Source organism: Arachis ipaensis, chromosome B1, assembly GCF_059453495.1.
Source record: "Arachis ipaensis isolate K30076 ecotype BB chromosome B1, ASM5945349v1, whole genome shotgun sequence".
NCBI lineage: Eukaryota > Viridiplantae > Streptophyta > Magnoliopsida > Fabales > Fabaceae > Arachis > Arachis ipaensis.
In genome coordinates this window covers 54,712,816-54,767,983 of record NC_142436.1, presented here as the reverse complement: position 1 = coordinate 54,767,983, position 55,168 = coordinate 54,712,816, and the positions used below count along the sequence as shown (strand labels likewise).

Here is a 55,168-nt window from a genome sequence, read left to right as displayed (position 1 = left end):
TATTCGACATAAAGGGATGAGAAATTCCCACATGTACATATTTGCACTTTCCTTTGAATAAATATATATTTTAGACATTCTACAAGATTTCAAGACGCATTAATCTGAAGTATTCATCGTCCGATTATAAAGCAACAGATCGGCAGAAAGTGAAAAAAATAATTTCACTGCACGATCACGATAAAGATAACCGTCTGATAAAGGTGAAAACGCGATTCACCCAAAGGACGATCTAGAGATGACAACCACTTTCTACAAATCGGCAAAGATAAACACAAAATAATGTAAGAAGTTATCGAAAGTGATCTAAAAAAGAACCTGACGAGGTCTTACGGATTGCTAAAATAATAACTTAAAGACTGGCCGACATTAAGAAGTCGGACTAAGTCAACCCAAGTTATAAGTAAACCCTGGAAAGAGGTCTGGACAACCCTATTAAAGAGGATTACTTTAACTTAGAAGGGCCCGACATAACAAAGTCAGCCCAAAACTAAAAAGTTATACAAGTAGTCCCTAAAAGAGACCTGACACAGGTCCAAAAAAGAGGACTACAAAAATAACTTAAAGGAGACCGATATAACGAAGTCGGACTCCTATACTAAAAAGTTATTTGCAAAAATAACTTAAAGGAGACCGATATAACGAAGTCGGACTCCTACTACTAAAAAGTTATTTGCAAAAATAACTTAAAGGAGACCGATATAACGAAGTCGAACTCCTACTACTGAAAAGTTATTTACAAAAATAACTCAGAAGAGACCGACATAACGAAGTCGGACTCCTACTACTAAGAAGTTATAAAAGTAATCCCTGAAAGAGACTTGACGAAGGTCCAAGAAAGAGGACTACAAAAATAACTTAAAGGAGACCGACATGACGAAGTCGGACTCCTACTACTAAAAAGTTACAAACAATAAAGCGAATCCGAAGAGGACGAGCAGCAGGGTTCCAACATCCTCAGAAGACAAAAAAGATACCAAGTTAAGTGCAAAAGCATGATATAATCTACAAAGTTATAAAGCTTCAGAGGCCACTAAAATCTACCTCAAAAGCTGGAAAGTTACTTTTGTTGGTCAAAACAAAAAGTCGCTAGGCAAGCAACGAGAAAGTACCAGCAGTTAACAAAACATAAAGAGTTTAAAAAGCCCACAAGCCGGGCCAACTACGTAAATATCCAGAATAAAAGGGCTAAGGGTCAGAAGACTTTCTAGCAGCATCAGTCCGAGGAGACGGAGAACGAGTCTGGAGAGGAACAGCATCCACGGTACCGTCATCCCGGTTTAAGATCTGGCAGTCAGGATCAGATGCGGGAGGGCCAACCTCGGCAGGAACAGTAGGAGTTGATACCTTGGCAGAGGACACAGGGGGAGGTTCAACATCATCATCATCCTCATCATCAGGGACAATCTTGCCATCCCTGACAACGTTGTCTAGGCTAAAGAGGGTTAGGTCAGCCTCGGGAGCAATAACCCGAACTTGTTCCTTCAGGTTCTCATAGGCAGCAGTTACACTACCAACGAGATGACCTTGGAGCTCGGAGTAGTCAACTCGGGAACTCTCCAACTCCTCCCTCAGGCGCAACACCTCCCGGTAATATGTCACATAACTATCCTTATGCCTCATAGCCGTGTCCTCGGCCAGCCTCACAGAAGCTGCCAGAGAGATGGAACTCGCCTTCTCATTCTCCAAATCTTTTTCCAACTTGGCCACCTTCACTTCAAGCTCCTCCTTCAAGCCTTTCATCCGATCAAACTCTTGTTTGGCCTCCTCCATAAAAGCTTTAGTGGCATGGAGAGGAAGACTTTGAGCAGTTCGATATAGGGCCACTCCCATGTGTGCCATCTTGACACTACTCCGAGTTATATAATCAAAATGATGAAGAAGCGACACGTCATCCATAGGGAGGACACCATAAGGGCCGATTTGTTGATCTACAAATTCGACTGCATCAAAGTTAGGAGCATCGAGGTCGAAAGGCTCAATCGTTTTTTGCTTTTTACTAGGAGGAGCACCAGAAGTTGCAGTAGAAGACTGGGGAGGCTCCACTGGACGAACCCGAGGAGTGGGGATCACCTTCCTCAGACCGGGAGAACTCGGCACAAGCAGCTTCATTGAAACTTGCGAAGATCCCTCCCCAGCCGTCTTGGCCGAGATGTTTCGAGCAGCAGTTTCCTTTTTCGCCTTCTTGTAGGCCTTCATAGAATCATTATTTTTCGACATCTTTGAAAATACAGAATCAACCACAAAAGACAAGTTATAACATAGGAGAAGAAAAGTTCAAAAGCAAGTATAAAAACAAGTCAGACAGTACCCAAAGCAGTTCGAACCAAAGATAGGTCACTCAAGAATTTCTTCGTATCCAGATGGGGAGGTTTCCCCCACAAATCTTCAAGAACAACTACAAAGGCCCGCTCAACCTCATTAAGCATCTCCCATGTATAACGTGGCACTCTCACATTCTTTTGCCACTCTAGAGGAAAAGCAGGCTCATCATTTTCATCAAGAAAAAAGGGGCGGACCCTCTCAACAGCACGAACTCGGAAGAAATAGTTCTTAAAATCTTTAAACGACTCATCATACATGGCAAAAACTTTATGCCCCTGGGCCGATCTGAACGAGACCCAGGAAGCTTTCTTTTTGGAGGAACCTCCGGGCTTGGCCGAGATGAAAAGATAAAGAAAAAGAGTTTCAGAAGGTGTTATGCCTAACTCTTGGCAAAGCAGTTGAAATATTTTGATAAAACCCCAGGAATTCGGGTAAAGCTGGGACGGAGCAATGTTACATGACCACAACAGGTCGGTTTCAAAAGCAGTAAAAGGAAAAGTAACGCTTAATTGGCTAAAGAAGTATTCATAAGCATCGAAGAAGGGACGTTCCCCCTCGATGGAAGTTGGAAAACAAACTCTCTCATCAGAATCAGGAGCAACAAGCTCATAATCCCCCTCACGAGCACTGTTACCACAAATCCTATGGCGCTTCCTCAGCTCTGTGCAAAATTCAGTATCCACAACAGAAACACACAACAAGACAAGGGAGTCCAGCCAATCGGACATCCCCTCAGAAATTCTGGAAGACATCTCTACAATGTTATTGCGAGAAGACATGAGGCCAACTAATCCTACAAGTAAGAAAAGAAGATGGGATTACTAAAAACATCTCGGACAAGGGAGAAAACAACTCAATACGATACAGGCGAACACACAGAAAAGGAAAACCCCAAGACTCAAACCAAAGTCCTGGGGCATCCTTTTGGAGGCAATAATAAAGCAAGGTTTCTAGTAAAAATCTACTTCTCGCACCCCAGCATCTCTCAAAACAAGAAAAGAAGGCTTCAAACAGCAAGCATTTTCCATCAGAATAAAACACAAAAGTCTTCAAAAATATTGCCTTACAGAAACCATCCCCAAACATCAAGTACACCAAGAAGAAACCATCAAAAATGCAAACTTTTTTGGAATCAGGCAAAGCAACCGTCAAATAAAGCAAGAAACAGATACGGATTCTTCTGGATAAACGGTATCAGAACAGAAACAACAAAGAACATGCAAAGCATTAAAGCAAAAGCAAAAAAGGATCATGCAGAAGATAAAGAAAACTCCCAGAACAGAAAGATCCAAACTTTTCTCTAAAGGAGGATCAAAATCAAAACCTCATCATAAAGACAAATGCAAAGCATGAAATGGGACTAACATGGAGGCGAAAGAAGCTTCGAGGAGAAAAATGGAGGTACAGAAACGGAAGCTGCCCAGAAAACCGCCGAGCGACGCCGCAACGCAAGAAAAGCAGAAATATGGGCGAAAGGCAGAGAGCGAGAGAACAAAGGAAGAAATTGCGGAGAAGTTACAAAAAGAGTGAAGGAGAGAAACCGTTTCTGGGTTTTCATAAATAAAAAAAAAGAGCCAAAGGGAAACGGGGCAATTAATGTTAAAATTAATGAAAACATTAAACCCTCGCACGTTCCCAAAGCGCCGATATTAAAGCGCGCGCTTTTAGAGGAAAAATGTTCTACACTCAAAAATCTCTACAAAGAAAGGAATCGACAAAAGTGCTCGAGTTCGGTTTCGCTATAAGGAGTTCGAAGTCAAAAAAACTCGACCTCAAAGCAGAAGACCGAGCTCAAGCAGGGGCACTGTTCATACCCTGGGTCGAGCTGTCCGACCCGGGATGTTTAGCGACATGGCGACCGACCTCTTCAGGTCCGACTATCCGATCTCTTCTTAAAGAGATCGGCCAAATCAACAGGAAAGCCCAATAAATGGCCCGAACAGAGGAACACGACCCAAATCCAAAGGCAGTCCAAGCCTATAGAGATAAAGGCGGTTCCACGGAAGATAAGCTGACCTCAACAAAAGATAAGATAAGATAAGATAAGATAACTAACTTATCTTATCTAAAGAAGGTCACATCTCACTACTATAAATACACTGGAGCACCCAGGTATAACTCATACTCTGATTCTACATAAAACCTGCTTAATACCCGTGCTAACTTAAGCATCGGAGTCTCTTGCAGGTACCCCCCACCCTCCGGTGACCAAGGATCAGAAGTGTAGCCAATCCAACAAGTCGGACACAACAGCTCCGGACGCCACCAGCCAGCCGGATGGGAAGGGGGCTTTTCACGCTCCCCTGAGTACTCATTACCATATCTAACTAGTATCGGAGATCCAATCTGAGCCGATTTAAGAGGGAACGCGTGGACTTCATCTGCATTTGACCTTTAAGGTAATGAACTTATGTCAGATTTAGGACCCTATCAATGGGTTTTAGTTGATTTTGCTTGCCTTGGGATCTTACTAGGTCCAAATATATCTTGGATTAATATTTTGAGTCATTGTTATAGCAAATACTATACTATTTAATATTATAACACTTAGTATATGTAAAAGTTGGACATATTTACAAGATATTTTTTAATTCAAATTAAAAATTAGTTATCTCTTTTTTAGTTTTAAATATTATTTTCTAATGTAACGAAAAAGTGAAAATAACAATAATCACTCACATAATTAAAATAGATAATCTTAATATATACATGACACTATATATATCAAGGATTATTATATATGATCTATAATTTTTTTTTTCTTTTCTGTAATGACTATTTATATAATTTATTGAATAATTTTTTCATCTTAATATTTAATAAATTTAAAATATAAAATATTATTTAACATACAAAATAAGTAACTTAAGTCATCATCTATAACAATAAGTATAATAGTACAAATACTTATTTATTTATTAGTAGTGAAAAAATATGTAAATAGTATAAATTTATATTTTTTTAGTATAAAAGTAATAATAAAAGTTATTAATTAAGTTAATTACATAATTAAAAAATTATGAAGAATTTCTTAAATAATAATAAAAAATAAAATCACTATTTTCACATATTACAAAATTTATAAAAAAATTGAATAATAAATCAATCCTCAATAGATTATACATTAATTCTGTCAAAAAATAAATAAATAATCAATACATTGGATATTATATATATATATATATATATATATATATATGTGTGTGTGTGTGTGTGTGTGTGTGTGTGTGTGTGTGTGTGTGTGTGTGTGTGTGTGTGTGTGTGTGTGTGTGTGTGTCCCTGGGTGGATCAAGGAGGGAAAAAGGAAGAAGGGGTAGACGAAAAGATAATGTCAGATTCAACTAAACTATGCAGATGCAAGAACAGTAAGTAAATATGAAGTTAGATGCGGTGGTAGTCCGCACGCATATGCAGGTTAGTATGATGTTAGATGTGGCGGTAGTCCGCACATATATGCAGATGCAGAAATGTAAATATGAAAACACGAAAACGAAGAACTGAATAAAAGTTTTATTGAATGATTGAAAAGAAAGAAGAGGGAAGAAGAAGAGCTGGAGAGCTTACAAGGGATCTCTCAGAGCTTCTCTCACTAACTTCTCTCTATGTTTGTGTAAAACTGAAGGGGGCCTTCCAATGAAAACGAGGCCTCCTTTTATAATTGAAGATTCTATTGTTTCTACAGTACAGGTAAAGATAACCGGTACTATTTCTACAGTACAAGTTGATAATTTTGATTTTTTGTGATTACATATATTTCGAGATTAAAGACTAATCCTCTCTGAGCTCAATTCCAAAGCATTCATCTTCATTTTGATCATCTGCTAACGAAGTAGGATTTTCTTTGTGTTTTTTATCTAGTTCGATCATCTGCATGATTTGCTGAAGATGCTTTGCTAGGGTTTCTTTTGATTGAGCTCCTGCGAGGGCTGCAGCTATTTGGGCTTTTTGATTGAGAAACGAAGCCGTTTCTGGATCTGAAATCTTCTGACTATCTGGATTGGTTTTGAACCATTCTCTGACCTTTTCTGGATAGGCCATTGATGAATCAAATTAAGACCACCATTTTACGTAACCATGCCTTTGTAGGATTGGAAGTGATTTGTGGTGGCCTGATTTTACATATTTGTATTGCCAGAAAAATACCCATGCCAGTGAAAAGGTTGAGAAAATTTTTAACATTACAGGAATACATGTTTCCTGACTGTTAAATTTTGATTGAAAAAGTTTATATCCTTCATCTATTGGTGAGAGTAGAATTTCTGGGATTGGCCCAAAGAAGTCCCACCATTGGTAGAACCAATTTAGAAAAACGTAATTGATTTTTCTTTTAAAATAGATTAACCTTGAATGTCTGTACTGAGTATTTTGAAACCAAAATACTTTAGTTCAGGCTTCCATGTAGTCCCAATAATTAAAACCTATTAGGTCATAGTTTTGAGAAAACTTTTGAATTTTGTTTAGATTGTTCCCAAATTGCTTTGGGGACAAAATTCTGAGGATTTGGATAGTCGAATGGGTTATAAATTCAGGATTGGTTTTGTCCTTGTAATGTTTAATAGATACTGAGTCAGTATCTATTAAGATGAATTCGTAAAATTGGCAGTTTTGTTGGGTGCCAAAGGCCTGAAGTGGAATCTAGTAGGAAAAATCTTTGGGATGACTTTGTTTAGCGAGCTATCCCAAAATTCAGGCTCCATACGGATAATGTTTGAGGTTTTGTTTGTGGACATGTAATTGGTTTGGGCTTTTTTGTTTTGGTAGTGGTTAAGGATGTTTGGGGTGTTTGGACAATAGTCTTTTCTTTTGGTTTTTGTATGACTGTTTTTTGATTGGCCATTTGGGATATCAGTTGAGCAAAGTCAATTTCTTCATCTGACTCACTGCAAACGTCAGCCCAAGATTTTTTGTTGAGTTTAGTGAGACCCTGGTCTTGTAGGGCCAAGAGGGTTTCGATTGGGAAGGCATAGTCTGTATTAGTTTGTTTGGCTTGGTTGTTTGTTGGTTCAATGGATTGTTGAGTGGGTTGTTGGGTAGATGACCCAGATTGTTGAGTAGGTTGTTGGGTAGATGATCCCATTGGAGTGCTGGACCCAGATCTTCTGATTGGCCCAGGTAGGGCTAGGCGAACGCCTCTGCCTCTTACTGAGGCTAAAGTTTCCTTTTTAGGCATCGTCTCTTTTCTTGTCTCCGTGAAAATATTCACGTGTGAGAAAGTCAGGGAGAGAGTTTGAGTTGCCCTTGATGTGCTCAATATCAAAATCAAAAATGCTTAATATAGCTTGTCACCTGGCAAACACTTGTTTTGATGCAAGGTTTTTAACATCATTTTGTAAAACTTCTTTAGCCGATTTGCAATCAACTCGGACTAAAAATTTTTGATTGAGTAAGTCAGACTGAAATTTTGTGATGCATAAAACAATGGCTAAAATTTCCTTTTTGATTGTGGAATAGTTTTATTGAGTGCTATTCCAATGTTTGGATGTAAATGCAATGATACATTCTTTATCATGCATTTTTTGTTTTAGGATACCCCCATATCCTAAATCTGATGCATCTGTTTCCACTATCTTGAATGCATGAGGAATAGGTAGGTAGAGACAAGGAAGATTGCGGACTTTGGTTTTAAGAAATCTGATAATATCAGAATGTTTGTCTGTCCATGGTGGAGGATTTTTCTTAAGCCTATCATGGAGAGGCTTAATGAGATTGTTAAGATTTGGGATGAAATCCTATACATAATTAAGACATCTTAGGAACCTCTGGAGCTGAGGTTTATCAAGGATATAATCTGGAAACTTTTCTGCAAACATAATCGATCTTTCAATTGGAGTTATAGTTCCTTGGAAAATCATATGACCAAGAAAACGGATTTTTGTTTGGAAGAGAACAATTTTTGAGTTAGAGACAGCAAGACCGTTTTTTTGGATGATGTACATAAAAGTTTTAACATGCTTGAAATGTTCATCTAGAGTTTGGAAAAAGATTAAAACATCATCAATATAAACGATTGCAAAGTTTGAGTATGGGTTGAAAATATCGTTCATGATTTTTTGAAATTCAGATGGGGTATTTTTCAGACCAAAAGGCATTACATTCCATTCATATTGACCGAATGGAACTGTAAATGCTGTTTTATATCGCTCTGATTCTGTGATTTGGATCTGCCAAAAACCGGATTTCATATCAAATTTTGAAAAAATGTTTGCAGAGTTTAATCTATTAAGCAAATCCTTTTTTGTCTGGGATAGGATAACGAATCCATTGCAAAGCTTGGTTCAAAGGTTTGTAATTGATGACAAGTCTAGGAGTCCTCGTTCTATTTCAGCTTGCTTATTAACATAAAAAGTAGAGCAGGACCAAGGACTCTTGCTAGGACGAATTAAACCTTTATCCAAAAGATCTTTAATTTCCTTTTGACAATGCTACAAAAGCTGCTCATTCATCTGAATAGGGCGGGCTTTTGTAGGGGTTTTTGATTCCTTGAAATCTTTTTCATAGAGAAGATCAACAATGTGCTCTTTCCTATTCCAGAAGGCATGAGGCAAATCAGAACAGATAGACTTTTCAATTTGATTTAAAAGATTTTTTATCTTATCTTGAATCTTTGGTTGAGAAAGTTGTGATTCAAGGGTTTTGAAAGTGATTTCTTCTTTTAAAAAGTAAATCTGTTTGGTTTTGGATTCAATTAGGTTTAGAGATCTCTGCTTTGGCGAGTCTAGGAACTCAAAGAAAGTTACCTGTCCTCCCACAAAAGAGGTTAGTCCAGGAAAATATGCTAGATATGAAAACAAAAGGATTATGAGAGGTGTCGCTAAGACTACATCATTTTTGATATTCTTTCCTATGATAAATTCGGTGGGAATTCTAAGATTACCCTTTTCAACAAAAACATCGGTTAGTTTGAAATTGATACTTAGCCTTTCACCCGTTATTGAGCTAAGGTGTTCAGTAGACTTTTCGAAATATTTTGTGGGGATCAGACCTTCCTTAATACAGTTTGAATCTGCACCTGAGTCAAAGAGTGCGATGGTGTCGAAAACAAAATCTTTAACGACAATTCGGATATGAACACAATGCTTCATAAAAGAGAATACATTTGTTATTCTCAAAATTTCTTTTCCCTCATTGTTGTTAGAAATTTTATTTTCTTGTTCCTTAGAACACTCAGTTTGGTTTAAAAGAGAATCAAGTTCTTCATCACCAGATTCTTCCTCTTGCATTAATTGTGAGAGAATGAGTTGCTGATTGTCTTGATTTCTTTTGATTTCCTGGATTTCCCTTTTAAGATTGTTAACCTCAGTCTGGAGGTCCTGAATGGTTATGGGACGAATAACTTATTTTTCTAATTTTTTGAAAATAGGTTTGACATCATATTTATTGCTAAGGACCAAATTTTTGGATTTTTTCTCTTTTTGTAAAGATCTTTTTAATTTCAAAAGAAAATTTTTCTTTTGTTCTGGATCGCCAATAGCCTCTATAGCATCAAACAAGAGATCTTGATCTTTGGATAAGACACTAATCTGCTTGACATCGGAATCTGAGGATGATTCAATATCATCTACTTGGATATTGTTGATATCATCCGAGGATTCCCGTCCAGAGTCATCATCGGAACTTTCAATTAAAATATTGTTAATCTGATCCTCAATCTGAGGATCAAGGTTTAGATTATTAATCTTTCTTTTTAACCTACAATATTTGCTAACATGTCCTGGTTTTTTACATGTATAGCAAATAATGGGGTTTTTCTGTGGATACTTTTGAAAATTCTTTTGAAAACTTTTCTCATTTTTGGAGTTTTGAAAATATTTTCTGTTTCTCCTAAAATTCTTTTTAGGATTGGGTTTGAAAATTTTTTTGTTGGATGGTCTTTTGGATTTCCTTGGATGGCAGGCAGGAAGACCAAATTGTTCACAGAAGGTTCCCAAATCAATACGATTTTGTGTTTTTTCACGAGCAAGTTGTCGTTGGATCTTGTCATCTTGACAAATCTTTAGAGTAACTTTTTGGATGAAAGAAATAAGTTGGCCATAACTTAACTCGTCATAGGGTAGTATCCCATCTGGGGTTAAGCTGCGAATTTTGTCCCTTATTTTATCTTCCAGGGATTTGGGATGTCCTGCAAGGAATTTTTCTTTCCAGAAAGGTTGTTGACTGTCTTCTCTGGTATAGACCCTTGTAAGAAAGGTGTCCTTATACCATCAAAAGTCAGAGAGTGTTTTACATCTGAGATTGGAAAGTAATTTAGCAGAACGGTCTTTCCAAAGAGATGGGTCACCTATGAAGTTGCTAGCTATGGTGAAGATTAAGGTGTTGACTTCATCAGGGATAGGTTCTCCGTCGTCTCCAATGATGGGTTCGTTTTGATCATTGAGTTTTATGGGAGAAAAGATAGATTGATTTTGACCATCTGAAAGGTAGTTATCCCACCAACCTTTGAGTTGGCCGGAGAATCCAGAAACAATAACATTGGCTATTGCTTCCTCTGAGGTTTCATGGGCAGCTTGATAGGCTGTGCCTACCATGGTCATATGTTGGAGTATGCTCATGATGTTGTATTCTATTTTGCCGTCTATATTCCATTTGTAGACGTTATTGGCGTTGAAGCTGACAAAACCCAGTTCTCTTTCTTCGAGAGCTAGATCTGGGGCGGAGACACGATTATAACCATATGCAGAGGGTTTGGTTAGACCCTTCCACTTGGTTATAGAGTTGGTCATAATTGGGCTGACTTTAAGGGATGATTTGCCCGAATCATCACTCTGATCAGAGGAAGAATCATTGGAATCATGACCAAGGGCATTAATGGCCTTGGATGAGCGGGTCTGAATACTAGATGTAGATTCACCAGAGTTTGTAGGAGTTTCAGGGACGGTAGTAAAACAATTTAAAAGTTGGTCAATCTTTTGCATGACTTCTGAATCGCTAGATTGTTGTTTTAAAATAGAGGTTTTAAGACTCTGTTTTGCCCTGCTACTCATTTTGAAAGTTTTAAAAAGGGGTTTCTCAATACTTTTAGAAGTAGAGGCTTCAGAAACATTTTTCAAAGAGAAAGTAGATCCTGAAGATGAAAGGTTGTCACCCAAGCATTGTAAAAATCTATTGGTATAATTTGATTGCTCAATGAGATTTTTAATATCTTTTGGGGCGACGGCTTCATCTACATTCTTTGATTTAAAAGGAGAGGCCATAACAGGGTTATGTCCTTCCGTATTTGAAATAATAAAAGCTCCGTTTGGAGGAAACTCAGATCTGACTAAGTTCCCATCTTTGACTTTCCAAGTTGAAATAACATTTGCTGAAAGCGAAGTTTGTTTTGTTTTGAAAGGATAATCCAAATCATTTTTTATGGAATAAGCATGGAACCATTCAAAGAAAGGAATATGCATTTTAACATCGTTTAGAAAATTGTAGTACTTTTCTTTGAATGATGAAATTTGAGCAGCTGTATAAGTACGTAAATACCATTCTCTGTGGAGGTCATACTCCTCAGAGTAAAGGTTTCTACGTAAGGCTTCTCTATGTATAACAAATTCTGTGCTACTCATTGGGTACCATTTGGTATGCGAAATTGTTACTCAGGTTGTGAATTGTTGTTGAAATTGATTCCCTGGCAATGGCACCAAAAACGGATGCACAGAACCATGGTCTAAACATATCTTCACAACTTCGCATAACTGACCAGCAAGTGCACTGGGTCGTCCAAGTAATACCTTACGTGAGTAAGGGTCGAATCCCACGGAGATTATTGATATGAAGCAAGCTATGGTCACCTTGTAAATCTCAGTCAGGCGGATATAAAATAGTAATGGGGTTTTCGAAATTTAATAATAAAAGAAGGATAGAAATACTTATGTAAATCGTTGGTGAGAATTTCAGATAAGCGTATGGAGATGCATTCGTTCCTCTGAACCTCTGCTTTCCTGCTATCTTCATCCAATCAGTCTTACTCCTTTCCATGGCTGGCTTTATGCAAGGGCATCACCGTTGTCAGTGGCTACATCCCCTCCTCTTGTGAAAATGGTCCAAGATGCCCTGTCACGGCACGGCTAATCATCTGAGGTTCCCGATCATGCTGGAATAGGATTCACCCTCCTTTTGCGTCTGTTACTACGCCCAGCACTCGCGAGTTTGAAGCTCGTCACAGTCATTCAATCATTGAATCCTACTCGGAATACCACAGACAAGGTTTAGACTTTTCGGATTCTCTTGAATGCCGCCATCATTCTAGCTTACACCACGAAGATTCTGATTAAGAGATCTAAGAGATATTCATTCAATCTAATGTAGAACGGAAGTGGTTGTCAAGCACGCGTTCATAGGGAATGATGATGATTGTCACGTTCATCACATTCAGGTTGAAGTGCAAATGAATATCTTAGAAGCGAAATAAGATGAATTGAATAGAAAACAGTAGTACTTTGCATTAATCTTTGAGGAACAGCAGAGCTCCACACCTTAATCTATGGAGTGCAGAAACTCTACCGTCAAAATTACATAAGTGAAAGGTCCAGGCATGGCTGAGATGGCCAGCCCCCATGATCTAAGAACTAGGCGTCCAAAGATGTCTAATACAATAGTAAAAGGTCCTATTTATAATAAACTAGCAACTAGGGTTTACAGAAGTAAGTAATTGATGCATAAATCCACTTCCGGGGCTCACTTGGTGTGTGCTTGGGCTGAGCTTGAAGTCTACACGTGGAGAGGTCATTATTGGAGTTGAACGCCAGCTTTTGTGCGAGTTTGGGCATTGAACTCCACTTTGCAACTTGTTTCTGGCGCTGGACGCCAGAATTGGGCAGAGAGCTGGCGTTGAACGCCAGTTTGCGTCGTCTAAACTCGGGCAAAGTATGGACTATTATATATTTCTGGAAAGCCCTGGATGTCTACTTTCCAATGCAATTAGAAGCGCGCCATTTTGAGTTCTGTAGCTCCAGAAAATCCATTTTGAGTGCAGGGAGGTCAGAATCCAACAGCATCAGCAGTCCTTCTTCAACCTCTGAATCTTATTTTTGCTCAAGTCCCTCAATTTCAGCCAGAAAATACCTGAAATCACAGAAAAACACACAAACTCATAGTAAAGTCCAGAAATGTGAAGTTAACATAAAAACTAATGAAATCATCCCTAAAAGTAACTAGATCCTACTAAAAACATACTAAAACCAATGCCAAAAAGCGTACAAATTATCCGCTCATCACAACACCAAACTTAAATTGTTGCTTGTCCCCAAGCAACTGAAAATCAAATAGGATAAAAAGAAGAGAATATACTATAAATTCTAAACTATCAATGAAACATAGCTCCAATCAGATGAGCGGGACTTGTAGCTTTTTGCCTCTTGAATAGTTTTGGCATCTCACTTTATCCATTGAAGTTCAGAATGATTGGCTTCTATAGGAACTCAGAGTTTAGATAGTATTATTGACTCTCCTAGTTCAGTATGATGATTCTTGAACACGGCTATTTTATGAGTCTTGGCCGTGGCCCTAAGCACTTTGTTTTCCAGTATTACCACCGGATACATAAATGCCACAGACACATAATTGGGTGAACCTTTTCAGATTGTGACTCAGCTTTGCTAAAGTCCCCAATTAGAGGTGTCCAGGGTTCTTAAGCACACTCTTCTTTTGCTTTGGACCTTGACTTTAACCGCTCAGTCTCAAGTTTTCACTTGACACATACACGCCACAAGCACATGGTTAGGGACAGCTTGGTTTAGCCGCTTAGACCAGGATTTTATTCCTTTAGGCCCTCCTATCCACTGATGCTCAAAGCCTTGGGATCCTTTTTATTTGCCCTTGCCTTTTGGTTTTAAGGGTTATTGGCTTTTTGCTCTTGCCTCTTGGTTTTAAGAGCTTTTGGCTTTTTCTGCTTGCTTTTTTTTTCGCCTATTTTAATTTTTTTTTCTGCAAGCTTTGTTCTTTGCTGCTTTTTCTTGCTTCAAGAATCATTTTTATGATTTTTTAGATTATCAAATAACATGTCTCCTAGTCATTATTCTTTCAAGAGCCAACATATTTAACATTCTTAAACAACAACTTCAAAAGACATATGCACTGTTCAAGCATACATTCAGAAAACAAGAAGCATTGTCACCACATCAATATAATTAAACTAAGTTCAAGGATAAATTCGAAACTCATGTACTTCTTGTTCGTTTGAATTAAAACAGTTTTCCTTTAAGAGGGGTGATGAATTCATAGGACATTCATAACTTTTAGACATAGTTACTAACTACTAATGATCATGTAATGAAGACACAAACATAGATAAGCACTTAACATAGAGAAAACGAAAAATAGAGAAAGTAAGAACAAGGAATGAGTCCACCTTAGTGATGGTGGCGTTTCCTTCTTGAGGAACCAATGATGTCCTTGAGCTCTTCTATGTCTCTTCCTTGTCTTTGTTGCTCCTCCCTCATTGCTTTTTGATCTTCTCTAATTTCATGAAGGATGATGGAGTGCTCTTGATGTTCCACCCTTAATTGTCCCATGTTGGAGCTTAGTTCTCCTAGGGAGGTGTTGATTTGCTCCCAATAGTTTTGTGGAGGAAAATGCATTTGAGGCATCTCCGGGATCTCATGGTGATGAGCTTCATGCGCCTCTTGAGCTCCATGAATGGGCTCTCTTGCTTGCTCCATCTTTTTCTTAGTGATGGGCTTGTCCTCTTTAATGAGGATATCTCCCTCTATGTCAATCCCAGCCGAATTGCATAGGTGGCAGATGAGGTGAGGAAAGGCTAACCTTGCCATAGTGGAGGACTTGTCAGCCACTTTGTAGAGTTTTTGAGGTATAATCTCATGAACTTCCACATCTTCTCCAATCATGATGCTATGGATCATGATGGCCCGGTCTATAGTAACTTCAGACCGGTTGCTAGTGGGAATGATTGAGCATTGAATGAACTCCAACCATCCTCTAGCTACAGGCTTAAGGTCCAGTCTTCTTAGTTGAACAGGTTTGCCTTTTGAGTCAATCTTCCATTGAGCTCTTTCTACACATATGTCCATGAGGACTTGGTCCAACCTTTGATCAAAGTTGACTCTCCTTGTGTAGGGACGTGCGTTCTCTTCCATGTTTGGCAAGTTGAACGCCAACCTCACATTTTCCGGACTAAAATCTAAGTATTTCCCCCGAACCATGGTGAGATAATTCTTTGGGTTTGAGTTCTTACTTTGATCATGGTTCCTAGTGATCCATGCATTAGCATAGAACTCTTGAACCATTAGGATGCCGACTTGTTGGATGGAGTTTGTTAGAACTTCCCAACCTCTTCTTTGAATTTCATGTCGGATCTCCGGATACTCATTTCTTTTGAGTTTGAAAGGGGCCTCGGGGATCACCTTCTTCTTGGCCACAACATCATAGAAGTGGTCTTGATGGGCTTTGGAGATGAACCTTTCCATCTCCCATGACTCGGAGGTGGAAGCTTTTGTCTTCCCTTTTCCTTTTCAAGAGGATTCTCCGGTCTTAGGTGCCATCAATGGTAATGGAAAAACAAAAAGCTTATGCTTTTACCACACCAAACTTAGAATTTTGCTCGCCCTCAAGCAAGAGAAGAAAGAAAAGATGAAGAAGAATAAGAAAAAATGGAGAAGAAGGGGGAGGTGTGTTTCGGCCAAGAAGAGAAGAGATGGTTGTGTTGTGTGAAAATGAGGAAGAATGGAAGGCTTTATATAGGGAAGGGAGGGGGGTTAAGGTTCGGCCATTTAGGGTGGGTTTGGGTGGGAAATTGATTTTGAATTTTGAAGGTAGGTGGAGTTTATGAGGTAGGTTTATGGGGAAGAGTGAATGGATGTGAGTGGTGAAGAGGTGATGGGGAAGAGAGATTGAGGTGATTGGTGAAGAGTTTTGGGGAAGAGTGTTTATGGGATTGTGTGAAAGAGGGGTGAGAAGAAGTGAGTGGAGGTAGGTGGGGATCCTGTGGGGTTCACAGATCCTGAGGTGATCCTGTGGGGTCCACAGATCCTGAGGTGTTCAAGGATTTACAACCTTGCACCAAATTAGGCATGTAAAATGCCCTTGCACACAACTCTGGACGTTCAGCGCCAAGTTGGTGCTTGTTCGGGGCGTTGAACGCCCATTTGTAGCCTATTTCTGGCGTTGAACGCCAGAACCATGCTTGTTCTGAGTGTTCAGCGCCAGCTCTCCTCCAGGGTGCATTTCTGGCATTCAAACGCCCAGATGCTGCCCATTTCTGGCGTTCAGCGCCAGAACCATGCTCTGTTCTGACGTTGAACGCCCAAAACATGCTTCTTACTGGCGTTTAAATGCCAGTAAGGTCTTCCTCCAGGGTGTGATTTTTCTTCTGCTGTTTTTGATTCCGTTTTCAATTTTTATATTTATTTTGTGACTCCACATGATCATGAACCTAATAAAACATGAAAAACAAAAATAAAATTAGATAATTAAACATTGGGTTGCCTCCCAACAAGCGCTTCTTTAATGTCAATAGCTTGACAGTGGGCTCTTATGGAGCCTCACAGATGTGCAGAGTTCTGTTGAGACCTCCCAACACCAAACTTAGAGTTTGGATATGGGGGTTTGACACCAAACTTAGAGTTTGACTATGGGGGTTTTGTTTGACTCTGCTTTGAGAGAAGCTTTTTATGCTTCCTCTCCATGAATGCAGACAAAGATCCTTGAGTTGTAAACACAAGGTTGTCCTCATTTAATTGAAGGATCAATTCTCCTCTGTCCACATCAATCACAGCTCTTGCTGTGGCTAGGAAAGGTCTTCCTAGGATGATGGATTCATCCTCTTCCTTTCCAGTATCCAAGACTATGAAATCAGCAGGGATGTAAAGGCCTTCAACCTTTACTAACACGTCCTCTACTTGTCTATAAGCCTGTTTACTTGAATTGTCTACCATCTCTAATGATATTTTAGCAGCTTGTACCCCATAGATTCCCAGTTTCTCTATTACAGAGAGGGGCATGAGGTTTATCCCTGAACCAAGGTCACACAGAGCCTTAAAGATCATGGTGCCTATAGTACAAGGTATTATGAACTTTCCAGGATCCTGTCTCTTCTGAGGCAATGTTAGTTGATCCAGATCACTTAGTTCATTGGTGAACAAGGGAGGTTTATCTTTCCAAGTATCAATACCAAATAATTTGGCATTTAGCTTCATGATTGCACCAAGGAACTTGGCGGCTTGCTCTTCAGTAACATCCTCATTCTCTTCAGAAGAGGAATACTCATCAGAGCTCATGAATGGCATAAGGAGGTTTAATGGAATCTCTATGGTCTCTAGATGAGTCTCAGATTCCTTAGGTTCCTCAGAGGGAAGCTCCTTATTGATCACTGGACGTCCCAGGAGGTCTTCCTCCTTGGGATTCACGTCCTCTCCTTCCCTTACAGGTTCGGCCATGGTGCTTATGTCAATGGCCTTGCACTCTTCTTTTGGATTCTCTTCTGTATTGCTTGGGAGAGTACTATGAGGGATTTCAGTGATCCTCTTACTCAGCTGGCCCACTTGTGCTTCCAAATTTCTAATGGAAGACCTTGTTTCATTCATGAAACTCACAATGGCCTTAGATAGATCAGAGACTAAATTTGCTAAGCTAGATGGATTCTGCTCAGAATTCTCTGTCTGTTGTTGAGTGGATGATGGAAAAGGCTTGCTATTGCTAAACCTGTTTCTTCCACCATTATTAAAGCCTTGTTGAGGCTTTTGATCCTTCCATGAGAGATTTGGGTGATTTCTCCATGATGGATTATATGTGTTTCCATAAGGTTCACCCATATAATTTACCTCTGCTATTGCAGGGTTCTCAGGATCATAAGCTTCTTCTTCAGAAGATGCCTCTTGAGTACTGTTGGATGCAGCTTGCATTCCATTCAGACTCTAAGAAATCATATTGACTTGCTGAGTCAATATTTTGTTCTGAGCCAGTATGGCATTCAGAGTATCAATTTCAAGAACTCCCTTCTTCATAGGCATCCCATAACTCACAGGGTTCCTCTCAGAAGTGTACATAAACTGGTTATTAGCAACCATGTCAATGAGTTCTTGAGCTTCTGCAGGCATTTTCTTTAGGTGAATGGATCCACCTGCAGAAGTGTCCAATGACATCCATCATAGAATATATCCAGGATGGTCCATTCTGAAAGCATGTCAGAAGGACACTTTTTGGTCAGCTGCTTGTATCTTTCCCAAGCTTCATAGAGGGATTCACCTTCTTTCTGTCTGAAGGTTTGAACATCCACTCTAAGCTTGCTCAGCTTTTGAGGAGGAAAGAACTTGGCTAAGAAAGCCGTGACTAGCTTATCCCAAGAGTTCAGGCTGTCTCTGGGTTGAGAGTCCAACCAGATTCTAGCTCTGTCTCTTACAGCAAATGGGAAAAGCATGAGCCTGTAGACTTCAGGATCTACTCCATTAGTCTTAATAGTATCACAGATCTGCAAGAATTCAGTTAAGAACTGAAAAGGATCTTCAGATGGAAGTCCATGAAACTTGTAGTTCTGCTGCATCAGAGAAACTAGCTGAGGTTTCAGCTCAAAGTTGTTTGCTCCAATGGCAGGAATGGAGATGCTTCTTCCATGTAAATTGGAATTAGGTGCAGTAAAGTCACCAAGCATTCTCCTTGCATTATTGTTGTTGGGTTCGGCTGCCATCTCCTTTACTTGTTCGAATATTTCAATAAGGTTGTCTCTGGATTGTTGTAATTTAGCTTCTCTTAATTTTCTCTTTAGAGCCCTTTCAGGTTCTGGATCAGCTTCAACAAGAATACCTTTTTCTTTGTCCCTACTCATAAGAAAGAGAAGAGAAAAAGAAAAGAAGAGGAATCCTCTATGTCACAGTAAAGAGGTTCCTTATTGTTAGTAGAAGAAGAAAAGAAAAAAATTCGAACACAGATAGAAGAGGGGGTTCGAATTTGGTGAGTGATGTGAGGAAGAGATGTTAGTAGATGAATAAATAAATAGAATAAGATGAGAGAGGAAGAGAATTTTCGAAAATTATTTTTAAAAAGAGTTAGTGATTTTCGAAAATCGTTTTTGAAAAAGGTTAGAAATTTTCGAAAATAAAAATCAAAGATTAAAATAATTAGTTAATTAAAAAGAAATTTTGAAAAAGGGGGAAGATATTTTCGAAAATTTGAGAGAGATAGAGTTAGTTAGGTAGTTTTGAAAAAGATAAGAAACAAACAAAAAGTTAGTTGGTTAGTTGAAACAAATTTTTGAAAAGATAAGAAGTTAGGAAGTTAGAAAAGATATTTTGCAATCATTTTTTTTTTTTGAAAAAGGTAAGATAAGAAGATATTTTTGAAAAGATATGATAGAAATTCGTTTTTGAAAAAGATTTGATTTTTAAAATCTCAATTAATGACTTGATTCACAAGACATCACAAGATATGATTCTAGAACTTAAAGTTTGAATCTTTCTTAACAAGTAAGTAACAAACTTGAAATTTTTGAATCAAAACATTAATTGATGATGTTATTTTCGAAAATTATGATATAAAATTAAGAAAAAGATTTTTGAAAAATATTTTTATAATTTTTGAAAATAACTAAGAAAAATGAAAAAGATTTTATTTTTGAAAAAGGTTTTGAAAAAGATAGGATTTTTAAATTGAAAATTTGATTTGACTCATAAAAACAACTAGATTTTTAAAAGTTTTTGAAAAAGTCAAATCTAATTTTCGAAATTTTAAGAGAGAGAAAGGGAAAGATATTTTTTTATTTTTGAATCAAAACAAGGAATGCATGCAAGAACACTATGAATGTCAAGATGAACACCAAGAACACTATGAAGATCATGATGAACATCAAGAACATATTTTTAAAAAAATTTTAATGCAAAGAAAACATGCAAGACACCAAACTTAGAATTCTTTAATGCTTAGACATAAAGAATTCAGGAATGCATATGAAAAACAAGAAAAGACACAAAACATGCAAATGCAAAGATCAAACAAGAAGACTTACCAAGAACAACTTGAAGATCATGAAGAACACTATGAATGCATGAATTTTCGAAAAATGCAAGATGAATATGCAATTGACACCAAACTTTCAACTTGACTCAAGACTCAAACATGAAATATTTTTTATTTTTATGATTTTATGATTTTTTTTTTTGTATTTTCTTTTAATTTTTTCGAAAATCATTTTGAAAAAGAAAAATAAGGATTTCAAAATCTTTAATATGAATTCCAAGAATCTTGTACTCTTTAGTCTAAAGCTCCAATCTGAGGGTTAGACATGGCTTAATAGCCAGTCAAGCTTTAGAATGGATTTACATCCATTGAGGTGATTAGTTGAAGACCAATCCCAAAGGAGTTTGGGTATGGCTTTTCAGCCAGATAGAATTCAACATGTTACCATGAAACTCTAGAATTCATTCTTGAAAGTTTTGAAGCCATAGAATAATTTATTTTTGAAAATATTATTTTTATTATTTTTTTTTCGAAAACAAAAGAAAAATTTTTTGAAAGATTTTTGAAAAATTTTTGAAAACAAAACAAAAAGAAAATTACCTAATCTGAGCAACAAGATGAACCGTCAGTTGTCCAAACTCGAACAATCCCCGGCAACGGCGCCAAAAACTTGGTATGCGAAATTGTTACTCAGGTTGAGAATTGTTGTTGAAATTGATTCCCTGGCAATGGCACCAAAAACGGATGCACAGAACCATGGTCTAAACATATCTTCACAACTTCGCATAACTGACCAGCAAGTGCACTGGGTCGTCCAAGTAATACCTTACGTGAGTAAGGGTCGAATCCCACGGAGATTATTGGTATGAAGCAAGCTATGGTCACCTTGTAAATCTCAGTCAGGCGGATATAAAATAGTAATGGGGTTTTCGAAATTTAATAATAAAAGAAGGATAGAAATACTTATGTAAATCGTTGGTGAGAATTTCAGATAAAAGTATGGAGATGCATCCGTTCCTCTGAACCTCTGCTTTCCTGTTGTCTTCATCCAATCAGTCTTACTCCTTTCCATGGCTGGCTTTATGCAAGGGCATCACCGTTGTCAGTGACTACATCCCCTCCTCTTGTGAAAATGGTCCAAGATGCCCTGTCACGGCACGGCTAATCATCTAAGGTTCCCGATCATGCTGGAATAGGATTCACTCTCCTTTTGCGTCTGTCACTACGCCCAGCACTCGCGAGTTTGAAGCTCGTCACAGTCATTCAATCATTGAATCCTACTCGGAATACCACAGACAAGGTTTAGACTTTCCGGATTCTCTTGAATGCCGCCATCATTCTAGCTTACACCACGAAGATTCTGATTAAGAGATCTAAGAGATACTCATTCAATCTAATGTAGAACGGAAGTGGTTGTCAGGCACGCGTTCATAGGGAATGATGATGATTGTCACGTTCATCACATTCAGGTTGAAGTACAAATGAATATCTTAGAAGCGAAATAAGATGAATTGAATAGAAAACAGTAGTACTTTGCATTAATCTTTGAGGAACAGCAGAGCTCCACACCTTAATCTATGGAGTGCAGAAACTCTACCGTCAAAATTACATAAGTGAAAGGTCCAGGCATGGCCGAGATGGCCAGCCCCCATGATCTAAGAACTAGGCGTCCAAAGATGTCTAATACAATAGTAAAAGGTCCTATTTATAATAAACTAGCTACTAGGGTTTACAGAAGTAAGTAATTGATGCATAAATCCACTTCCGGGGCCCACTTGGTATGTGCTTGGGCTGAGCTTCAAGTCTACACGTGGAGAGGTTATTATTGGAGTTGAACGCCAGCTTTTGTGCCAATTTGGGCGTTGAACTCCACTTTGCAACTTGTTTCTGGCGCTGGACGCCAGAATTGGGCAGAGAGCTGGCGTTGAACGCCAGTTTGCATCATCTAAACTCGGGCAAAGTATGGACTATTATATATTGCTAGAAAGCCCTGGATGTCTACTTTCCAATTCAATTGGAAGCGCGCCATTTTGAGTTCTGTAGCTCCAGAAAATCCATTTTGAGTGCAGGGAGGTCAGAATCCAACAGCATCAGCAGTCCTTCTTCAACCTCTGAATCTGATTTTTGCTCAAGTCCCTCAATTTCAGCCAGAAAATACTTGAAATCACAGAAAAACACACAAACTCATAGTAAAGTCCAGAAATGTGAATTTAACATAAAAACTAATGAAATCATCCCTAAAAGTAACTAGATCCTACTAAAAACATACTAAAAACAATGTCAAAAAGCGTACAAATTATCCGCTCATCATCATTCATAGAAGAGTATGTTGGAGATTGATGAGAAGATTGTATTTCAACATCATCATCATCGGTTTGGTAAACTGCTTGAGAAATATTTGAATTATTTTGTAATCCTGAAATATGAATTTCAGAATTTATAGGTCTTGAAATTTTTGAAAACTGGGATTGATAAGTCACTGAAAAAGATCTTCTTGCTGAAATAAAATCATTAGATGTTCCTGCTTTAGATCTAGAGGAAAAAGAGTTTCGTCTATCAAAGAAAATCTCTACTTTTCCCGATTCATCCTGTTTTATTTCTCTTAAAAGAGGTGCTTGTCTAGGCTGGGTGGGAATGGCTCAATCAATTGACCATGACTCAGGAAGGTCAATTTCATCCCACTTTATGAGCCTTGGGACCGTGACGTTGGCCTTTGTCATGTCGGTGACAAACAAAGTAGTTTCACGATCTTGAGATTTAAGAAGGACTCTAGAATTACAAGTATTCATGACCTTGTACTGAATCCTATAGATTAAGGCGGCAGGGATGGATCCTTCCTTCATGTTAAGACCATGAATTCAAATGTTTAGGAAAAGAGAATCAAGGATGTTGACATCTAACAAACTGACTGTTTTGTTTGGGAAACAGTTGAAGTAAACCGGACCGTGTCCTAGGCTTGTTTCAACTGTTCCGATTAAGGAATCTCGGAAGTCATTGTGTCTAATATCTCTAAGACACGTGAGGATGGAAGCATTCAAACCTTCTCAGATGAGAGGTTTGACGGCAACTTGGACACACCCTATGTGAAGATATCTGTAGTGACGGGCATGTTCTCTGACAGATTGTTTGGTCAAGAGATGGAATTCCTCACTGGAATCTGGTCCTAGAGGAATGTTGTTTTCAGCGGTTTTGATGATATAGTCTGATTTTCTCTTGTTGTCATCAGGGACATAAAGCTCATCTTAAGGGATTTTAGGTATCTCCCAATTGTCAATGGCTTGATTGATATCTTCGAAGCAAACTTCTTCTTCAAAGATATTGTGTTTGGGAGAAAGTTCCTCAGGTCTAGCCACTTTCTGAGTAAGGGGATTGGAGGAGGAATGGATTGGAGAAGTGGAGGAGAAAGACGGAGAAGAAAAAGAAAGGCGTCTGGAAAAATAACGGAAGAGTTTAGACATGTTTTCATAAAATATAAAATCTGATATCATTGCCCTCCTTTGGTTCAGAAAGAATATATATATTATCACTAAACTATCACTCAAATTTTTGAATCTGGGGTTTTTAACTCTTTTTTTTTTAATCCTTTAAATCCATAGCCACTAGGAGTTCTTACGTTTAGATCTTTTCACCTTCAAGGACATCATCAAATTAGCCTTACTGCCCAAATGCCAGGGTCTTACTGCTACAGTCCCTTTGAGTGATAAGATTAAACAGCCTGTACTTCCAGATTTAAAGCATTGTTTTCTTATATACAAAATTTAAGAACATGAACAGCAAATAAGAACATGAACAGTAAATAAGAACATGAACAGTAAAATCTCAGATCCATGAACCTCAGAAATAGTTTAATGATAATATTAATATTCCTATATATATATATATATATTATTGATTATTAAGTTTATAATTAATTTTTAATCCAATTTTTGGTAATTAAAATTTAAATAATTGAAATTAAATGCTGAATATTTTGCATCTAACCAATTTATTTTTTTATTAAAATTAAAAAATGAGTTGTTAATCAATTCTAAATTTAAATTTAAATTTGAGTAAGAAAATAAAAAAAAATATTTTAAATTTTATCTCACTAACCAGAATTAATTTCAAGATAAGAAATTACTTTGTACATCATATATATTGTAGGATAGTATGGTCATTTGCTATTTTTTAATGATAAATATTGTCAAATAAAATGGTGTAAGAAATTAGAAGAAAATGTATTTACAAATTTAGGAAATATTAATTTATTTTTCAATAGAATAAATTATATATTGAATAACAAAAGTCAAAAGTTGTTATTGGTTTCTCTTCCCACTAATTAATACTCAACGATGGTGTTTCGGTAGACCATGTTACAAAGAAATATTAATCGATCTAATAACTTTTGTAATGACATAAATTTATGAATTTGAAAATTTAAAAATCATTTCATAAAATGTGAAGTTTTACCAAGTAACAATGTTGATCATATTGTTTTGACTTCAAGAATGAATATGATACCAACAAATAAAATTGTCTCAAGTAAATTTTCACAAAGACAAACGTCCATAAGTATTGCTATCAATGAAAAATTAATCTATTTTAAAACAAATACAATTTATTAAAGGTCTATCGCTAACTAATGAATTGTTATACACACAAGGCGAGATTCAAACTCCAAATACTTGCTTAAGCGAACAAATAAAATGAACATTCAACCAATCCAAATTGATTAAAATAAATATTAATTATTTTTAATATTATTAAGTTGTAAAATATTTATAATAATAATTATTATATATATTTTTTATTTAAATTTTAATAAAAAAGTTTTATATAATTTTATATATTATGTCGTGCAAGGTACGGAACATACACTAGTTGCACAATGAAAAATTAGTCATACCAAATCATTATTTAATGCATTTAAGTGTTTTGGATCTAAATGATTGAATTATTTCCGTTGTAAGAAAAATATTTTTTGGATAATCTGGAAAGTTAAAGTTACTTCAATAATTATTATTTGTATAATTGCTGATCTTGCCTGTGAAATAGATCGGTTTTAACTACCCAGTATCCACCGAGCAATGTACTCGGAGGCTAAACATCCAACTCCTGAATCCGAGCTTTTCTCCGTGTTGTATGAGAGTACGAGCAATGAAAAAGGGGGGAGTGTAGCTGCAAAGGCACTCCAATGCTTAAGTCAGTATAGTGTTAAGTTCAGAACCTGGAATCAAAGAGATGCTTTACCTTTCTTTTATAGAGAATTCTTCGTCCGTTACATTCTAGGTGATAAATTGTCAGTTTCTGAGATGATTGGCTTTGTAACCGATTTTATTATGCCGTTTGAGACGTCGGTTATGATAAGAGTATTGATATCACCGAGTTATAGCTCATAAAATCCGAGCAGTAACAGAAAATGACGAGTTATGGTGACTGCCAATAGCAGTCATGAGGCCGAGTTATAGCTCGTATCAATGACGACCATATCACAGCCCCCAAGCTTAGCCTGAGGAAAGTTTTTTAATGAAGCAGGTTGAGCTTTTGTGATGAGTTATAACTCGGTTAAGTGGATTAGTGAGTGAGCCCCCAGTTCAACGTACTTCATTAAATGAACTTTGTATTTTGCCACGTGGGAAATCGTGCCCATTTTTTATTGAGGAGAGAGAATGAGTGGTAGCTTCATTAATGTTTTGATGGTTTCCAATGTGCCTTTCGTCGTTTGATGTGACTGAGGCATGGGTGATATTTGGAACGTTTTTTTTTTTATTAATTACTTCTACTGATTAGAATTTTAGCGTTTTGGTTTTCTACTTCTGTGTGAAGAATGAGCAAGAGAGGTATGGTTATGTCTGTGTGCTTGTGACTTCTTTCTTCCCTCATCTCTTTTTATTTCTTGGTTGCATGCTTGTTTTACTGTTTTTGATGGGGTTTGAGAAGGAGAAGAAAGTTAAGATAGATTGGTCTTATGACTGGGTTGGGGATGATGTGAGGTCTCGGGTGTCGTTGTTCTGTGATGAGGCTACCGTTAAGGAAGTGGATGTTAGTAAGGTAGTGAGGCAGAATTCTGGAGTTGGAGTTGAGTTACTGCCATGTAGTGTTAATGATAGGGTTTATCACCGGGGTAGAGGCTTTGAGTTTTTCTACATGCACAGCTGTGTTCTTGAAGAGCTGAGAGTTAGGTTACCCTTTACAGATTTCGAATGTCAGGTTTTGAGACAGTTAAACTGTGCTCCGTCGCAACTTCATCCAAATGGGTGGGCGTTCCTTCGTTCTTTTGAAATTCTAATGGAATTTCTGGAGGAGGTTCCGGCTGTTGACCTGTTCTTTTCATTATTTCAAGCCAAGGGGGTGTGGAAAGGTGGTTGGATAAATTTCAATAGCACCCCTGGATTTGGCATTTTCAGGTTGTACAAATCTTCTTTCAAAAATTTTAAAGAGATGTATTTCAAGGTTAGGGGCCCGGAAAAAGATTTTTCTTTTTTCGTAGATGAGAATCTGGCTGAGAAGTTCCCATTGTATTGGTGCTCGGAACCTCAGAATATACTTGGACCTGAAGTTATTTCTCCGAGAAATGTTTGTTTGATTGAGTTTCTTGTTGAAAATATTGGTCGGGGAGACCTGATTTCAATGTATGAGCTTCTGAAGTGGGAAGAGGATAAAGATGTTTTAAAATATTTGGGTGAGTTATACGGTTGTTGCTAATGTGTTTACTTCTTCTCATCATATATCTGATGTTATCTGTGTTTTGTAGGTGGTAAATATCCCGGTGTTTCAGCTGCGTCTCTGAGGACACGTTTCAAAAATAAGAATCTGGAGAAGGAGGTTTCATCTTCTAATGCTGAGAAAATTGTTGGGACTGGCGAAGTTACTCATCCTCGTCAAGGTCGGAGAAAGGTGATTGCGAGAAAGAAGAGGAAGTCCGATCTTGTTGAGTTGTCCGATGATTCCGATGAAAAGGAATTAGGGGTTCCTCTGGAGGAAATATAGGCTTTTATGGGTAATCAAAAAAGGCTTCATGAAATTTCTGAACAAAGTGAGGCATTTTCTGTGTGGGGAAAAGAGTATCCCTATATGGCTGTGGTGGACGAGTATTGTCAATCGTCGGCTGATGTTTCTCTTGCAAAGGAGGTTGGAGACATGGCGATTGGGCAGTATATGCAGGTAATGAGCTACCGTGTTCACTTTATTTTTTTTTTTCTTTGGAAGTCTTACAAACTTCGCTTATTGTTTTGTCTAGGTTGTTGGTCTGCGCCTTGCGAGTCTTGGGCGTAGCCAAGAGTTGAAGTATAAGAGAGTTGCTATGAAAAAATGGGAGGTTTCTGTTTTGAAGGAAGAGTTGGTTAAGAGTAAAAGTGATGCTGCCGAGCTTCAGGCACGGTTAACTGAGACCGAGAAGTTATTGAAGGAGACGAAAGATAGTTATGCTAAGGATGTGGAGGATTTGAAGAAAAAGGAAAGTGATTTGGCGAGCATACAATCTCGTCTAATTGAGGTTACTGCCCAACTAAAGGAGGTGGAAAAGAAAAAAGTTGATGAAATTCTGGATTCTTTTGTTGAGGGGTTTGAAAGGGCTTTGTTACAGGCGAAGTTTTTGGCACCAGAAGCTGATCTGTCCGGGATGGACCCTGGGAAAGTTGTTCGTGATGGCAAGATGGTCGAAGATGATGGTGACGTTGAAGATCAGGCGGATAATGTGTAGTTTGTTATTTTGTTGGATATTTTGTTTTATTTTGTAATGGATAGCTATTTTAACTTTGATGTTTATTTTTTGGATTGTGTTACCGATTTGAATATGTTTGAATGGTAGTACTTTCCTTTTAGGAAAAAGCTCTTTGTTGATTGATAGGAAATGATTATGAGGATATTTCATTTCTGTTTGAGAAGACTGCCGAGTAGTGGCAGGTTGTGAATTTAGACGAGTATTGTCATTTTCCGAGCTATATTGATAATGGATAGTGATGAAAAAGATAGATCGCATGATTGAATAGAATGAGATAGTTTTGATTATAAATTCGTATTTCTTTTGAATACAAATTTGCAGGTAGGCTAGCCTCGTTAAAACCTCTCCAAGCAAAACCCTTTGGGACAAAAACTTGGTAGTAGGAAAAAGAGTACTAGCCTGTCCCTGACTTTTAACTATAGTACTTCTTTAGGGAAGATACATTCCAGGTATTGGGTAGTACTTTACCATCTATTGATTCGAGTTTGTATGCTCCATTTCCGAGTACTTCTGATATTCGGTATGGACCGTCCCAGTTTGCTGCGAGCTTTCCATGTGAGGGTGGTTTCCGAGCAGTTTCCGTTTTACGAAGTACTAAGTCTCCTTTCATAAATGATCTGCTTTTAACCGATTTGTTGTATTGGCGAGCTAATGCTTGCTGTGCTGTGCGTTGCCTTAATGTGGCGACGTCTCTTACTTCTTCGATGATATCGAGCTCGGATCTCCGAGCTTCCTCGTGATTGCCGAGGTAAGTTCTGATGGAGCTCTGGGAGATCTCCAGTGGTATCATTGCTTCAGAGCCGTATACCAGCCGAAATGGTGTTTCTCTTGTTGATGACTGTGGAGTTGTGTTATACCCCCAGAGGACTTCGGGTATTAGCTCGGCCCAGAGGCCTTTGGTGTCATCTAGCTTTTTCTTAAGTGCATGTAGGATGACCTCATTTGCCGCCTCAGCTAGTCCATTTGTTTGAGGATGCTCTACTGAAGCGAAATGTTGTCTGATTTTAAGATTCTGCAAAAAAGATTGAAATTTCTGATCGGCGAACTGATGGCCATTGTCAGTAATGATATGGTTAGGTATTCCAAAATGACAAATAATGCTTTTCCAAACGAAAGAAATCATTTGTTGGGATGTTATTCTCGCCAGAGGTTGGGCTTCCACCCACTTTGAGAAATAATCGATTCCTACGATGAGGAATTTTACCTGACCCGGTGCCGTCGGAAACGGACCGAGTATGTCTAAACCCCATTGGTTGAAGGGCCAGCTGATTTCAGAGTGATGTAGTTGCTCTGCCGGAATATGTATTAGTGGTGCATGTTTTTGGCAGTTGTTACATGTTCGGATCTTTTGTTGGCTATCCTGGTTTAAAGTAGGCTAGAAAAAACCGGCTCGAAGGACCTTTTATGCTAAACTTCGTGCACCTATGTGTGTTCCACAGATTCCCTCATGTGCCTCTGCTAGTGCTATTTCTGCTTCGGGCTTGTTGAAACACTTTAGTAATGGGCGAGTGTATCCTCGTATGTACAATGTTCCTTTGAGTATTGTGAAGGAAGATGCTTGTCTCCGGAATTTTTTGACATTGTCCACCTCTTTTGGTATATTACCTGTTTGCAAATATTGTATGAAGTTCTTCCTCCAATCTTTTTCCTGTGTAACACTTACACATTTGTTAGAGTAACACTTGGAGATGTAAGGGTAAATTGATGCAACGTAGATAACTCGGATTGTGTACTACCGAGCTTAGATAAAATATCAGCCCTATGGTTTTGTTTGCGTGGGATGTGTTGTATTTCAAATTTGGAAAATTTTGAAGTTAACCTTTTAACTAAAAATAGATATTTAGATAGAAGAGGATCCTTGACCTGAAAAAGGTCGTTTACCTGTTGTACTATCAATAAAGAGTCACAGTATACCTTTATCACCGATATTTGGAGATCCAGACAAAGTCGGAGCCCGGCGACTAGTGCTTCATATTCGGATTGATTGTTGCTGGCTTTGAAATCTAGACGTAAAGAATGTTCCAGTATGAAGCCATCTTCGGCCTCCAGGCGTATTCCTGCTCCGCAGCCCCCATTATTGGAGAAGCCATCCACGTACAAAGTCCATTGCTTTGTATGGTCTTCTTCTGAAGGTACTGTAAGTTCGGCAATGAAATCAGCCAAGAATTGGGACTTAATCAGTCCCCTGGGTTCATACCTGATGTCGAATTCAGATAATTCGACTGCCCATTTTATGAGTCTTCCTGCAATTTCTGGTTTGTATAACACTTGCCTTAATAGGTGATCTGTTCTGACATGAATGACGTGGCTTTGGAAATAAGGTCGGAGTTGCCGTGCCGAGAATATCAGAGCTAATGCGAGTTTTTCTATCCTCGGATAATTGAGCTCGGCATGCTGGAGTGTTTTACTCACAAAATATATTGGACGCTGAATTTTGTCTCTTTCTGTGACAAGAACCGAGCTTATTGCCCAATCAGAAATTGATAAGTATAGAAATAAATCTTCCCCTTGTAGGGGCTTTTGCAGAATCGGCGGTTGTGAGAGAGTTATTTTTAATTTTGAAAAAGCTCTCTCACAATCGTCGTTCCAATGAAATTTGTTTTTCTTTTTTATTGTTTGGAAAAAGGGGATTGATGTTGAAGCTAGGCAGGGAACAAATCTGGAGAGCACTGCAAGTCTTCCTGTGAGGCGCTGAACTTCTTTGACCGTTCTTGGGCTGGCCATGCCAGAACTGCTCGGCATTTGTCTGGATTCGCCTCTATTCCCCTGCGTGTTAGTAGAAAACCTAAAAACTTACCCCCTTGAACGGCGAATGCACATTTCTCGGGATTGAGGCGCATGTTGTAGTGGCAAATTTGGCAGAATATTTCTGTAAGGTCGTTGACGTGACTATTTCCGATTTGTGTTTTGGCGACCATATCATCGACATAGACTTCAATGTTTCTGCTGATCTGTTTGGTGAAGACCTTGTCCATAAGACGTTGGTAAGTTGCACCTGCGTTCTTTAATCCAAATGGCATAACTTTATAACAATAGTTACCGAAATCAGTAATGAATGCCGTTTTATTTTGATCGGAGGGGTGCATGAGGATTTGGTTATACCCTGAGTACGCGTCCATAAAACTTAAAGTAGCATAACCTGACGCGTTATCTACTAAAGAGTCTATGGATGGTAAAGGGTAAGAATCCTTAGGGCATGCTTTATTTAAGTCAGTGAAGTCGACGCACATGCGCCACTTATCGTTTTGTTTTCTTACCATTACCACGTTGGCTAACCAGGTAGTAAATCTGATTTCTTTGATAAATTCTGCGTTGATGAGCTTTTGGGTTTCCTCTAGTGAGGCTCTTTTTTTCTCCTCGCCGAGTTTCCTTTTCTTCTTCTGTACTGGTCGGACTGCCAAGTTTATTGCTAGCTTATGACTGATGATTTGTGGGTCGATGCCGGGCATGTCTGAAGGTGTCCATGCAAAAAGGTCGGATTGATTTTGCAAACAGGTCCTGATGGCCTGTAATTCTGATGCGTTGATTGAGGTACCTACATAAGTAAATTTTTTAGGGTCATTATTAAAATATATTTTTTGTAGATCGTCGGAAGGTTTTGGGCGCTTGAGAAAATCGGCTCTTGGGTCAAGGTCGGCAAGTGGGTGGCCGTTTTGCTTGAGGTCGACATTGTTGACTTGTTGCTTTGGACGATTTTGAAATTTCATGCTGATGTTGTAACATTGCCGTGCTTCTTTATGATCTCCGTGGATTGTTACGACTTTATCGTCCTGCATGGGAAACTTAACACACAGATGAACTGTGGAAACAATTGCGCCGAACTTGTTCAAAAAAGGTCGGCCGAGGATAAGGTTATAAGGACTGAAGCAATCAACTACTAAATATTGAATATCATTAGTTTTTGAAAGAGGATGCTCACCCAGTGTGGTTTGTAACCACACTGAACCGATTATTGGAACCCGTTCTCTTGAGAATCCGACCAAGTCTCCTCCTGTTGACTGTAGTATGTTGTCGCTGAGCTTCATTTTTTGAAATGTGAAATAGAACAGAACGTCGGCACTGCTCCCAGGGTCCAAGAGTACTTTCCTTACCAATAAATCCCCTAGCTGAAGAGTAATTACCACATGGTCGTCCAGATTTTGTATGTTGGAGTTGAAGTCGGCGTATGTGAAGGTAACTTCTGGTTGTTGACAAGTCATTTCATCATCTTGTTGTGGTCCGTGTACCGAGCATATTGCTCGGAACGTCCTTTTCCTTGCCAAATTCGTGGATCCGCCACTAGCGTATCCTCCTGAAATGCAATTTATTATACCTCGGGGTCTTTCGTAGTGGCTTGAAGGTCCCTTATCTTTTCCTCGGTTTGGTTGTTCGGAGGAATCATTTGTTGTGGAAGGGGGCGCGCTTTTGGATGTGACCCCCAATGTATTTGTCGAGGTGTCCCTGCCTTGCCAATCATTCTAAAAGGTCCTTGGTGACTACACAGTCATCAGTGTTGTGGCCGTGCTTCTGGTGGAAAGCACAGTACTTGGATTTGTCTACATTCTTTGCATCTTGATAGGTGCCGGCTTTCCTTGGTGGTTTGATCAGCTTTGAGTTCAAGATCTCTTTGATTATGTCCTCTCTCTTGGTATTGAACTGCGTATAAGAATCAAATCGAGGCGTTAGTTTAAAATTTTTCTTACTACCCGAGCTCTTTTCGTCTTCTCGGAAGTGTGACTTGTCAGTTCTCCGAGCTTGTCTGAGCTCTTCAATATCAATTTGTCCTTTTGCTTTCTCGCGAAATTCTTCAAGAGTCTTTGGCTTGGCTACTGCGATTGTTTCCTGGAACTTTCCGGGTTGAAGTCCGCTTTTGATTGCGTGTAGGTGGACCTCGGGGTGGAGGTCAGGTATACTGATCGCGACCTTGGTGAAGCGGGTCATGTAGTCCTTCAAGCTTTCGTTTGGTCCTTGCTTGATAGTATTCAAGTAATCGGAGTCGTGCAAGTAAATTGCGGACCCGGCAAAATGTTCTTCGAATAACTTCGCCAGCTGTTGAAACCGAGAAATGGAACCTGCAGGCAAAGCACACAACCAATCAAGTGCAGGGCCATCTAAACAATTCGAAAAACAACGACATAAAACTGTATCTGATGCACCATTGACGATCATTATTGATCGGAACTTCTTAAGAAACTTCTTTGGGTCTCCGAGTCCATCATAAGGTGTGAGGGTCAGCGGCAAAGTGAACCTCTTTGGTAATTCGAAGTTCATTACTTCCTCTGTGAAGAGTCCTACAAGGTCGTCGACCTCTTCCTTTCCATCTTCAAGTTGAGGTTCTTCGTCCCGGACAGTCTCCGAGACATGAGAGGGTTGGGATTGATGTTCCTCATCTTCTGGTTGCTGGCGGCGAGTATCGTTGTGCTCAATCCGAGCGTGATTTATTTCAGCGATTTGGGCAGCCATTATTTGATTTTTGTCGGCCATTCGTTGATTGGCTTGTTGTAGATCAGCCACCATTCGCATGAGTTCAGACAGTGAAGGAGGTGGTGCGTCAGCCATGGGTGTGAATGGAGGTAATGAGACCAAAAGAAAAAGTATGATTTCCTCGGCCTCACGGTGGGCACCAATTGATCTTGCCTGTGAAATAGATCGGTTTTAACTACCCAGTATCCACCGAGCAATGTACTCGGAGGCTAAACGTCCAACTCCTGAATCCGAGCTTTTCTCCGTGTTGTATGAGAGTACGAGCAATGAAAAAGGGGGGAGTGTACCTGCAAAGGCACTCCAATGCTTAAGTCAGTATAGTGTTAAGTTCAGAACCTGGAATCAAAGAGATGCTTTACCTTTCTTTTATAGAGAATTCTTCGTCCGTTACATTCTAGGTGATAAATTGTCGGTTTCTGAGGTGATTGGCTTTGTAACCGATTTTATTATGCCGTTTGAGACGTCGGTTATGATAAGAGTATTGATGTCACCGAGTTATAGCTCATAAAATCCGAGCAGTAACAAAAAATGACGAGTTATGGTGACTGCCAATAGCGGTCATGAGACCGAGTTATAGCTCGTATCAATGACGACCATATCAATTGCTTTTAAAATAATGAATTATGTAACAATTAGTTTATATTTGGATATTTTAACTGAAAAGTTATTTTGTGATAATCTTATTATGTATTTGGTATGTATGAAAAAAAAAAGTTATCTGATACTTAAAATCAAATGGGTAAAATTATTGCAATTCAAAATAATAAGCTTTTGCTTATATCATAAGCTTCAAAATATTAGACTTGCTTATAAATTGTCTGTTAGCTTAAAACTGCTTCAAAATAGTCTACTAGTTTCGATTATAATCTGTTTTTTTAACCTAAACATGATAATTTTTTATAGAATACTTTTTTGAAAAGATAAATCATATTTTGATGGTTTCCAAACATGCTTCTAGTGTGATCAAAGTGGTGAAGCAATAGGAGGAAACATGAATTTAAGAATAGTAATACAAGTCAGGTCCAAAAAAAACGGAATAGTAATACAAGTGGACCAAACACATGAGCTAGCAAATGTGAACGGTGTTATTTGGGAATACAGCGATTGAAACTACTTGAAAGTGATGAGAACCTCTACAAGTATGTGTAGTAGCTCTCTAGATTCACGTTACAAGGATTTTACTTCCCGTGCATTCCCATTGAAAAAAATAAAAAATAAAAAGGGAAATAAAAGAAGAACTTAATTCAAGTGTGCTCTGTATTTGCGATTTAGATAACTTTTTTTTATTAATTAGCGAGTTTAAACCGATATATCTGAAGATAAGTAGACTTAAACCCACAACTTCTTAAGTGAGTATGAAGAAATTATGCCATTTGAGCTATAACTCGTTGGTTCTTTTCTTCTTTTTTGGGTAAACCTACTGATGTCATTTAAATGAAGTTCAAATTGGTTAAACTCACGCTAGCCTTCAATATTTAGTATTTAGACAAGTAGAATACCATATTCGTTTCCATAGCTAAATAAATAAAAAGTTTTCAAAATCTGAATTAACATTTCCGTGCTTTGGTTTATATTATTATTATGCAACCTAGATTGTGTGGTTTTGTGTTGTACTTAACTGATTGTATTTTAAAATTTGTTAATCTTGAAAGTTTCTTATTCTTTTTTTTAATGTTTTCCGTACTCCTATTACTTTGATATGCAATCCAAAATAAGAAAAATCTTCCAGTACCACACACATCAAGATTAATTTTTTCCCTATCGTTTTGGTATTAGTTGCTGCTGTGATTTATCAATGCAGACAAAATAATTATTGTGACTTGCATGTTAATAAACCAATTGCAGAGATAGTGGATGGAAAAGTAAACAATCATTGATATAGTTGCTTTACCAAGAAAAACCATTCCGAGCTCGGATACATTCTATAAATCAGGAATTTCATTCATATACAATGCCAAAGAGAGAAAGAAACACTAACATTGAGAACAATTTCTATAAATGAAAAAAAAGAACTATAAAAAAGAGGAACAAGAAACGGAAATGCTGAACTTAAATACTTGTCAGTCATGTTAGCTTGTTCCTCCCCAAGGTTATCAAACTCAAATTCACCTAAACTTAAATAGTTAAACTCAAGTAGTAGGTAAACTCGTAAAGTTTAGAGTAGTTTAAGTTAACTTGAGAATTTGATATCCTTGGTTCCTCAAACATCATCAACGGTCAACCATACCCACCCATTATATTACATTTGATGGTTGATCCTCCCTTCCCATGAATGGAGCTACTTGTTTTGAAAACCACATTCATCAGTGCAATGAGCACCACTAGCCATAGCCAGTTTCCAATAGCAGAATATGCTTTCACTTCATGCAGGAACAATGAATCCATGAATAGACCCTACTATAGGCTATTGCAACAAGGGTTCTTCCTCCGTTTGTAACTCCTTGAGTCGTCTCTTAGCATAAACTGTGATAATGATTGTTGTAGCCACAGTTGCACAGAAGCCAACAACATTCAAAATGATTTGCTCTGCAGATAAAGATTGCTTTTCATTTGAAGCATCAGCCAGAGTTCGAATTAGAATTCCCCTACGAAAATAGCAAAATAGAAAATTTGGTTCAAGTGGTTAAGATTTTTTGCATTGTTGGTTTGTATCATAGACAACAAAACCAGCATTTGAAATGGTCAACAGGAAGAACAGAAAAGTATTTATGCCAATGAGAACCAAAACAATCTAATCTATGATGTTAACAAGAACAGAAAGGTATTTCTAAAACCTTTACTTTGATTTAATCTTTTCCAAAATGAGGGGAAAAAAGCGAAGTCATGATATTAAAAAAATCTTAGAAACAGAATAGCTAAATACTGCCGTGTTGCAAATTGCAATTCCAACTTGCCATCTTCCGGAGTTGCCACCCAAGCTATAGCATGGGACATGGGTGAAAATGGTGACAGATAACATTGCAGAAGGGAGAACAGGCAGATAAGAATCTTATTTTCTAATTTCAATTTGGAAAACAGTGGAAACCGGGATTTCCATAACACACCATTAGTCACACAGAGAGAAACAGATCAATCTCCTACATCTCTACAAAGTAATAGAATAGTTGGAGATATAAAACCACCTGATAGTCCTAATTACCATCTAAATGAGAATGGAAACAACTGTTAACAGAAATATGTAACTGCTCGAATTATAATAAAGCATCTAATTCATAGATACAAATACCAGTTTACAAACCCAGTGTACATTCCTTATCAAATTCAATGAGGATTCAAATGTGAGAACATCATATGAAGAAGCTCAAAGATTAAACGATGCACTTGTTTATCTAAAAATATTTCTTGGGTTTGGTAGGAAGCATAAAGGAATTGAGATGATCAAGCAAAAGCCCAAAACCCAGACACACAAGCAATACCCACCTCACAAATAAGGAAACAACACAGAATTTAAAGGCCTATATTCAAGATAGATCTATGCATGAATAGTCATTAAAGCAACTCGCATAACTGTCAATTATGCAAGGTTTAATACCATACCATCCAGCTAAAGCAAGTATTACTATATACCGAAAGAATAGTATAAAGAATTGTGTTTTCTTGAGATAACAATTCTGCCCAACATAGTAACATATTCATATTGAAGCCACTTACACACCATATATCCACGGTATGGCATGCACGTACATGAGTTGATCACCTCACCCTATATGCTAGGGATGCATGACAACTTTTGAATGCAAATACTAGTTATTCAAGAAATGATCCAGCTAACTATATGCAACAAATAGAAATATGGACGAATTCATAGCTACTATTCAGGAGAAACTTACGTATAGATTGCAACAAATATTTCTGGCACCATTCCTACCAAGGATCCAATTATGTAAGGCCCGTACTTAACATTTGTTGCCACAGCACAATAGTTGTAGATTATGTACGGGAATGGAGAAATTCTGATCAAGGCAACTGCCCGGAACTGATGGAACCAACTTCCTCCACCAGCAGATCTTAGAATAGAGGCTTTCTTTGGATACTTTTCCAGCCACCCCTGCAAAAAAGAATCATAAAAATATTGGATCCTAATTAGCACAGATGCAGAGGCGCAAACACCGAAAATTGAGTCCGGTTGAAGACAAGGTATGTACTTCAATTTTATGATTGAAGGTTGAGCCGATGAAGAAAGGAAGCGATACACCGATTGCAGCTGCTGATATAATTAGCAAGAATCCAAAGCCATAACCAAATGTCATCCCAGCAACCCACATAGAAGGTGTTGATGGCAAGAGTATGGTTGGGAAGAGTGCAACAGAAGCAAACAGCAGCACAGTTAGCACTGGAGTACTGAATGTCTTAGTCTCCCAATTTATCACTGGAATAATATCCTGTGAACAAAAGTTAAGGCATCAATGAGAACAGCTAAAAAGGAAAGAACGCCAACACATCAAGTTTTCCACTTCGGTTTCTGCTAGGCAACATTTCAAACATATGGTATGCATCTCAGAATCAAAACGTTGCAAGCAAAAAACCAAATCCCAAAACCCATAGCACAGCCAAATCCAACAACAACCAGTTTTGTTAATTATTTTAGGAAATTAATAATATATCAAGAATTAAAAATAAAAAGTATATATAAAAAAGGAAAATGCACAAACCTTGTCTATGAAATAGGGTCCAACCCACTTGAGCACAACAACAGCCAAAAACCCAAGGCACAGAAACAACAACACCATTTTCGCCCAATAACACACGGCGGATCTTCTCGCCGGAGCCGAAGACTCCACCACGACAGCACCTACCGCAGAATCATCGCCGTTAGGACCGTTCTTCAGTTTCAAATAGTCCCCATTGTTGTCATCAGCTTGGACTGTGATTGCGAGGTCCGGCACCACCTCCTCTCTCCGACCACCCCCACCAATACCACCGTCATTCTCGTAATAAGTCATCCGAAGTTCCGAATAAAACAAATATCAAAACCCTAATTTGGTCGGTGCCACAAAAAGCTCCCTCCTTTCACCAACCACTGGCAGATGAAAATCACCCCAAAAAATATCTTTTTCTATATCAACGGTTAATCATGATTCTTGAATAGCGTTTTGAAGAATCGCTTCTAACCCCATGCGTCACCACCACCGCGAATGCAAGAACCCGATTGAGGAATGAAGGAGTCGGTGGTAGTGATGGCGATGGGAAGAGAAGCGCTTCGGTTACGGAATGAGAAACTGTTCTGCGATTTGAGGAATAAGAAAAGAAATTGAAGAAGTGCTTTCTGTTTTGCTTTTCTTTTCTTTCGCTTCTCACTTTGGGAACGTTTGATTGGGGACTTAAAGCGACATAAAACGGTGCCGTTTCGATATGGTTACCAGTACCACGCGCCTTTATGAGAAAGCGTCGAGTGGGGTTTGGAGTGACGGGTGTAGTAAAAGCCTAAACGGCATAGATTACCTTCACTTGCAAGTGAGGAAACGTGGCGTCAATGGTTTAAATGTATAATTATTTTTTAAAAATTTATTACTATTTTATATTTTATATAGGCTGTGAGCCTGTGACAATTTGTTTTTAAAATAATATTAATTTATTCTCTTAATATTTAATAAATAAAAAGTTATATATATATATATATTCTAAGAATCTCAAAAAGTAAAAAAATTTAAACTTTTATTTAAAATTTACAAATAATTAACAGAATAAAATAAAATTCTCAACCATTTTCCTTGTTTTTAACCTTTCTTTTTATTGTTGCAACTTGTGCCTGACTATAAAATACAAATATAAAAAGAGTTGATGTATAATTTTTTTTATTAAAATTCAATTTATTATAATAATTTATAAAAAGTATATTTTTTGTTTTACAACTTAAATTATACCGTATAGTATTAAATTGGTCATACGTTTGGGCATAATTCTATTTTGGTATTTAAAGTTTAAAGAGTCTTATTTAAATTTAAAAAAATTTTATTTAGCTTTAATATAGTCCCACAGTGAGGTTAAAATCAAATAATTAACGAAATGTCTTATATGACCGCAGTACAAGAACAAGGTCGATAATTTAGAAAACAAGTACAAGCTCCAAAGGCACAAAATCAATCGTAAATATATCGATACATTTATTTATATTTTCTTTATATCTATAGAAAATATTTCATTTAAATTGTAAAAAAAATGATAAATAAATATATTAATACATTTACAGTTGATTTTGTGCCTTTAGAATTTGTACTTATTCTTTAAATTATCGACCTTGTCATGTAGAATATTTTGTTAATTATTTAACTTTGACCTCACGGTAGAATTACGTTAAAACTAAATGAAAATTTTTTAAATTTAAATAGAATATTTTAAACCTTAAAAATCAAAACATAATTACATCCAAATATAAAAAATTAATTTAATAAATGATAAGTAACTTATTATTTCAATTAATTTATTTTTATTATTTTTATACACATGTACAAATAAAAAAGTGAACTAATAACACGTTAATGTATGTTGATATACTAATATTTATATAAGTATTTAGATAATATGTATTTTAAGAATACACATGATAAAGTTGACCGTTAAATAAAATTTTTATAGAAAATATAAAAATTTATCATTTTAAATATATCTATTATATATTATTAATTTTATAACTAAAATATATTATATATTATTATTTTATTACAATTAAAATTAATTTTTTTAATTAAAAAATTTTTCCTTTTTCGTTTTCTTTTTTTTTATCACTTTATCTCTCTTATATATTATTATCAATGACTAATTATAAATTTGATATTTAAATATGCAACATGATATTTTTAATTATATTTAAATTACATTAAAATTAAAATATTAAAAATTAAAATATAGTTATATTATATATTATATATTACTAACTAATTTAATGACTAAAATATATCACATGACGAGAGGAAACATTTCCTTCCAAAAATTATTAAATTCTTTTACTGTATTTTTTTATCTATCTTTCTCTCTTTTTTATTTCTGTCTATTAATAATTTGACAAATTAAAATGTGTCATTAAATATTTTTTAATTACAATTAAAATAATTTTTTTTCTAAAATTAACAAATTCCTTCTCTCATTTTTTTGCTTTATGTTTCTCTCTCTTTTCTCTTATTCTCTATTTTTTATACTTTTTATTCTACAAAACATAAAATTAATAACATAATATAATTCAAATAAAAAATATTATTATTATATGCATATTTTTTTATTTAATTTTAAAGTTTTACTGTTTATTTTTTTAATCTATATTTTTTTTCCTTCTTCAAATATTTATTACATAGAATTTAGAGAAAATAAAAATATTGTGATTAAAAGTTAGAATTAAGATTCAATTGTTTTTTAAACAAAATATTTTGAGTTAATTTTTTAACTATCAATATAATTTTTTATGCTAATATCTAATTATATTTTTATATACATAGAGAGAAAAATATTATTTTAAAATAATAAGTATAAAAATTAATTATTTCTATTTGTGCAATAAACTTAACACCTAGTCAAATATAAAAGTATACACGTTAAATTCTTTTAAATTTTAGATAACGAAATATTTCCTTCCAAAATTAATAAATTTCCTTCTTACATTCTCTTAAGTCTTATCTACCTTTTTCTCTTTTCTATTTCTGTCTATTAGAAATTTAATAAATCAAAATGTGTCACTAGATATTTTTTCTTATATTAAGATAATTTTTTTCTTCCAAAATTAACAAACTTACTCTCTCATTCTTTTTCTTTATGTTTCTCTCTCTCTCTTTTTATTCTCTATTTTTCTCTACTTTTTTGTTCTATAAAAAATAAAATTAATAACATAATATAATTCAAATAAAATATATTATTATTATATGCATTTTTTTATTTAGTTTTAAAATTTTACTACTTATTCTTTTAATATATATTTATACTTTTTCTTTCTTCTTCAAATATTTATTACATATAATTTAGAGAGAATACTAATGTTATGATTAAAAGTTAGAATCAAGATTTAATTATTTTTTAAAAAATAATTTTGAATTAATTTTATAATTATTAATATAATTTTTTTATACTAATATCTAATTATATTTTATATACATAGAGAGAAAAAATATTATTTTTAAATAATAAGTATAAAAATTAATTATTTCTATTTGTTCACAAATTTAATACCAAATCAAATCTAAAAGTATACACAATAAATTTTTTCACATGAAAATAATAACTAAAAATTTTATTATTTAATTTTTTATCTACGGAGATCCTAATCTTTTTAGCCGATGAGATTTTTATCTTTTTATGACTTTTTTATAAAAATAATTTAATTTTATAAGTTTTTTATACTATAATCTATAATGTTAAGATACAATTGATGTAATTTTAAAGAAAATATATATTTTGATAATATTATTACGAGTAAAAATATAAAAGCAAAATATTAGTTATAATAGTCTGGTGATACAAATGGTGTGATTAAGCAAGTTTAATTTTTACAATACGAAGATAGTTGGTTTGATTTTTCATTACACATATTTGCAATTATTTCGAATGGCTTGCACTGACGACGTAGTTCAACTGACTGAATTGAATCAGTTGAATTTGTTTCCTCTCATTCAACGTGATCAGAATTAATAAGTGGTAATATATAAAGGGTAGATATGAAAAATAATAGAGTTGAGAAAAATCGGCGATTACAGAAGACAATTCTTATTATATATAGATATAAATAAATAATCACATTTAACTTTTCTGTAGCTCATTTGTGTTTAATGTTTTGTACTAACTATTAAATAATTTTTCTCTTAACAATTTTAAGAAGTAATTTTTCTCTAAATAATATTAGATAACAAATATTTTTTCTTGCATTTGTTTTGTATTTAAATTAAGGAGATACTAATTCAATCTCAATTTTTATTTGCCGAAAACGTTGGTCCTTTACATTCTTCTTCTTTTTTTTACTAGTTGTGCATAAATAAATAATACAAGATATAATAAAATGTATCTCTTCTAATAGAAATTCAAACTTTAATTTGTAGCAGCTGAAAATTAAAATAGTTAGTATTCTCTGCTGGGGAAAGTTGGCATCATAGCCATAGGTCTATGAACTAAGGAAATTTTTGGTAATCAAATTATTGTATTTCAACTTTCAAGTTAATATTTATATTGCTCTTGATTTTCAGTTACTACCTTTATCATTAGGTGAATTTTATGGTGCAGAAGAAAAAAAATTTTTACACATATAAATTTGTGTTGTTACAAAAAATAGTTGACATGTGTCCTTAAAAAAAGAAAATAAAGTCTGTTGTTTTGCAGGTGAAATGCAGTTTTAAAAGTGAAGTATAAAGACTTTCCCTCTCTTTTATGTAAGAGTTTTAATACTTAGCTTAAATAATTATATTTATTATGATTAATTATAATGTGTTAGAATTTTTTTGTTTTTGCACAAAAGAAAGTATTTTGGGTTGAAATCAGATTTTTTTTTGTTATTGCTCCATAAATCTTAAAGCACATTTTTTCATTTTATCACACAATTTTAATTTATTGAAATATATATCCATTAGTACATATTTATACGAGTTAATTTTAATTTCATTCTTAACTAAAAAATATATAAGAATAAAACAATATCTTAAAATTTAAAAATTATTTTTTTATTTATCGATTAAATTTTAGTATAACATTCTCATTCTTATATATATATAAGTATTTTATAAAAGAATAATTTTATTTTTTTAATAATAAAGATAAATTTTATGTTTTTGAATAATAATACTAATACAATCATTTTTTTTCTATAATTGTTTCAAATAAAGGGAAATTGATTCTTTAACTTTATTTTATAATAAAGTTAAACGAATGGTAGCTAATCAAAATTAGTTTTCAGCTTTTTTTTTTCCAAATTCATAAAATCCAAAATAATAAAAATTACTCTTTTTTAAGAGAATAATTAATAAAATCAATCCATCCTAAACAATTTTTATAAAAATTAAAAATATATGAGAGTTAAGGATCATAGGAGGATCACTAGTAAGAATAGTAATTATACTTGGGGAATAAATTTTTTATTTTTTTACACAAATATGATAAAGTGTAATTTTTTATTATGTAATTTTAAATAAAACTAAAAAAATATAAAAAAAATTATATTATGAAATAAAAAATACACTTAACAATTAACAATATCAATAGAAAAAAATAGAAAAGACTCATTTTTATTTTCTACTGCAATAATAATGAATCTTACATATTAAATGAGTGAATAATATACATAATATTATAAGTTCATAAACTTATAAATTCAAACTTTCATTTTGTATTTCTTCTTGTAATATCCAAATACGAAAAAAAATCAGTACACAACACTATCATATTAAAATAATTAATTATTTTAAATTTTAAATATAATTAATCAGCCTAACTATTAAAGCTGCATCTCACTTTTAAAATGACAGACCTTGTCTTCTTGTTTGAAGGACACTTGTCAATTATTTACTAAAACAACAATAATCTATAGGTGTAAAAATTTTTTTCTTTTTACACCAAAGAATTCACCTTATCATTATTATTGAAGTATGAGATCGAATTTTTTTTAAATAAAATAAATATTTTATTAATATTTTTATCGATTTACGTAATCTTATTTACTTCGTTTATAGTATAAACGAAATATGGTTGTGCAAGATAAGAGAGAATGGATCTTTTCAATTTTTTTTTAATAATTGAGGGAATAAAGTGTGATCTCTCACTATTAACTTTGTAAATGAGACCAAGAATAAATATGAGAGAGGGAACAATGAAGGATTACAGATCACACTTTATACCCTCAATTTTTTTTAACAATTGAGAAGATTCATTCCCAAGATAAGACACCTTTGCAGTCGCACGTATTTTGTTTATAAACGTGTTGTGCAAGTGCAACGTGTCTTATCTCGCTTAGATGTGTCTATATAAGGAGCTCATTCACAGTGTCCTTTTTGTCACTTTTCTCCTCCATTACCTTCTTTTCTCCCTTTTTCGAATGTTTCTGTTGATATTTGTGAGATTTTCGAACTTTATAGTGCGCGCAGACGTACGAGAAGGAGACATCAATCGCCTAAACGTAACTTGGCACATTGCGGGAGTGATCAACTTTAAAATTAGTTTTAATTTTTTATCTCTTTAAGTGATTGAGCATGTAATTGGAGTTAGGGTACTTTTATAGATTCAGTGTAGTTATATATGTAGATTAGGTTGTCATGTTAATAGAATTTGTTAGGCGGTGTGAAATGTAAAAAATTAATAAATTTTAATTAATTAATTTAATTGAGATTGTTAATTAATTTAATTTTAAGTATTAGTTTTAATTTATTTATTAAATGTTTATTCAATTTTTGCATGTATTTAAATCAAATTTTAGCTTGTCGATTTTAATTTTGAATATGCTACATTGATGTTTGATAAATTAATTCATAATTGATTTTTTATAGTTAATTATTCTAAAATGTGAAATAATTGTTTATTATTAATTTTTATCTTTTAATGCCGAAATAAAATTCTTGACAATTGAAATAGATTTGTTATTGAAATACATTTATCTTTTAACAGAGACCACGCTTACTACTCTCTAGGTGAGTGAGCCACACTCTTGCAACCCCGGACGTCATTATCCCTTATTTGAGGGAGGCTGGCTTCGGCGACACAGTGCAGCTCAACGACTTGACAACTCCCTGATTACTGCATTCGTGGAGTGGTGACGTCTGGAGACCCACACTTTCTACCTGCCTTAGGGTGAGTGCACGATTATCCTGCAGGATGTTGCGTATCACCTAGGGTTACGAACGCACGAAAAGCCTGTGGATGGGTGCCTCCGTGACTTTCTGACGTGACACCAACATCTAACCTGAAAGTGGGTAGAAGAGCTCCTAGGTGCCAAGTCTCCTCATACTCAGCAGCAGGATGTGCAGAGGAAGGAAACGTTTTACATCAAGATGACATGGCTTCGAGACCGGATTCGGCATATGCCAGCTATTGTCGATCCGACTGCCCTTCGACAGTACAGAAGGTGTTATATCATGTTGTTGATCGGTGGTTACCTGATGACCGACATCTCAAACAATCAGGTGCATATCAGATGGCGGTCGCTGTTGGTGGATTTCCAAAGGTGTCGTGGTATGTCTTGGGGATCCGCTCTACTTGCATGGACGTACCACTCTTTATGCTATGTAACACAACAAGATACCATGGACATTGCCAGATGTACTACGCTCCTAGTTTCGTGGATATACCACATGTTTTCTCAATGGTGTCCACCCAAGAGATAGATCCTGACGTTTTCTCTGTATGAGGGTTTGAAGTGATAATTTTGCCTAACAACACCTTGTAGAACAGGAATAGTAACTGATGGGTTGGACTGTATCAGAGGCATGACAACTCTACAAATGAGGTTGATGTCCATCTATCGATGATCCTGAAACATGGTGGGACTAAATAGGTATACGTCCACCGTATTTATGCACCTCCCTAACAAATTAAAATATAATCGGTCGACATTCTAACGAAAATAAGAACGATAAATAAGATAATATTTTACAACATAAAGCACGGCTTACCAATATCCGAGATTTTGTCGGAGGACGACATGGAGACTCCAAGGACATCCATCAATGAATTCCCTGCAATGCATATGGTACTTTAGCTAATCCGACTCTATAACTCGGTACTCAACACATCTCCGAATGCTGTAATTATTCACATGTTACATGAATGCCTCTCGGATTCTAAATCTGTGACCAACCTAAAACTCCATCTACTGTTTGTGTTGTAATCGTCTCCACCCATATTGAAAAATAGAGTTATCTCATGCATGGCATTCAGATCCGATGTGTGATAATGGCTAGGTATAGCTGATAGCTCCGAAATGGGTTGCGGGACAGGCAGAAGATACTAAACTACTCTACCTACCAAAAACTTTGGTACGAAGTCCTCATCTTCATCATCATCGGAAGAACCACCCTCGTCGTTATTTGCAACATACTCTTCGTCGGACTCCTCACTGTCCACGTCCATGGACACCTCCAGACTAGCACAGTACTGGGAGATGGTGTAAGAGGTGGGTCATCGTGGACAAAATTTGAGCTGCCAAAACTACCACTGCAAACATTATTGACCTTCGCAAAAAGCTCTATCACTTGTTCCGCCACGATTCTTCCGGGGACATCAAACATGAGCCGCACATACTCATCGCCATCGTGTCAAAATAGTCGAAACCGAAAAACTCCATTTTTCATCGGTGCTAGCATCCGATAACTAACTCTTCCAACCTCTTTTCTCTCATTACCACTGACGTGCATCAATATCAGACTCTTTAACTCGGACAAAGAACATGCTCTCCAAGTGCGCAGCAAAATAGGATTTTCACACTCCAATACAACACATTGTCACTGTTTCTCATGTAATAGTAGTTGGGATACACCATCACAATAAAATAACCACCAACACTACATATTTCTACTAAATTTATCAAAGAGACACATGAAAAGAATGATTGAGATATTTGTGGAGAATACCAATTGTTTGTAAATTCTTTTATAGCTGATTGATCTTTGTCATACTATATCTCGTTTACAGTAACAACGTTTTAACTCAGCATATATTCGTTTACACTATAAACCATTTGACTTTGAGAGTAAATCCCACTCTATCCCACGTAACGTGATACGTGTAACTTGTGATGTGTCTTATCTTACAGTGTAAATGAGATAAGTAAAAAAATGAATTTCGATAAAAAATACTAGAAATTACATATTTCAGTAAATAAAATATTTATTTTATTTATTTAAAAAAAATCTGTATGAGATCAAGATCTTTTAAAATAAAAAAATAATATAATAAAAATATATATAAAAAATTTGAACACTATTAAATAAAAAAAACGAAATTCACATATATAATATAAATTATAAAATTAATGTTGATTAAACTCTTATTTTTTTTATTTTATTCAGTTTCATATTTTAAAGGATTTTTTCATTAATGGAGACTCACTCTTAATTAAATAGTCACCTAATCTTTTTATTTAGAAAATTTTAAATATGTTAAATACGGTGATCTTATTCTTATCTGATTGGCATCACAATATATCTTCAGATTTTTTACTAGATATATTATATCAGTCAAATAGTCTCCACGTTAGTAGTGTAAACTTTAAATAATGTTAAATAGATATATTAAATAATGTTTCTCAATTTTAGTACGTTTCTAATAAAATAAATGAAACTTTAAATTATAAATGAGAGTTTAATTATATGGTTGTAAAAAATTGTAAATGGAATAATTAAGTTATTAATACATTATAAATTAATTAAATCTATACCCAAAAATATCTAAAAATTGAACTAAAAATATCTTTTCATATTCCTAGAATCCTCAAACAGCCAAATATCTGTGCAAATGGTTGTTTTCCAGTGACCCCATCGCTACGGCCGTGTGAAGCGTGAACCACCACTATTATTATTATTATTATTATTATTATTATTATTATTATTAAATCAATGTCTTTTAATCAACATATATCAACATAATAAATAATAACTGATTCTGATTGTTTCATGGCAAAGCTAACGACTTATGCTTAAGCATCTCGGCCAACTTGTGCTGTTCTGTTCTGTTCCTTCGTCTCAGTGAAGATAATTGTAGGGAATTGAATTTAATGGTTGGCGTCTTTTTGCCTTTGACAAAAGTTGGTGGAGAGGAGAGAGAAAGAAAGACAGCGACATCCACATCTGGACCTTGTTGTGTTGTAGCCATCAGGAGTTTGACACGTATAATTGGGGTGGATCCAACTGTGGTAGTGTTTGGAGGCGATGGCAACTACCTCGCAGCTTCTTGTGGGTTGGAACAATGGAACTTAATTGCAAGTGAAACTCCTTGATGATAATGGTTCCAGGGAATACATTTTTCGATGGAATCACGAATATTTTTGGTATCTTTGTTTAAAAAGAAATTATATATATTTATGATTTTGTTTTAGGTGAGTACTGAAGCAATCAGTCCAAGAACATTCCAAAGACAAGCAAGTCCAAATCACATGATTCACAACACACAATTTTTTTACATTTTTATATTTTTTTTCTTATTTTACATATTCAAAAAACGGTTGTGATTTTTTTTTTTTTGCAATAAATACAACATTAGTTTGAAATTAAATAACTTTTATTTTTCACTTTACCTTTCATTTCCTATTTTTACCAATACTCTCCTACTTTTTTAAAAAATTCTTCTTTTTTGCATGAATAGAGTCTTCTTCTTCGAGCAGTTTCTTTGTCTTCGTCAAGTTCATCGTTGTTGATATCCTTTCTATTAACTTTTTTAAGGTTAGTGATTTTGATACCTCTCTTCTTTTGCATGCAATTTTTTCTTTTTGGAGCTTTCTGACTTTCTGCTTGTGAATCTTCATTCATTCTTCTTGTTCTGTGGACTTACTTGGTGCTTCTTGTAATTTCCATGCGTTTTCTTTTGTTTATTTACTTTTGATTAAGTTGAATGTAGTTGGGGCATCATTGTTTGAGTTTTTTCCAAATACTTTAGTGATTTTGCTTACTTCCATTCTTGTACTTCCTGGATTTTGTTTTTTTCTTTCATAGCCAAAATTTTGTAGTGTTAGGATTTTACTTTCTGATAGTGATAGTGACGTAGTGGTGGTGCCCTTGTAAGTGATGGCTAGGCAACAGGTCATTGTGGCTCGCGGTCGTGGCAATGCGAATTTACCGAGACCCCAACCTACTTCTATTCAGAGGATGAATAGTGAGCTCGAGGGATTATCTATGGTTGGGTGTTCGAGGAGATTCAAACCACTTCTTTGACTATCACGCAAGATGAGACGCGGGAAGCTCAAATTATTTTTTATTCTGACATTAGCAACTTATACATTTTCTCTGTCCTGAGGTCCAAGGAATGCTTGTCCCACATAAATGAGCACGCCAGTACTATCCCCGGGTGGATGTACGAGACTTTATTTTCCTGGATTGGGGTTCGCCTCCCCTTTTCGACTTCCAAGTGAGTGTTTTTTTCACAGGAGTGTGCCCTTTCGCAACTGCATCCTAATACTTGTGCGATTATCTGAGGCTTCGAGCTCTTGTGCTCGTTCCTAGAAATCGTACCCACACTTAGGTGCCAAGAAATTTAATCTTTATTGGAACTACAATGTCTCTTTGCCGAAAATCCTACTTTCCCATGTGAATGTTAACGAGCTTCTCAGTATCAATTTGTTAATGATGCTGTGGAATGAGCGTCTATTAATTCTGAGGAACATTCTTATAAACGAGCACGCTGCTCAGAATGCCATTAGTAAACTTTCAACTCTTTGCGTCTCCATTTATTTCTATTTTTTTATCTTACGAGTTATCTTTGTTTTTATCTTGTTGTTGACATGGCTGGAGGACTTGCCGCCATTGCCGAAATGAAGAGGCGGTTGGCATCCCAACCTCCTATTGCAGTTGGCGGCGACGGGGTTTCTTCATTTGCAACCATAAGTCGTCAACCTCAGCCTCGGGTGGTGGAAGGGAGTGGGGAGTGGAAAGGCCCCGAGGTACTCATTGTGGAGGAGAATTCCCCTGTCAACTCTCTCTCTCGAAAGCAGCCCTGAGATGACAATCAGGATGATGTCACTGTCTCCGCCCCTCCAACTTCCAAGCATGTTCTGGACCAAGGATTTTAAGCATCCAAGTTTGTGGACAAACACTTTATGAATGAGGACACTCGAGCAGCTCTTGCTAAGATGCCACTGGAGGTCACCCTCCCTCGGGTCCAAAGGATGCTCTTGCTGGTGCGTGAAATTGAACTCTGCAAGTTTTGCACAGATGAACCGGCAAGTGCACCAGGTCGTCCAAGTAATACCTCAGGTGAGTGAGGGTCGAATCCCACAGAGATTGTCGGATTGAGCAAGCAATGGCTATCTTGTAAATGTTAGTCAGACATTAGAAAAGATGGCTGTTTATTTGAAAGCATAAACGAAAATTAAAGGAAATAAAATACTAGGTTGGTGTAAAGGACAGTGATAGACATTCAGTTAAGACTTTGGAGATGTGTATTCTTTCCAGATTAACTTTTCTTACTATCTACTTCAATAGCGAATGATTCATTCAATGACAGCTGTAAGCAAGGTTGTGAGAACCGAATCGGCCAATGAACCGATAAAGTAACTGGTTCAACGGTTCAGAGGTTCAACCGAGGTTCAACCGGTTTAATTATATATACAATAAAAGTATTAACAAATTTAAATACCTCAGTCATATTCCAATATAAACAATATTTTCCCTCAAATCCAGCAACCCATAATCAACAAAACACCATCAATAACTCAAATCCAGCAACTAGAACCAACAAAGCAAACAAATCAGTAGAATCAACTCAAAATAAAAATCATAGCACAACTCAGAATAAAAAAATTTCAGCATCAATAATAAATAATGCAGTGAAGCACTGCCTATACCACCATCAACAACTGAATAAGAAAAATGAAAATCATAGCATAACTTAGAATAAAAAAAAATTCCAGCATAAACAATAACCAATATAGTAAAGCACTGCCCATAACACCATCAACAACTGAATCACAAAAATCAAAATCATAGCATAACTCAGAATTAGAAAAATTCCAGCATAAACAACAAACAATGTAGTGAAGCATTGCCCAACTGAATAAGAAAAATCAGCAACCAGCAACTCATTAATCAAAATAAACAAAATTAACAAAATAACCGATGCAAGGTGACAAAGCGGCTAATACTCCGTAGCCGGGCAGAGAGAAAGGACGTTGAGCTCCGACCCTCAGACAGAGAGAAAACTCAAAGAGAGAGACGGACACTAACAAATCGAGCAGCGACGACGACGGAGCAGTCCTTCGCGGCGGCGATGCCAACAGATCAGACTTGACGTCGAGGGGAGGTGACGATAATAGATTTTGTTGACCTTGAAGAGAGCGACAGAGAGAGATCGCCGAAGAGACGATGATCGGCCGATGGTGACAAGAAGAGTAATGATCGGAAGAGACGACGACCGACTGATGGCGACGAGGAGAAGAACGATGAGGAGAGTGCGACAGTGGGATAGTGATGGTAGCTGGGTTTAGGGTTTCTCAGAGACGGAGAGAAAGGGGAGGAGAGGGGTGGGGTGGGGTGAGAAGAGTGCAATGGTGGAAGAGTGATGGCGGCTAGGTTTAGGGTTTCTCAGAGACAGAGAGGGAGAGAAGGGAGAAGGGTGGGGTGGGGTGGGTTGGGTATCTGTTGGGTTGGTTTTTATATATATATATATATTATAAAAAAACCGGTAACCTTGAAAAAACCCGGCCGGTTCCAACGGTTCACCGGTTAATCGTCGGTTTGGCCGGTTCTTAGCCCAGTTTTTTGCTGAACAGTTTTATAATACAACCGAACCGACCAGATGACCGGTTCTCGGTTAACCCGGTTGAATCGGCCGGTCCGGTTTGGTTTTCAGAACAATGGCTGTAAGTGATTAATTCATGTCCTCTCATCAAGTTAATCTCTTCTAAACCACAACAATCCATCATATCCGAGTAACTCATGTCCTCTCATCAAGTTAACTCATGGCTTCTCACCGTAGCCAAAGATGAAGCTCTAAGCAATCCACTCCCCTTCACGATCCTACTCAAAACGCCACAGACAAGGTCGGATCTTTCGGATAAGAGAATGCTGTTTTTTAACTCTAGCCTTAGTGCCACAGAGACCTCAGTAACCCACAGTCAACGAGATTGTATGTCACGTATCCAAAGTTGCCCAGGTACTCTCTTGGAATCTGCAATGCATTCTCTAGCTTTAGTTCAATGCTATCCGGGTTAGGACTTACACGGAACCCATGTAGAACAAGGATGAATGTCACGGTTCACCCCCAATTCATTGAGATTGAAGAACGAGAACGCATAAGAAGATAGAATCAGACATATTGAAATATAAACAGTAATATTATTAATCCATGAGAATCAGCAGAGCTCCTAACCCTAACTTAGGATGTTTAGTTGCTCATACTTTACAGAAGTAATAGAAGTAATGTGTCTGTGCTTTTCCCCTCCTGGGAGGCATGATCCTCAAAAGGAAGGAAGTTTCTTATTTATAATCAAATACTAGAACTAAAAGATGTTACTATTAATTAAAAATTACAAAAATGTGATAAACTAAGCTAAAGGGTGCGAAAATCCACTTCTGGGCCCACTCGGTGAGTGTTTGGGCTGAGCTTGGGGTGAGTTCACGTGCTTGGACTCCTCTTGGGGCGTTGAACACCGGATTTGGTCCATTTTGGGCGTTCAATGCCGAGCTTGCTCCTTTTGGGGCATTGAACGCCGGGCAAGAGATGATTTGGGTGTTCAACGCCCATTTTGGGCCTTCATTTCCAAAGACAAGTATAGACTATTATATATTGTTGGAAAGTCCTGAAAGTTAGCTTTCCAACGCCGTTAAGAGTGCGTCATTTGGACCTTTGTAGCTCCAAAAATGCTTGTTCGAATGCACGAAGGTTAGGAGTCGACAACATCTGCAGTCCTTTCTTTGCCTCTGAATCAGACTTTTCCAAAACTTGCTAGATTCACCCAAAAATCACCTAAAATCATAGAAAAACCACAAAAACTCAAAGTAGCATCCAAAAAGTGATTTTTGTACTAAAACCTACTAAAACATGATAAAACTTAATCAAATGTACTAAAAATACTAAGGAAACAATGCCCAAAACTGTATAAAATATCCGCTCATCGAACACCAAACTTAAACTGTTGCTTGTCCCCAAGAAATCAAAAACAAGTAAGATTAAAAAGAAGAAAAAAGATACAATAAGTCTCAAAGTTTTCAATGAAGCTCAGTTCCAATTGATGAGCAGGGCTAGTAGCTCTTTACTTCTGAACAGTTTTGGCATCTCACTTTCCTTTAAAGCTCAGAAGTATTGGCATCCCTTGGAACTAGAATCCAGATGATATTATTGATTCTCTTAGTTTAGCTTTTCTTGATTCTTGAACACAGCTTCTTTTTTAGCCTGGCTGTGACCCTAAGCGTTTTGTTTTCTCCTATTACCACCGGATACATAAACGCCACAGACACTTAACTATGGAAACCCTTGGATTCGACTTTAGCTTTGCTTAAAGTCCCAGAAAGTGGTATCCAGAGTTTTTAGGCACACTCTTTTGCTTTTGGGATCACGACTTTAACTGCTCAGTCTCAAGTTTTTCATTTGACACCTTTACACCACAAGCATTAAGTTAGGGGAAGCAGTTAATTTGAACTTTTTAGGCCAAGATTTTGTTTCTTTAGACCCTCCTAACCATTGATACTCAAAGCCTTGGATCCTTGCTCTTGTCTTTTGGTTTTAAGAGCTTTTGGCTTTTTCTTTTTTTTTTTGTTGCTTTTTCTTGCTTCAAGAATATTTTTTTTTGGATTTTCAGATTACCAATAATACTTCTCCTTTTTTATCATTCTTTCAAGAGCCAATACACTTAACTCAAACATCAAATATGCACTGTTAATTCATGCATTCAAAATGTAAAAGCAAGGCCACCACATTAAAATAATTAGAATTAACTCATGATATACTCGAAAATCATTTATCTCACTATTCCTTTTCAAAATAATTTTTTCTTTTAAGCATGGAGAGAGATACATGGGGTATTTCATAGCTTAAGACAAGACAAAAAGATGATCATGCACGAGAAACAAGAAATAGACAATAAAATAAAATACAATGGAAAATAGAGGAACAAGAAATAACATAGGCAAGGGGATAATGAAACGTGACCACCTTGGTTATGACGGCTGCTGATCTTCCATGAAGAGTATTCACCTTTCTTTGGTGCTATTGATGATAACATAAACCCAAAGCCTACTTTGCAACACCAAACTTAAAAACTTTGCTTGACCCCAAGCAAAGAAAACTTAGTGTGGGAATCAAGGTGGAAAGAGTAGGAGAGAGAAGGAAAGGTGGGGTTTGTGTGGGACCCACTGGCTGAGAAAGCTTCAAACCTTGAGTTGCCTCCTGCCCCTGCTGGGGCGTTGGACGCCCAGCTCTTCCCTGTTCTGGCGTTCAATGCCAGGAAGCATTCCTTGGTGGGCGTTGATCGCCCAATTCCCTCCATTACTGGCGTTGAACGCCAGTGCAGGCTCCTTCATGGGTGTTGGACATCCAGATTTGTTCCTATTCTGGCATTCAACACCAGACTTGCTCTCCTATTTGGGTGTTGAACGCCCAGCTTCCTCCTTATCTGGCGTTCAACGCCAGCAAGGGGCTCTCCCCAGGGTGTTCTATTTTCCATCTCTAGATTTCTCTACTTCTGTTCTAAATACTGCACATGGTCATAAACGTAAAAAAAAAAAAAAGGAAAACTATGGAAATCAACCAAAAAGAAAACAAAAACAAAAGAAACTGAAACAATAGTACTCTACTCATGGTTGGGTTGCCTCCCAACAACACCTCTTTAATGTCATTAGTTTGACACTTGATTGTTTACTTTCTTCCTCTTCTTCCAGTTGGTTAACAGAAATGACTCCAAGGGGAAAGAGGAGAGGATTAGTGCTCTTGGATTTGAATTTCTCCTAACAAGCTTTCTTTTATTATTATAAGATTGATTCTCCTTGCTTGTTAGGGTATTGTTTCTCCATCCCCTATGCATCTTCCTCTTGGGATCTTTCTCCTTAGTGGGCGGTGACTGCCCAACACCAAACTTAGGTTTGATGTCTGGGGAAACTGTATGAGTTTTCACCAAGGGAGGTGTTGTACTCTGCATGGAAGTACCTCCTTTGTCAGGGGGTAGTGGAGGTTTAAGGACCTTGATAATCATGT

General features: G+C 36.4%; 2 protein-coding genes and 1 non-coding gene across 3 annotated transcripts; 1 reads left to right on the top strand and 2 right to left on the bottom strand.

The window, feature by feature from the left end:
- Positions 1-18,439: 18,439 nt before the first annotated feature.
- LOC148576620 (small nucleolar RNA R71) lies at positions 18,440-18,547 on the top strand. The gene has a single exon (XR_015904004.1). It is a non-coding gene; the product is annotated as a small nucleolar RNA R71 (small nucleolar RNA).
- Positions 18,548-32,365: 13,818 nt separating this feature from the next.
- Positions 32,366-33,451, bottom strand: LOC107606807 (uncharacterized). The gene has a single exon (XM_016308827.1). The coding sequence runs from the start codon at positions 33,449-33,451 to the stop codon at positions 32,366-32,368; it is 1,086 nt and encodes a 361-aa protein (XP_016164313.1).
- Positions 33,452-35,262: 1,811 nt separating this feature from the next.
- Positions 35,263-38,828, bottom strand: LOC107630260 (uncharacterized). Its single transcript, XM_016333360.3, has 4 exons — positions 38,029-38,828; positions 37,522-37,758; positions 37,207-37,424; positions 35,263-35,961 (listed from the first exon to the last, which is right to left on the bottom strand). The coding sequence occupies exons 1-4, from the start codon at positions 38,317-38,319 to the stop codon at positions 35,781-35,783; spliced, it is 927 nt and encodes a 308-aa protein (XP_016188846.1). The 5' UTR covers positions 38,320-38,828; the 3' UTR covers positions 35,263-35,780.
- Positions 38,829-55,168: the final 16,340 nt, after the last annotated feature.

What these genes read in the sequence shown, in the direction of transcription:
- LOC107606807 (XM_016308827.1), bottom strand. Translation starts at nt 33,451, where the DNA reads ATGGCTGACGCACCACCTCCTTCACTGTCTGAACTCATGCGAATGGTG.
- LOC107630260 (XM_016333360.3), bottom strand. Translation starts at nt 38,319, where the DNA reads ATGACTTATTACGAGAATGACGGTGGTATTGGTGGGGGTGGTCGGAGA. An exon ending in CCTTCAATCATAAAATTGAA is followed by an intron (nt 37,425 to 37,521) that starts GTACATACCTTG and finishes TCTTTTTTGCAG; the next exon opens with GGGTGGCTGGAAAAGTATCC. An exon ending in ATATTTGTTGCAATCTATAC is followed by an intron (nt 35,962 to 37,206) that starts GTAAGTTTCTCC and finishes CTATTTTCGTAG; the next exon opens with GGGAATTCTAATTCGAACTC.